This window comes from Salvelinus namaycush, chromosome 32 (genome assembly GCF_016432855.1).
Source record: "Salvelinus namaycush isolate Seneca chromosome 32, SaNama_1.0, whole genome shotgun sequence".
In the NCBI taxonomy this organism is placed as follows: Eukaryota; Metazoa; Chordata; class Actinopteri; order Salmoniformes; family Salmonidae; genus Salvelinus; species Salvelinus namaycush.
Genome location: NC_052338.1, coordinates 14,268,562 through 14,340,650, shown reverse-complemented (window position 1 = coordinate 14,340,650; position 72,089 = coordinate 14,268,562). Strand labels below are relative to the sequence as shown.

At 42.5% G+C, this 72,089-nt stretch overlaps 2 protein-coding genes across 3 annotated transcripts; both read left to right on the top strand.

Annotated features, from left to right (window-relative positions):
* The first annotated feature begins 33,195 nt into the window (after nucleotides 1–33,195).
* On the top strand, nucleotides 33,196–57,567 carry LOC120027435 (CMP-N-acetylneuraminate-beta-galactosamide-alpha-2,3-sialyltransferase 1-like). 2 transcript variants are annotated; one of them, XM_038972367.1, is made up of 7 exons: nucleotides 33,196–33,511; nucleotides 40,576–41,386; nucleotides 47,629–47,825; nucleotides 50,395–50,574; nucleotides 56,217–56,262; nucleotides 56,472–56,591; nucleotides 56,740–57,567. In XM_038972367.1, the coding sequence occupies exons 2-7, from the start codon at nucleotides 41,096–41,098 to the stop codon at nucleotides 56,911–56,913; spliced, it is 1,008 nt and encodes a 335-aa protein (XP_038828295.1). In that variant the 5' UTR covers nucleotides 33,196–33,511; nucleotides 40,576–41,095; the 3' UTR covers nucleotides 56,914–57,567. The 2 variants fall into 2 exon arrangements, with proteins under 2 accessions (XP_038828295.1, XP_038828294.1); XM_038972366.1 differs by lacking the exon at nucleotides 33,196–33,511 and adding an exon at nucleotides 39,506–39,642.
* Nucleotides 57,568–62,487: 4,920 nt separating this feature from the next.
* LOC120026843 (protein mono-ADP-ribosyltransferase PARP10-like) lies at nucleotides 62,488–67,590 on the top strand. The gene is made up of 7 exons (XM_038971553.1): nucleotides 62,488–62,662; nucleotides 62,902–63,144; nucleotides 64,358–64,588; nucleotides 64,975–66,029; nucleotides 66,319–66,534; nucleotides 66,993–67,131; nucleotides 67,328–67,590. Exons 1-7 carry the CDS (start codon nucleotides 62,488–62,490, stop codon nucleotides 67,588–67,590), a joined length of 2,322 nt encoding a protein of 773 aa, XP_038827481.1.
* The last annotated feature ends 4,499 nt before the right edge of the window (nucleotides 67,591–72,089 follow it).

Genomic DNA, 72,089 nt, shown 5'->3' with positions numbered 1-72,089 from the left:
CCACGGTTTCTGGTTTGGGAATGTTTTAATAACTGCTGTTGTTTTAATAACAACAATGTTGTTGTTGGACGCAATGCGGAACATATCCCAATCCACGTGATCGAAGCAGTCTTGAAGCGTGGAATCAGATTGGTCGGACCAGCGTTGAACAGACCTGAGCGCGGGAGCTTCTTGTTTTAGTTTCTGTCTGTAGGCTGGTAGCAACAAAATGGAGTCGTGGTCAGCTTTTCCGAAAGGAGGGCAGGGGAGGGCCTTATATGCGTCGCGGAAGTTAGAATAACAATGATCCAGGGTTTTACCAGCCCTGGTTGCGCAATCGATATGCTGATAGAATTTAGGGAGTCTTGTTTTCAGATTAGCCTTGTTAAAATCCCCAGCTACAATGAATGCAGCCTCAGGATATGTGGTTTCCAGTTTACATAGAGTCAAATAAAGTTCGTTCAGGGCCATCGCTGTGTCTGCTTGGGGGGGAATATATACGGCTGTGATTATAATCGAAGAGAATTCCCTTGGTAGATAATGTGGTCGACATTTGATTGTGAGGAATTCTAAGTCAGGTGAACAGAAGGACTTGAGTTCCTGTATGTTGTTATGATCACACCACGTCTCGTTAATCATAAGGCATACCCCCCCCCCCGCCCCTCTTCTTACCAGAAAGATGCTTGTTTCTGTCGGCGCGATGCGTGAAGAAACCAGCTGGCTGCACCGACTCCGATAGCGTCTCTCGAGTGAGCCATGTTTCCGTGAAGCAAAAAACGTTACAGTCTCTGATGTCTCTCTGGAAGGCAACCCTTGCTCGGATTTCATCAACCTTGTTGTCAAGAGACTGGACATTGGCGAGTAGTATGCTAGGGAGTGGTCCGCGATGTGCCCGTCTCCGGAGCCTGACCAGAAGACCGCTTCGTTTGCCCCTTTTACGGCGACATTGTTTAGGTTCGCCGGCTGGGATCAGATCCATTGTTTTGGGTGGAAGGCAAAACACCGGATCCGCTTCGGGAAAGTCATATTCCTGGTCGTAATGATGGTGAGTTGACGTTGCTCTTATATTCAGCAGTTCCTCCCGACTGTATGTAATGAAACCTAAGATTACCTGGGGTAACAATGTAAGAAATAACACGTAAAAAAACAAAATACTGCATAGTTTCCTAGGAACGCGAAGCGATGCGGCCATCTCTGTCGGCGCCGGAAGTCAGTCAGTCAATGCTGTTCAAGATTCTGCGCAGATAATTATAGCAATTTTGATGATCTCCACAGACCTGCGGCATTTGCATGCAATCTTGAACACAGGTTGATGTTTATTGTCATAAGTCTTGCCTTGGAGGCAGAAGTGATCGGTTTCCACTAGATTGGCCTGCTGCAAAGTCAAAATTGGCTATATCGTAAAAATTCATGAATATAAAAATGTGCTTTTTGGTCTTAATTTAAGGTTAGGGTTATGCATTAGGGTTAGCAGTGCGGTTAGGATTTGGTTTAAAATAATATTTTATGACTTTGTGGCTTTGCCAGCTAGTGACCCTTCTGTAGCGCTACCTCCAGGAAAAGACTCATGACAATAAATGCCAATCTGCATCTTTAACATGCACACTTCCTATGATTACATAGGAATACATTTATAATGACATTAAGCTAACCTTAAAATGTGGCCATGGATGTGCTACTCATTGGTTGAATAAATAGTGTAATATTAGTTTGTAAGATTTACTGTATTACAAAAGTATTACTGAATTGTATTTGGTTGACAACGCAGCCAAATACAAACATTTAACGGACATCTAATGCTTGGATAGTTTCATCTGACCCACAATCCTATTCTTTAACTTTTATTTTTGGTTAAGTTGAAGATGTGAATCCAGAATATAATTTGTTAACTTGTTGACAAGTTAATATGCTATTTACTGTATTGCAAAAGTATAATTGAATTGTGTTTGGTTGTCAACGCAACCAAATATCAACATTTGAAGCAGATGTATCTTTTGTGCCACTGACTTAGTCTGGCTTTAATTCCACTTTGTCTACATATTAGTCATTTATATGTTGGATTCATATGTTTATATGTTCTCAACCAACAAGCAAAGTTAAAGAATAGGACTAAATCAGATCAAACTTTATTTAAAGTGCATTTAAAGTGATTTGATTCAGTCCTATTCTTTAACTTAGATTTTTGGTTTAGATGGAGACGTGAATTCAACATATTAATGGTTACCTTGAAGATTACATGTGAAATCAACCAAAGCTTGAAAAACCTTAGGCCAGAGGTGTCAAACTCATTCCACGGAGGGCTGAGTGTCTGCGGATTTTAGCTCCTCCCTTGTACTTGATCGATGAATTAATGTCACTAATTAGTAAGGAACTCCCCTCACCTGCTTGTCTAGGTCTTAAATGAAAGGAAAACGCCAATCCCTGCAGACACTAGGACCTACATGGAATGATTTTGACACCCCTGACCTAGGCCTAAGTATTGTCTATTTTTAGTTGAACCCTGGGTTGAATTGAAACAATAGCTGTTGATGACTTTGCAAATGCTATATAGGCCTAACTAGTATAATTGATGATAATGATGTATTATTAAGTATGGTTACATTTCATTTGCTGTGTTAAACCTACCCTTTGGAATGACTTTGATAGCAACAGTGAATCCATTTACTTGTTAAGAGATCTCTTAAAAATTATTCTCATGATAGCACATTGGTAGTAGTCATTGGTAGTGACAAATTTTAAAGCTAAACTGTGCTTGGTTAAAACCCTGGATGGGAGACTAAATCCAGATCAACTCTCCAGTAGGAGGTGCTGCCCAGCCTATAGTTTTTTTCTGATAGTTGATATAACGTTGAAGATCTGACATTATTTCAAAGGTAGAAATGCAACATATTTTATACACGTTTTGCCTATGTTGAAAATTGGTTTCATTGATGACATAATCCTGTGGTCGAAATTTCACCCTCAAAACAATAGCTGATAACTTTTTTCAAATCCAATGTATTTTCAACATCACAATACATTGAAAAATTACATTGAAACAACATAGATTCAACCAGTTTGTGCCCAGTGGGGAGATCTGTTGTCTTCTGTTGAAGGGTTTATGCTCTTTGCTCTGATTCTCTTTGTTAATAAAACCCAAACAGTTATTCTAATAAAACAGAAAGCCAAGGCAATATTGAGATTTAAAAACCTTGAACTTAAGATTGTTGTAGTTTTTCTTATATGTTGTCCATAAGTTATTGTACACAGTATGTTGTGTTGTTGTATATCTGAATCATTCCTGTCCACTCCTCTCCAGAGCTACAGTATAGAGATTCTGGGGATGTTTTAACCTTATTTACCAGCCAAGTCACCTCTAATGTATGTGAAGTTTCCATCTACATAATAACTCTATCACTGAAGACAGCGGAGGGCACAGCCCCACACCTGTAGGAGGGAAGAACAGAGTAGTGGGAGTAAGAGCTTCAGTCCAAACCAAGGACTGGGTGGTGTGGTGTAGGATGATAGCACTATCTGGCTTTGGTTGGGTCCCAAGTGTTTCTGTGAAGACACTGCTGTCTTTAGACTTTAGAGAACATGTCTGGTACATTGTGGGGTAAAACACAGATACCTCTTGGAACAATAGAGTGGTCGTTGCTGGGTTACGCAAACATATTCATCTCACTTGGATAGTGACAAGTCATCTCTGTTACAACACACCCCTCGCTCACCTCAACTACTGTGTTCAGGTTGAACTTTTTTTCTTCTTCTTCTGTTTGTCCAAACAGTGGTAGGTTTTACCCACCAGAGCTGTGCAAATCATAGGATATATTTTTATGTGGGCCATCAACACCTAACCCTTGGGTGCGGCAGGTAGCTGACAAGGTGAAAAATCTGTCAATGTGCCCTTGAGCAAGGCTATTAACCCTACATGCTTCAGGGTTGCTGTTAATAATGGGTCTCTTTGGGACATGCAAAATGTGTTTTATCTAATACACACTTGTAGGCCTACGTGTGAAATAGGACAAATATAAGCACCTGCCAAATTATATTATTGTAAAGATAGTGTGGCCAGAGCTGATAGTGCGTAACAAGCTGTTACGAAACCAAATCCCTATTCTTAACCAAGCATTGTCCTGTCAGTCACTTCTATAACACACCCCTCAAGTATGCAGCTTGAATAGACTTATCAGTGAGCCAAGACCAGCTCAATTAATCCCTTGTGTCACTGAGTTGTGCAAATGTGAATTTTCCCAGGGGTGTTGGGAAATACAATTTGCTAGTAACAGATGACATTCATATCCGGCTACCCGGGTAATGCACTAAATAAACTTCCGTTAGTGCTAAACACGGCTGCTAGAATCTTGACTAGAACCCAAAAATGTGATCATATTATCTAGTCCTAGCCTCTCTACACTGGCATCCTGTTTAGGCAAGGGCTGATTAAGGTTTTACTGCTAACCTACAAAGCATTACATGGGCTTGCTCCTACCTATCTTTCCGATTTGGTCCTGCCGTACATACCTACACGTACTCTACGGTCACAAGATGCAGGCCTCCTTACTGTCCCTAGAATTTCTAAGAAAACAGCTGGAGGCAGGGCTTTCTCCTATAGAGCTCCATCTTTATGGAATGGTCTGCCTACCCATGTGAGAGACGCAGACTCGGTCTCAACCATTAAGTCTTTATTGAAGACTCATCTCTTCAGTAGGTCCTATGATTGATTGTAGTCTGGCCCAGGAGTGTGAAGGTGAACGGAAAGGCACTGGAGCAACGAACCACCCTGGCTGTCTCTGCCTGGCAGGTTCCCCTCTCTCCACTGGGATTCTCTGCCTCTAACCCTATTACAGGGGCTGAGTCACTGGCTTACTGGTGCTCTTCCATGCTGTCCCTAGGAGGGATGTGTCACTTGAGTGGGTTGAGTCACTGATGTGATCTTCCTGTCTGGGTTGGCATCCCCCCTTGAGTTGTGCCATGGCGGAGATCTTTGTGGGCTATACTCAGCCTTGTCTCAGGATGGTAAATTGGTGGTTGAAGATATCCCTCTAGCGGTGTGGGGGCTATGCTTTGGCAAAGTGGGTGGGGTTTGTCATGGAAAATTGCACGATGATGTTATAATGCTTGTAAGATGATGTTATAATGCTTGTAAGATTATGTTATAATGTCCCAAAATGCTAAAGTTGACTGTGTTGACCAGTTGACTGTGCCTTTAGTTTTGGCAAGCTTCTGATAGGCTAATTGACATAATTTGAGTCAATTGGAGGTGTACCTGTGGATGTATTTCAAGGCCTACCTTCAAACTCAGTGTCTCTTTCCTTGACATCATGGGGAAATCAAAAGAAATCAGCCAAGACCTCAGAAAAATTGTAGACCTCCACAAGTCTGTACAATAGTACGCAAGTATAAACAGCATGGGACCACACAGCAGTCATACCGCTCAGGAAGGAGATGAATGTACTTTGGTGTGAAAGGTGCAACTCAATCCCAGAACAAAAGCAAAGGACCTTGTGAAGATGCTGGAGGAAACAGGTACAAAAGTATCTTTATCCACAGTAAAACTAGTCCTATATCGACATAACCTGAAAGGCTGCTCGGCAAGGAAGAAGCCACTGCTCCAAAACCGCCATAAAAAAAGCCAGACTACGGTTTGCAACTGCACATGGGGACAAAGATCGTACTTTTTGGAGAAATGTCCTCTGGTCTGATGAAACAAAAGTTGAACTGTTTGGCCATAATGACCATTGTTATGTTTGGAGGAAAAAGGGGGAGGCTTGCAAGCCAAAGAAGACCATCCCAACAGTGACGCACGGGGGTGGCAGCATCATGTTGTGGGGGTGCTTTGCTGCAGGAGGGACTGGTGCACTTCACAAAATAGATGGCATCATGAGGCAGGAAAATTATCTGGATATGCTGAAGCAACATCTCAAGACAACAGTCAGGAGGTTAAAGCATGGTGGGTCTTCCAAATGGACAATGACCCAAGGCATACTTCCAAAGTTGTGGCAAAATGGCTTAAGGACAACAAAGTCAAGGTATTGGGGTGGCCATCACAAAGCCCTGACTTCAATCCTAAATAAAAAATTTGGGCAGAACTGAAAAAGTGTGTGCGAGCAAGGAGGCCTACAAACCTGACTCAGTTACACCAGCTCTGTCAGGAGGAATGGGCCAAAATTCACACAATTTATTGTGCGAAGCTTGTGGAAGGCAACCCAAAAAGTTTGACCCAAGTTAAACAATTTAAAGGCAATGCTACCAAATACTAATTGAGTGTATGTAAACTTCTGACCCATTGGGAATGTGATGAAATAAATAAAAGCTGAAATAAATAATTCTCTCTACTATTATTCTGATTTTACCTAGGATTAAATGTCAGGAATTGTGAAAAACTGAGTTTAAATGTATTTGGCTAAGGTGTATGTAAACTTCCGACTTCAACTGTATATGGATCTAGACCTTTATTATAGGTCAGAATAGAGAACTAGATAGGGGACAAATGGTAGAAGGTTATTACGGGGAGAACATGTTATTAACCCCAGACAAACTCTGGCCTGAAGCACATATCTCTCTATTGCTGGGTTTTTTGTAACTCCCTGGACCTCAACCTGAAACAGGGTTTCTTTTGAGACTATACCTCAAAATCCCAGACCTAGAGCAACAGTACTAGGTCTGAGGAACCTACGGGATTCTCTTGGCCACATCGAAAAGGGAGGGGGAAAATCTGTGGAGGGTGCTCATCAGACAGACAACTCTCCCAACAAATCACAAATTTGTCTAAGTGGGGGGCTTAAAATGCAACTGTGAATTGTGCTCTTGAAAAATAATCCCCTTGGAAAAATGACAGGACACGAAGAAAGCTAGGCTAATTATAGCCACAGTCAGTGTATAACGCTAACGTTAGCTGTCATGGCGCATGCAAAAAGTTACTTGTGTGCAAAACACACTAATTGACAATATCCTCTCGAGCTTCATTTAGCTAGGTACCAATTTTGTGTACGTTCAGGTAGTTTAGGCCAGGGCACAAATGGATGAGGCTGTTGGCGGATTTCTTCCACATCCATCCATAACCCAAACGATGCTGGTTCTTGTGCAGATGACATGTATGCTGAAACATTGTTAATGGGGGAGGCAATCCTTCTGCCAAGGGAGACTAGCCTATACCATCTTTTCTTTCATAGGAAATCAGAATCAGAGGCAGATTTGTTAGTATCGCGACAGAGAATAGTTAATGTGGAAAGCAAGCATTTACATTTTTTTCCTTTTTGTAATTTAGCAGACTAGAAGGCCAGCATCCCGGAGTCGCCTCCCGGAGTCGACTGGTGTTTGCAGGTACAATTTAATGAAGCTGCAAGTTGAGGACTTGTGAGGCATCTGTTTCTCAAACTACAGTCGTGGCCAAAGGTTTTGAGAATGACACAAATATTAATTTCCACAAAGTTTGCTGCTTCAGTGTCTTTAGATATTTTAGTCAGATGTTACTATGGAATACTGAAGTATAATTACAAGCATTTCATAAGTGTACAAGGCTTTTATTGACAATTACATGAAGTTGATGCAAAGAGTCAATATTTGCAGTGTTGACCCTTCTTTTTCAAGACCTCTGCAATCCGCCCTGGCATGCTGTCAATTAACTTCTGGGCCACATCCTGATTGATGGCAGCCCATTCTTGCATAATCAATGCTTGGAGTTTGTCAGAATTTGTGGGTTTTTGTTTGTCCACCTGCCTCTTGAGGATTGACCACAAGTTCTCAATGGGATTAAGGTCTGGGGAGTTTCCTGGCCATGGACCCAAAATATCGATGTTTTGTTCCCCGAGCCACTTACTTATCACTTTTGCCTTATGGCAAGGTGCTCCATCATGCTGGAAAAGGCATTGTTCGTCAACAAACTGTTACTGGATGGTTGGGAGAAGTTGCTCTTGGAGGATGTGTTGGTACCATTCTTTATTCATGGCTGTGTTCTTAGGCAAAATTGTGAGTGAGCCCACTCCCTTGGCTGAGAAGCAACCCCACACATGAATGGTCTCAGGATGCTTTACTGTTGGCATGACACAGGACTGATGGTAGCGCCCCAAACAATCGGAAAGGGGATTCATCAGAGAAAATAACTTTACCCCAGTCCTCAGCAGTTCAATCCCTGTACCTTTTGCAGAATATCAGTCTGTCCCTTTTGTTTTTCCTGGAGAGAAGTGGCTTCTGTGCTGCTCTTCTTGACACCAGGCCATCCTACAAAAGTCTTCGCCTCACTGTGCATGCAGATGCACTCTCACCAGCCTGCTGCCATTCCTGAGCAAGCTCTGTACTGGTGGTGCCCCGATCCCGCAGCTGAATCAACTTTAGGAGATCAACTTTCTTGGGCGCCCTGAAGCCTTCTTCACAACAATTGAACCGCTTTCCTTGAAGTTCTTGATGATCCAATAAATGGTTGATTTAGGTGCAATCTTACTGGCAGCAATATCCTTGCTTGTGAAGCCCTTTTTGTGCAAAGCAATGATGACGGCACGTGTTTCCTTGCAGGTAACCATGGGTGACAGAGGAAGAACAATGATTCCAAGCACCACCCTCCTTTTGAAGCTTCCAGTCTGTAATTCAAACTCAATCAGCATGACAAAGTGATCTCCAGCCTTGTCCTCGTCAACACTCACACATGTGTTAACGAGAGAATCACTGACATGATGTCAGCTGGTCCTTTTGTGGCAGGGCTGAAGTGCAGTGGAATTGTTTTGGGGGGATTCAGTCCATTTGCATGGCAAAGAAGGACTTTGCAATTAATTGCAATTCATCTGATCACTCTTCATAACATTCTGGAGTATATGCAAATTGCCAAGATAAACTGAAGCAGCAGACTTTGTGAAAATGTATATTTGTGTCATTCTCAAAACTTTTGGCCACGACTATAGACACTCTAATGTACTTGTCCTCTTGCTCAGTTGTGCACCAGAGCCTCCCACTCCTCTTTCTATTCTGGTTAGTGCCAGTTTGCGCTGTTCTGTGAAGGGAGTAGTACCAGATCTTCAGTTTCTTGGCAATTACTCACTTTAAATAGCCTTCATTTCTCAGAACAAGAATAGGCTGACGAGTTTCAGAAGAAAGGTCTCTGTTTCTGGCCATTTTGAGCCTGTAATCGAACCCACAAATGCTGATGCTCCAGATAGTCAACTAATCTAAAAAAGGCCAGTTTTATTGCTTCTTTAATTAGGACAACAGTTTTCAGCTGTGCTAACATAATTGCAAAAGGGTTTTCTAATGATCAATTAGCCTTTTAAAATGATAAACTTGGATTAGCTAACACAACGTGCCATTGGAACACAGGAGTGATAGTTGCTGATAATGGCCTCTGTACGCCTATGTAGGTATTCCATAAAAAATCAGCCGTTTCCAGCTACAATAGTCATTTACAACATTAGCAATGTCTACACTGTATTTCTGATCAATTTGATGTTATTTTAATGGACAAAAAATGTGCTTTTCTTTCAAAAACAAAGACAGTTCTAAGTGACGCCGGTAGTATTGGTCTATAGTTTTTGACGTCAGATGAGTTGAGTGTTAGTTTCTTGAGGAGGTGAGCGACTCGGGCCATTTTGAAGTCAGAGAGGACGCAGCCAGTGGTCAGGGATGAGGGAAGTGAGGAATGGGAGTGTTAAATCTGCCTCTGCAACACCCTCTACTTCTCATTCTGTGTCTCCCTAACCTGCCGCCACTCCCCCAGTGCTCTCTCCCTCTCTCTCTCTGTGTGGGTGTATCTGATTGTGTGAGGGGAGACAGGTGTGCTGGAGTCAGAGCTGGTCCCCACCAGCTGCAACCTGTTCCATAATCAAGACCTCTACAAATACTCAGCCCTGCCACTAACACGCTGCCAGATCGTAGACTCTGCTCAGTCAGTCTGCATTTCAAGCCGTTTGTTCCTGCATAGAGGTTGTTATCCTGTGGTGCCTGTTTTCCCTAGCCTGATGCTGCTTTTCTCTCCGCTACAGTTCCGTCCGCTCTGACTGGTCCCTGTCGCCAGTCCCTCATCTCGTCAGTCCTGCTTCCCTGCCCTAGACTCCCGCTCTACTGCTTCCTTGGATTCCGCTCTGGACCTGCTTACCCTGCCCCTACTGCCCTTGCCCCAGCCGAAGCCTCAGTTCCTGGTTCCCTGCTACCCGCCTGAGCTCCCCCTGGCCTGCACCCCATCTCCACCCTGCTTTTCAATAAATACCTTGGTTACCTTATCCCTGTCTCCTCGTCTGAGTCTGCACTTGGGTTCACCTGCTCCACCCCGCATAACAGGACAGAAGGTCTCCAGAGATGGTCTGGAGGTGGGGATGGGGTCGAGCGGGCAGGTTCTTGGGCGGCCAGACCTCGCAGGATGTCATCTGGAGAAAGAGGGAAGAAAGAGGTCAAGGCGTAGGGTAGTTCTGTGTGAGTGAGACAACTGGACTCAGTAGGCTGAGTGAAAGAGTAGCAGATGTCGTCAACCAAGCAAGCAAACAAACAAATGTATTTACAAGAAATGGAAGAGGAACACGTCACTGTGGAAATATTGGTCACACAAGTGTATTATGTAGTAGAAGTTTTTATCGACTGTTTGAGAATGCATAATCAAGGATATTGAGGAACTGGTAGAAGACTCCTACTAATGAAGGGCAGAGCATATATACTTGGGTATATGGGATATACACTGAGTGTACACAACATTAATAACACCTTCCTAATATTGAGTTGCACACTCCCTTTAGCCCTCAGAACAGTCTCAATTCGTCGGGGCATGGTCTCTGCAAGGTGTCAAGCGTTCCACAGGGATGCTGGCACATGTTGACTCCAATGATTCCCATTGTTGGCTGGGCGTTCTTTGGGTGGTGGACCATTCTTGATACACACAGGAAACTGTTGAGCATGAAAAATCCAACAACTTTGCAGTTCTTGACATAAGCCGGTGCACCTAGCACCTACTACCATATCCCGTTCAAAGGCACTTAAATCTTTTGTAACTCCCATTCACCTTCTGAATGGCAGACATACACAATACATGTCTCAATGGTCTCAAGGCTTAATAAAAACCCTTCTTTAACCTGTCTCCTCCCCTTCATCTACACTGATTGAAGTGGATTTAACAAGTGACATAAATAAGGGATCATAGCTTTCACTTGGTATTTTCAAACATAGTGGTGGCTGTACCATGTCATAGGCAATGTTCCCTCAAAAAGTTTTAGGGCACTGAGCAAATTTTAGGTCTTGTAAGTGGAAACTTGAACGTTGTGGAACTTCCTCCACGCGTTTACAGTGGACACCGAGGCTGTACCCTTACAGTTTTAGACAGTAGCCAATAGGCTATTGTGGCTATTTGAGTATAATGTAGGTCTACCAACAAAACCAATGGAGCAAATCCCATAATATTTTCACATAGAAATAGCTTTTGATTTCTATGATATAGCCTATATGTGGTGTTCAATACAGGCCAACATGACATGAGACTTTTTAAGTGTTTTTACATTATGAAGAGCTTGATATGAATTATTTTTTACTTGGTCTGGATCACCACACCATGGGCCAAATATACCATGGGGCTCCTGAGTGGCACAGCGGTCTAAGGCACTGCATCTCAGTACTTGAGGTGTCACTACAGACACCCTGGTTCAAATCCAGGTTTATCACAACCAAACGTGATTGGGAATCCCATAGGGTGGCGCACAATTGGCACAGCGTCGTCCGGGTTTGGCCGGTGTAGGCCGTCATTGTAAATAAGAATTTGTTCTTAACTGACTTGCCTAGTTAAATAAAAGGTTATATTTTAAAAATAAATTAAAAATTCAAGAGTTACGTGACTGTAAATTGCATTGTGTTGTATGATGCAAGAAATCCCTTTACAAAATAAAATGCACTATTAATACCATACAGAGAATTAGACACTGTAGGCTACCCTTCTGCATATTGGCTTATTTGCATATTCAAGGCTGTCTCTAAATACAGCACTGCCCCTTTAATTAATGTTGACTGGCTTTTCAAAGACAGCTTGAAATGTGGCCTACACGTTTTGTGCTCTTGTAGGAAGCCGTAAATCCCCATTTAATTTTATTTTTATTTCACCTTTATTTAACCAGGTGAGCTAGTTGAGAACAAGTTCTCATTTACAACTGTGACCTGGCCAAGATAAAGCAAAGCAGTGCGACACAAACAACAACACAGAGTTACACATCGAATAAACAAGCGTACAGTCAATCACACAATAGGGCCCTCGACCTGCCCTTTGCCTGCCCCATGTCTTATAATAAATATCTGAGATTCTAACTATCTGCCTCCTGTGTCTGCATCTGGGTTTTATCCTGAGTCATGATAGTAGAGTAACTACAATGTTGTTGATCCATCCTCAGTTCTCTCCTATCACAACCATTAAACTCTGTAAATGTTTTAAAGTCACCATTGTCCTCATGGTGAAATCTCTGAGTGGTTTCCTTCCTCTCCGGCAACAGAGTTAGGAAGGACACCTGTATCTTTGTAATGAATGGGTGTATTGATACACCATCCACAGTGTAATTATTGACTTCACCATGCTCAAAAGGATATTGAATGTCAATAATGTTTTTACCCATCTACCAATAGGTGTCCTTCTTCGCGAAGCATTGCAAAACCTCCCTGGTCTTTGTGGTTGAATCTGTGTTTGAAATTCACTGCTCGACTGAGGCACCTTACAGTATGTGTGGGGTACAGAGATGAGGTAGTCATTCAAAAATCATGTTAAACACTATTATTGCACACAGAGTGAGTCCATGCAACTTATTATGTGACTTGTTAAGCAAATGTTTACTCCTGAACTTATTTAGGCTTGCCATAACAAAGGGTTTGAAGACTTATGGACTCAAGACATTTCAGCTTTTCATTTTTTATTAATTAGTAAAAATGTCTAAAAACATAATTCCACTTTGACATTATGGGATATTGTGGTAGGCCAGTGACAAAACATCGCTATTTAATCAATTTTCAATTCAGGCTATAACACAAAAAAAAATGGAAAAAGTAAAAGGGTTCGAATACTTTATGAAGGCACTGTATGTTAGGAGGTGTCTGTATCCTCAGTCTTGTCAAGACTATTCTGGTCTCCTCACACTCCTAACAATCTTAACAGCTCCACTGCAACTCTCCATTTTAATAATAGATGATGAACTTTAGTGCAGCTTTCCATTGTAATAACACATGGTGAACTATGATACTGTACATGGTGAACTATAATACTGTACTATCCACCAAAACTAAATCCTGGTTTTAAACCCTTCATAAAACACAGAATTACAATAATAATACCCCTTATTGTTATTGGAATTTGTATGATTTCTACGGTCCACAAAGAGGCCACCTGCACAACTGCACCCTGCTTCAGGATTAATGTTTGTTTGTCTTGGCATACCCGGTTCTGACGCTGTCTCTGTCCTGTTGCATATCTGTTCCATATCAAATGTTCTAATCCCCGTACCTGCTTCTCCTCCAGCGTCGGTCCTTACACTGACGAATGAATCTAATTCAATAATGAACAAAATTGTAATTGCCTCAATCCTAATCCTGACTGAGGCTCTCCTCTCCACAGAGATGATGTTCCTGGCCCTAACATCAAAGGAGGGAGATACACACACACTTACTAACCCATCTAGAGAGACTTGTGTCTGAAGCCAGGGTTAAATCTCGGGTGTAGACACCTGTTCCCCTGTGATCTGAATGCTGTTGTTTAGGATGCTGGTTTAGCACCTCCTCAGCAGAGGAACAAATCCCAGTGTTACGTGTCTGTACCTTCCTGGAGGCTCGTCTTTCTCTCATGTCTCTTAAGAGATAAGAGGGAGCTTTCTTCACTGGTTCTTAGGAAGGATGTGTGTTGTATATTAAATGCTACTTTAAAATGCATCTTTCCTCTCTCCCCCCTCTCTCTCCCTCCTGCAAGTGGAATATAATTGGACAACAATTTCAAATAACGGCCCATCCCAGTAGATAGCTAGAATTGATCATCTGCTCTTTAAAATACTTCTGGGGTCTCCTCTCTCATCCTCCTCTCCTCTCTCATCATGGTGCTCGGTGCCAGGCTGGCTGAGACGTTTTCAGGGCCTCGGTCGCACGGATCTCATGCTGCCTAATCCTAATGACAGTCACCACAAAACATGGCAACAAAACAACAGCGTGTAAATACATTAAGTTTGTATCTTTGTTCTCCGTAACAGAATGGAGTCCTTATAGCGGATTTCCTTACAGCGGGTTTGTTAGGGAATGTAGGAGATTCAGTGAAAGTGTGACTGACTATGCAGTAATCCTTGAGTTATGTGTCTGGGAGCAGGCTACAGACAGAGTCACATTAACAAGACATACTTCACCTCAACAACCTCGCTAATCGCTGGTGAAAATTGCCATTTCAATGCTCTCTGATATACAGTATCATCTCATCCTAGGGATGGGTCAGTTTTATTACGCATTACTACTTTAAGTAGAACCAGCACCTGGTTTGAGGGAAAGCCTGTGTACAGTAGCACAGAAGCAACAGTACAGGACCAAAGGGGAGAGGAGAGGGGAGACCAACCAACAATATTCATCCATCTGGAAGTGACTGTTAAAGCACTGTGATAAGGATGAAGCAGAATAATAGGAGGCACTTATGAAGAGAGGCTTGGCACAATATTGTATATCCTTTAGCAGTGCAATGAGATGAGAAGAGCGATGCCAGTTAGCCAGATGACCCTGGTGCTCAGTGAAAAAGGTATTGCCAGAGGGCTGTACACTACATGCTGCTTGGTGCTCAGTAGTGAAGCCAGAGGCCTGCCTGTACACCCTGTTCACTCAAATCATGCTAATTTGTATTCGGAGTAAACTGTCACTTTTAAATGAATGTCTAGACCTAGGGCTATGTTATCCAACTGACAACATGCAATGTTCCCTACAACTCCTCTGGGATTGCAGCTCCCCCAGGACTGCTGCGCTAAAGAAATACCAGCCCGTGCAGAGAAGTACAAAAAAATGTTTCCCCGTTAGTTAACACAATCAACATTTCCCTCTTCTCAAAATGTTTCATAAAATCAATGTAATATTTGCCACTTTCAATGCAACGTGATGAGCATGAGCGAGTAGATTAACTTGTTGTGAGATCAAAGCGAGAGCTGCATGTAGCCACGTGTGCAGATTTATTCATCTTCTTTGCTAGTTATTGAGTTATGGCTCATTTCTGGTCAGCATTTTTGAAAAACGAGTCAGGTAAAGAGCTTTTTTATGTCTTAAAGGGGCAGTGTTATATTTTGAGACAGGCTTGAATAAGCTAATAAGTAGCCAATAGGCAGAGGATACCATACATTTGTGTCTGATTCTTTGTAAAAATAATAATGGTATGGGAATAATAATGCATTTTATTTTGTAAAGTGGTTTCTTGCATCAAACACAACAACATTTTCTGGCACTTCCTTGTCTGAAGGACAAGTGGATAAACAGGTTAATGTTAATCCCTGCATGGTTTAAAAAAAATGTCTCATGGAATGTAATTCTACATTGAATACCAAACATTGGCTGCTACTGTAGGCTGAATGCTAGAACTGCTATTTCCATGTAAATAATACTGTTTTTAATGGTAGGCCTACATTATGATCACTGTTAAAACTGTAACTTAAAGTGGGTACAATCTCAGTGTTCACAGTAAACGCACGCAGGAAGTTGCACAGAATATTCACAACATACAAGTTCGCGCTCAGTAGACCTGAAATTTGCTCAGAGAGAACATTGACCCCCAGTCTTACTTAGACATATTGAGGCACTTGCTCTGGGTTGTGTTCATTGGGGCACACCGTAGCAAAAAAATTATCAAAATGTTGTGCAACGGAAAGCGAAACACATGTTTCTTATTGGACAAATTCTGATAGTACCTCCCAGTTTCACTCCCCTTCTGACCGTTTCCTTCTATTTTATGCCTAGTGAACATGACCCTAGTCAGTACCCGTGTACATCTGCATGCATGTCACCTGAGCGGTCCATTCAAGATAAGAGATACAAACTAGGAACAATAGCTGCAGTGTGCCCTCTCATTTCAGATATTTCCTTCTACAATTTCCCCCCTCCTCCTTCCTGCTCTCTCTTTCATCCATCCTGACAGGGTGTGGCATCTGAGTCAGATAGTCACACAGGCAAACAGCACCACAGGGTTACAGATAACTACAGAGTTCTCCATATAAGCGTCAGCATGAGCCATAGAAATGTAGCTGATAGATAGGATGTGCAGCTCTAGTCCATGTTATTCCATTTTTTTGCTGAAAAGTTACTTATAAAATAGTAGACATTTGACAGTTCACTCAACTTACGTACGTACATACCCCAACCAGAAGCCATGGATTACAAGCAGCATCCGCACTGAGCTAAAGCCTAGAGCTGCCGCTTTCAAGGAGCTGGACTCTAACCCTGAACCTTACCAGAAAACCCGCTATGCCCTCCGATGAACCATCAAACAGGCAAAGCGTCAATAAAGGACTGAGATCGAGTCATACTACACCGGCTCTGACGTTCGACAGATGTGGCATGGCTTGCAAACCATTACAGACTACAAAGGGAAGCACAGCCGAGAGCTGCCCAGTGAAACGAGCCTACCAGACGAGCTATGCTCGCTTCGAGGCAAATAACTCTGAAACATGCATGAGAGCACCAGCTGTTCCGGAAGACAGTGTGATCACGCTCTCCGCAGCCGATGTGAGTAAGACCTTTAAACAGGTCAACATTCACAAGGCCGCAGGGCCAGACGGATTACCAGGACGGGTACTACGAGCATGCACTGACCAACTGGCAAGAATCTTCGCTGACATTTTCAACCTCTCCTTGTCCGAGTCTGTAATACCAACATGCTTTAAGCAGACCACTATAGTCCCTGTCTAAATGACTACCGACCCGTAGCACTCACGCCTGTAGCCATGAAGTGCTTTGAAAGGCTGGTCATGGCTCACTACAACACCATCATCCCAGAAACCCTAGACCCACTCCAATTTACATACCGCCCCAACGGATCCACAGATTATGCAATCACTATTGCACTCCACACTGCTCTTTCTCACCTGGACAAAAGGAACACCTATGTGAGAATGCTATTCATTGACTACTGCTCAGCGTTCAACACTATAGTGCCCTCATAGCTCATCAATAAGCTAAGGACCCTGGGACTAAACACCTCCCTCTGCAACTGGATCCTGGACTTCCTGACGGGCCGCCCCCAGGTGGTAAGGGTAGTTAACAACACATCCGCCACACTGATCCTCATCACAGGGGCCCCTCAGGAATGCGTGCTCAGTCCCCTCCTGTACTCGCTGTTCACTCACGACTGCACGGCCAGGCACAACTCCAACACCATCATTAAATTTGCCGATGACACAACAGTGGTAGGCCTGATCACAGACAATGACGAGACAGCCTATAGGAAGGAGGTCAGAGACCTGGCCGTGTGGTGCCAGGACAACAACCTCTCTCTCAATGTGATCAGAACAAAGGAGATGATTGTGGACTAGAGGAAAAGGAGGACCGAGCACGCCCCCATTCTCATCGACAGGGCTGTAGTGGAGCAGGTTGAGAGCTTCAAGTTCCTTGGTGTGCACATCACCAAAACCTAACATGGTCCAAGCACACCAAGACAGTCTTGAAGAGGGCACGACAAAACCTATTCCCCCTCTGGAGACTGAAAAGATTTGGCATGGGTCCTCAGATTCTCAAAAGGTTCTATAGCTGCACATTCGAGAGCATCCTGGCTGGTTGCATCACTGCCTGGTATGGCAACTGATCGGCATCCGACCGCAAGGCACTTCAGAGGGTAGTGCGTACGGCCCATCCAGAACCTCTATACCAGGCGGTGTCAGAGGAAGGTCCTAAAAATTGTCAAAGACTCCAGCCACCCTAGTCATAGACTGTTCTCTCTGCTACCGCACGGCAAGAGGTACCGGAGTGCCAAGTCTAGGTCCAAGAGGCTTCTAAACAGCTTCTACCCCCGAGCCATAAGACTCCTGAACATCTAATCAAATGGCTACCCAGACTATTTGCATTGCCCCCCCCCTCTCTTTTACAACACTGCTACTCTCTGTTACCATCTATGCTTAGTGTGGGTGAAAAATCCAGCTCTTCGGTAATTTTCCAGTACCCATGATGGAGAGTCTCTGGTAATTTTCCAGTGCCCATACTATTTCCTTTGGAAGTAGGAATAAGAAGCAGTATAAGGTTAAACATAAGACATATGTAAACAGAATGAAGGTGGAAAGACTATGGAAGTGCAGGATTGGTCCAACACAGAGTTAAGCATTAGACATAAAGAAACAGAACTAAGTGGTATCTATGTGAATAAGCTAAGTTGAGCCAACAAAGACCAGACTGGAGCCATATAGAATCTAGTCAAGGCAACCAGAGGGTACATGGGTTAATCATTTCCAAGTGACATAGACCTAAACTGGTGTGGGACAGTGACTATGCATTTTTACCAACAATACAGGAGCCACAAATTATGTTATTACAGTTGGAGTCAGAAGTTTACATACAACTTAGGTTGGAGTCATTAAAACTCATTTTTCAACCACTCCACAAATTTCTTGTTAACAAACTATAGTTTTGCCAAGTCGGTTAGGACATCTACTTTGTGCATGACACAAGTAATTTTTCCAACAATTGTTTACAGACAGATTATTTCACTTATAATTCACTGTATCACAATTCCAGTAAGTCAGAAGTTTACATACACTAAGTTGACTGTGCATTTAAACAGCTTAGAAAATTCCAGAAAATGATGTCATGGCTTTAGAAGCTTCTGATAGGCTAATTGACATCATTTGAGTCAATTGGAGGTGTACCTGTGGATGTATTTCAAGGCCGACCTTCAAACTCAGTGCCTCTTTCCTTGATATTCATCGGAAAATCAAAAGAAATCAGCCAAGTCCTCAGAAAAAAGACCTCAAGTCTGGTTCATCCATGGGAGCAATTTCCAAATGCCTGAAGGTACCACGTTCATCTGTACAAATAATAGTACACAAGTATAAACACCATGAGACCACGCAGCTGTCATACCGCTCAGGAAGGAGATGCGTTCTGTCTCCTAGAGATGAACGTACTTTGGTGCGAAAAGTGCAAATCAATCCCACAACAACAGCAAAAGACCTTGTGAAGATGCTGGGGGAAACCGGTACAAAAGTATCTATATGCACAGTAAAACGAGTCCTATATCGACATAACCTGAAAGGCCGCTGAGCAAGGAAGAAGCCACTGCTCCAAAACTGCCATAAAAAAGCCAGACTACGGTTTGCAACTGCACATGGGGACAAAGATCATACATTTTGGAGAAATGTCCTCTGGTCTGATGAAACAAAAATAAATCTGTTCGGCCATAATGACCATCGTTATGTATGAAGGAAAAAGGGGGATGCTTGCAAGCCGAAGAACACCATCCCAACCGTGAAGCAAGGGGGTGGCAGCATCATGTTGTGAGGGTGCTTTGCTGCAGGAGGGACTGGTGCACTTCACAAAATAGATGGCATCATGAAGAGAGAAAATTATGTGGATATAGTGAAGCAACATCTGAAGACATCAGTCATGAACTTAAAGCTTGGTCGCAAATGGGTCTTCCAAATGGACAATGACCCAAGGCATACTTCCAAAGTTGTGGCAAAATGGCTTAAGGACAACAAAGTCAAGGTATTTGAGTGGCCATCAAAAAGCCCCGACCTCAATCCTAAAGACAATTTGTGGGCAGAACTGAAAAAGCATGTGCGAGCAAGGAGGCCTACAAACCTGTCTCAGTTACACCAGCTCTGTCAGGAGGAATGGGCCAAAATTCACCCAACTTATTGTGGGAAGCTTGTGGAAGGCTACCCGAAATGTTTGACCCAAGTTAAACAATTTAAAGGCAATGCTACCAAATACTAATTGAGTGTATGTAAACTTCTGACCCACTGGGAATGTGATGAAATAAATAAAAGCTGAAATAAATCATTCTCTCTACTATTATTCTGACATTTCACATTCTTAAAATAAAGCGGTGATCCTAACTGACCTAAGACAGGGAATTTTTACTAGGATTAAATGTCAGGAATTGTGAAAAGCTGAGTTTAAATGTATTTGGCTAAGGTGTATGTAAACTTCTGACATCAACTGTAGGTATTTGTAGTTGTCCACATATTCTAGGTCACAACCGTCCAGAGTAGTGATGCTAGTCGGGCTGGCGGGTGCGGGCAGCAATCGGTTAAAGAGCATGCACTTAGTTTTACTTGCATTTAAGAGCAGTTGTAGGCCACAGAAGGAGTGTTGTATGGCGTTAAAGCTTGTTTGGAGGTTTGTTAGCACAGTGTCCAAAGAAGGGCCAGATGTATACGGAATGGTGTCGTCTGCGTAGAGGTGGATCAGAGAATCACCAGCAGCAAGAGCAACATCATTGATGTATATAGAAAGTCGGCCCGAGAATTTAACCCTGTGGTACCCCCATAGAGACTGCCAGAGGTCCGGACAACAGGCCCTCTGATTTAACACACTGAACTCTATCTAAGAAGTAGTTGGTGAACCAGGCGAGGCAGTCATTTGCGAAACCAAGGCTATTGAGTCTGCCGATAAGAATGCGGTGATTGACAGAGTCGAATGCCTTGGCCAGGTCGATGAAGACGGCTGCACAGTATTGTCTTTTATCGATGGCGGATATGATATCGTTTAGGACCTTGAGCGTGGCTGAGGTGCACCCATGACCAGCTCGAAAACCAGATTGCGTAGTGAAGAAGGTACGGTGGAATTCGAAATGGTCGGTGATCTGTTTATTAATTTGGCTTCGAAGATTTTACAAAGGCAGGGCAGGATGGATATAGGTCTGTAACAGTTTGGGTCTAGAGTGTCTCCCCCTTTGAAGAGGGGGATGACCGCGGCGTCTTTCCAATCTCTGGGGATCTCAGACGATACAAAAGAGAAGTTGAATAGGCGGGTCCAGATTGTCTAGCCCAGCTGATTTTTAGGGATCCAGATTGTACAGCTCTTTCAGAACATCAGCTGTCTGGATTTGGGTGTAGGAGAAGTGGGGGGGGGGGGGGGGGGTCGCTGCAGGGGTTGCTGAGATGTTGTCCAGGGTAGGGGTAGCCAGGTGGAAAGCATGGCCAGCCGTGGAAAAGTGCTTATTGAAATTTTCGATTATCTTAGATTTATCGGTTGTGACAGTGTTTCCTATCCTCAGTGCAGTGGGCAGCTGGGAGGAGGTGCTCTTATTCTCCATGGATTATACAGTGTCTCAAAACCTTTTGGAATTAGTGCTACAGGAAGCAAATTTCTGTTTGAAAAAGTTGCCTTAGCTTTCCTAACTGACTGAGTATATTGGTTCCTGACTTCCCTAAAAAGTTGCATATCGCGGGGGCTATTCGATGCTAATGCAGAATGCCACAGGATGTTTTTGTGCTGGTCAAAGACAGTCAAGTCTGGGGTGAACCAAGGGCTATATCTGTTCTTAGTTCTACATTTTTTTAATGGGGCATGCTTATTTAAGATGGAGAGGAAAGCACTTTTGAAGAGTAACCAGGAATCCTCTACTGATGGAATGAGGTCAATATCCTTCCAGGATACCCGGGCCAGGTCGATTAGAAAGGCCTGCTCGCTGAAGTGTTTTGTGAGCAAATGACAGTGATGAGGGGTGGTCATTTGACCGCGGACCCAGTACGCACGTAGGCAATGATCACTGTGATCCTGGTTGAAGACAGCAGAGGTGTAATTTAGAGGGCAGGTTGGTAAGGATGATATCTAAGAGGGTGCCCATGGTTACAGATTTAGGGTTGTACCTGGTAGGTTCCTTGATGATTTGTGTGAGATTGAGGGCATCTAGCTTAGATTGTAGGACGGCCGGGGTGTTAAGCATGTCCCAGTTTAGGTCACCTAACAGTACGAACTCTGAAGATAGATGGGGGGCGATCAATTCACATATGGTGTCCAGGGCAGAACTGGGGGTCGAGGGGGGTCTATAACAAGCGGCAACGGTGAGCGACTTGTTTCTGGAAAGGTGGAGATAGCTGCTATTGCAGCATGTAGAGATAGCTGCTATTGCTTGGCTAAATAAATGTCACAAGTCCAAAAGATGAGTGTGGCAGGTCTGACAACGTGAAACATGCGTGTGGCCTGTGCGATCGTGGCGAGAGTGACTTTCTCCCGAAAACTTAATGGGAATTGGAAAATGACATACAAATTCTTCAGAAAGTAGATCGTGAAGTTTTTAATTACACTTTGGATGGCGTATCAATACACCCAGTCACTACAAAGATACAGGCATCCTTCCTAACTCAGTTGAAGGGGAGGAAGGAAACCACTCAGGGATTTCACCATGAGACCAATGGTGACTTTAAAACAGTTACAGAGTTTAATGGCTGTGATAAGAGAAAACTGAGGATGGATCAACAACATTGTAGATACTCCACAATACTAACCTGACAGAGTGAAATGAAGCTTGTACATAATAAAAATATTCCAAAACATGCATCCTGTCTGCAATAAGGCACGAAAGTAAAACTTTGAAAAATATGGCAAAGAAATGTACTTTATGTCCTAAATACAAAGCAGTATGTTTGGGGCAAATCCAACAAAACATCACTAAGTACCACTTTTCATATTTTCAATCATGGTGGTGGCTGCATCATGTTATGGGTATGCTTGTCATTGGCAAGGACTAGGGACTTTTTTAGGATAAAATGAAATGGAATAGTGCTGAGTACAGGAAAAATCCTAGAGGAAAACCTTATTTCCAACTAGGAGATTAATTCAGCTTTCATCAGGACAATAACCTAAAACACAAGGCCAAATATGAACTGGAGTTGCTTACCAAGACAACATTGAATGTTCCTGAGTGGCCTAGTTACAGTTTAGACTTCAATCGGCTTGAAAATCTATGGCAAGGCTTGAAATGGCTTTCTAGCAATGATCAACAACCAACTTGACAGAACTTGAAGAACTTAAAGCTCTTAGAGACATACCCAGAAAGACTCACAGCTGTAATCGCTGCCAAAGATGATTCTAACATTTATTGAGGGGGTGTAAATACTTATGTAAATTATATGTTTCTGTAGTTCATTTTCAATAAATTAGCAACAATTTCTAAAAACAGGTTTTCACTTTGTCATTATGGGGTATTGTATGTAGAGATAAAAAAAAGTGTAAATCCATTTTGAAATCAGGCTGTCACACAACAAAATGTGGGATAAGTCAAGGGGCATGAATACTTTCTGAAGGCACTGTATGTTGTTAAAATCAGAACATCTACAAACATGGATTCTGTGTTCACGGTTTTATAAATTGAACTCATAACCTACTGCTAAGATCAAATTGACTTCAGGTGGTATTTGGCAATCAGGAGGATAACCTCAAAGGCAGTGATGTGGCTATTAGGCTAGAGCAGGGGTCTCCAACAAGTTGATTGTGAAATACTAGTAGGGTTAGCACACAGATCTCCTATCAGGAGTTTTTCTAGACATCCAAGTTACTTCCCACAATGTTCCAATGTTGCCAAGGGTCAGATTTCCAAGACTAACCTTTGAGTAGCTCGCCAAACAATTCTGAATGTACATGCATTTTCCACGTGGTCCAACACAAACTGTCAAAAACAAATCTCACCATTATCAGACACGGCAAGCTCCCAGTATACTTACTATTCAATCAAAGCCACATTGACATTATCCCACCCCTGGTTAGCCACAATTGGCTTAAAAAGCCAAACGTAAGACACTATCCAGTGGTGTAGTGGTGCCTGGAGAAGTGGGTATAGTCAAATTCTGCTAGAAATGTCCCAAACAACACGCCCAGCGAAAGAAAGGTGCCTTGTTTGAAAAAGTAGTTTTCCTATAGTTTTGTCAGGTTTTTCACTCTCAAAATGACACTGTTTTATAGAAACAAAACAGAAATCGCATGCTCTAAGTCCACAACAATGCTTAAACCACATCAGGAGACCATTTCTGAGGTCTGTGAAAAATCGAAACAAATATTTTTTTGTAGGATGTGAAGTTGCCCTTTAATTCAATTGTGCACCTCGCCTAGATAATATTTGACTAGTGATTCTGTACAATGTAGGCCTACACAGGCCTGGGTCCAGGGAGGGAGGGGTGGCACAACTAGTATTGTTTTAGAGCCCTAATAACACTGAAACTGGTCCTAGTCCTACAACTTATCAAATGTTCAAAAATGTATCTGAAATGTAGCCCTACACATGGACATGTGTATCCGAAATGCAGCCTAATTTATGCCTACTAACACTCACAGATCAGCTCAACAGTAAGAGCACCACCAGCTTATCAAATATTCTTACAGGCTTCATAGCTTAAACCTCAATCATTGGAACTATAGGCTACATTTTTTTGAATTTGTGACACTACGCAAAGAGCGTAGGCTAACCAGGCCGCCACTTCTCCAGGTGCGCTATTTTTTCTGTTGTAGAGTTTCAGAAAAGCAAACTAAATGCATATTCCATAGTCATAGCTGATGTGAAAGGTCCTACACTTATTTTTCGGTATTCATTTTTATTTAAATTGGTAAGTCAGTTTAGAACAAATTCTTTTTTACAATGACAGCCTAGCGACAGCAGGTTAACTGCCTTGTTCAGGAGCAGAACAACAGAATTTTACCTTGTCAGCTCGGGGATTCGATCTAGCAACCTTTCAGGTACTGGCCCAATGCTCTAACCACTAGGCTACCTGCCAGAAGCTCATTTAAAGCTGCCACAAATAAGAGTAAATGCCCATTCCAAGAGCAGCACACAAACACACACGCTATAGCAAGAGAGCAGGGAGGGGCATAAAAGTAGGCTGTGTTGTTTTCATAGTATTCACATCACTTTCAGGGATTAGACATTAGAGATAATACAGTATTTGGCACGGGTCAAAAAGTGATTGATGAGGTATTTTATGGGTCACGTGGTTATGCCCATATATGTACATCCTGTCCGGAAGTTCTCGCGGTATCGAGTGAGTGTTTATGTAACCTGATAGTGCATCTGTTTCTATTAAAGCCTGTGTTTACATCAAAGCTGTCAAGGTGATTGCTGTGTAGTGGGCTACGTATCCTGAATTGTATGGATACGTAATACTTAAAAAATGTATGCACAAATAAAATACAAAATTAAAATGAAATGTTCTCGTTATTTGAAAGGGTCTCATTAATGTTATTGTACATCAGAGAGGCAAGAAGGATGGCGGAGCAGATGAGGAAAAATATTTATTATACCCCCTCTAACCCAGGGTCTTATGGGGGGAAGGAGAGGTTCCAGAGAGCTACAGCAGAAGAAACAGGTAGCAGGTTAGGCGATGCTCAAGTGAATAAATGGCTAGCAGAGCAGGATGCTTACACACTGCATAAACCTGTGCGAAAACAATTTCCACAAAATATAGCTTTTTCTACTCATCCCTTGTCCCAGTTTCAGGTGGATCTATGTGACATGCAGGCCATTGCAGATAAAAATGATGGAAATCGATACATGCCAACGGTTATAGATATTTGCTCTAAAATAGCATTTGTAAGGGTCTTAAAAATTAAGAGTGGGGCAGAGGTGACACGGGCCTTTGACTCTATCTTGAAGGAAGGAGGAGCACCCAAGAAAGTGCAGATGGAAGGCGGTAAAGAATTTTTTTATAATACTTTTCAGAAACTCATGAAGAAGCGCAATATCATACATTTTGCTACAGGTTCTGATTTGAAAGCTTCAGTTGTTGAATGATTTAACAGGACTTTGAAGGAGAGGATGTGGAAATACTTTATGGCTCACAACACTCGTAGATATGAGGATATAGTTTTAGTAAAGGGTTATAACTACAGCTACCATAAGAGTATCCGTATGAAGCCCTCCGAGGTCTCTTCTGAAAACTATTTTCAAGTCTTTAAAAATCTGTATGGTTTGTTCCCCCTTCGCCGTAAGAAAAAAATTGATTTTAGATTCATAGTGAGGGACTTGGTACGTATATCCAAGTTGAGGGGTGTTTTCGACAAAAAATATGAGCAAGGTTACAGCGATGAGCTGTTCACAGTTACCGAATGTCTACCACGTATACCCCCTGTCTACAAGTTAAAATATTATGATGGGGAGCTTATAGAGGGTTCCTTTTATGAGAAGGAACTCCAGCAGGTAACGATGGGTAAAGACAAAGTCTTTCACGTGGAGGAGATTCTGGATCAAAAGAGAGAAAATTGTAAAAAAATGGGTGTTGGTCAGTTGGAAAAAATGGCCACAAACGTTCAACAGTTGGGTATTAGAGGACGTGGTGGCAGTGGGGGTTAACTTAAACCCTCATGCATGATAAAAACACCATCATTCGAGTGTACACAGGAGTGCATCACAGAGCACAGTGGATTTTACCTGACTCCCCAGTAATGCGTCTGCAGATATATATATAGGAATAACAAAAGTTTGAATTATACAACCAATTTTCCAAAGCCTATGGAGTTATCAGAGGCCAGGGAAGTAGGTCTCAGCGAGATTACATACCCCCATAGTTGGTATAATATCAAGGATAAGGACTGTGATTTTTATTGTAAAAGGACATCTGAACCCCCAAAGCTTATTAAGGTTAAAAAAGGATTCTATAGAACTGTAGAGAGGATCATCTTTGAGTTGAATGGCCTGCTAACCCTGAACAATATGAAAATACTATTGAACTACAACCCTATTCATAAACGTGTACAAATCTCAGGGGATGATGAGGGGGGTATAAAGACCGGTGGTAATTTAGCCTACATGTTGGGGATGAATTCCAATAAATGGACGTATATGAAAGATAAATTATTCCCATTCCCCGCGGATATACATGCAGGGTTTTACAACATATTTGTGTGTACCGACATCATATCCTATCAAAGGGTAGGAGACAGTTATGTACCCCTCCTGGGAACAGTTCATATAGAGGGAAAGGATGGTGATGTAGTCACTGTTAACTATGACAAGCCACACTATGTACCTGTAAGCAATAAATATATTAAAAACATTCAGGTTGAGCTTAAAATGGATCAGAACAAAAATATAGAATTTACTTGGTAAAATGGTAAAACGATTGTAAAACTCCACTTTAGACCTGCCAAAGCCTCTCTACATATCTAATATATTAAATTGTATTATATATAAAAAAAATATATATATATAAACAAAATACAAATAAACTTAAATGGTACACAACCACCATCTCGACCCTAACCGATATGTATCATACTATGTTGATCAAGTGGGTAATGGATTACCCGGTTATCATGGAACCCCTACCATGTATGGTTCGGGGATAGGAGGTATATTTCGTAACCTCTTTAGGATGGTTTTACCATTTATGAAGAGAGGCCTTAGCATAGGCAAACCACATTAAAAATCAGCGGCCAAAAATATAGTAAGTGAGGTGGTGGCCAATGCTATGACTAGACGGGCGTCATCAGATCCCGAGCATCAAGAAGGCTCGGGTCTTACGCTGTTGTCTCGAAGACCAAAAAAGAGACCTCCGGTTATAAGGCGTAGGCCGGCCCTTAAAAAGCGGAGGTTAACCGTTAAAAGAAACTCAGTAAGTCAAAGACGACGTAAAGTGAGGAGGTCTGGACCAAAAACTGCAAAAAGAATACTCAGAAGTATTTTCTAAAAGAACAAGCAACATGTCTCTTTTACACCGCATGTCCTCTGAAGCTATAAAGACAGAGCTCGACCTTTTCACGGCCCCCTTAACCCAATTTTCATTAGATAGGTCCTGTTATGTGGCGATAGCCCCACTCTCTGCCATTACAGACTATGGACCTATAGAGTTTTTCATCCCAGGCCATGGTGACAACTACCTGGACCTCAAAAACACCTTATTACATTTACGTCTCAAAGTGACCAAAAGAGATGAAACTAATATTGAAAATGATGCCAAAGTGAGTCTCATTAGTTACCCCTTGGCGACCATCTTCTCCCAAGTGGATGTGACTTTGGGTGAACGCCTTATCAGTCAAAGCAGTGCCACCTATCCTTATAGGGCTATCCTGGAATGTTTACTAAACTACTCCGAAGACACTCTGAAGACACAATTCAGCGCCGGGCTGTTTAGCAAGGACACTGCAGGAGCATCTATGGCAGACATAGACCCCACAACCGGTGCAAACAAAGGACTGGAGGCATGCGCTCGCTACTGTGCAGAATCTCGAGAGTTTCATCTGCTAGGGCCTATACACTCTGACATTTTCTTTCAAGAACATTTACTCTTAAATTCGGTTGACTTAAGGCTAAAATTAACAAGGGCCAAGGATGAGTTTTGTCTGATGTCTGCCCAAGACGGTAACTTTAGTTTAAAAGGGTTGGGGGCTACGCTTTTTATTAAAAAAGTGTCTGTATCTCCAGCCGTTCGTCTGAGTCATTCACAGGCTTTGATGAAACGAAATGCCCATTACCCTCTCCAAGACAACCTGTTTCTAGGCCCGTTACCCCACTACACCGTTATAGGCTTGGTTGATCACGCCTCTAATACAGGCAGCTTGCATAAAATCCCCTTGAATTTTCAGCATTTCAATGTAGAGTATGTAGCCCTCTGTCAGGACGGAGGTCAGGTCCCCGCTAAGGCTTTCCAACCACAATTTAATAACAACATATCTGTGCGAGAATTCTACAATATATTCCTGGCTACAGGGAGGCATCTAAAAGATCTCTCTTTACCTATTGACAGAAATTAATTTGCAGAGGGTTACACATTGTATGCTTTCAATTTATCACCGGATGATGACACCTCGGGAAATCATTTCCAACCTCAGGCTGGAAATGCGTTTCCGTACACCTTTAGCCTGTACAGTTAGTATGATTGTTTATGCATGCTCTGATTCAATCTTGGAAGTGAATGCCCGAAGACAAGTCTTTGGGGATTATTATTAAGATATTAAGGATCGTTGAGCAAAAACATGAATACCCAAGAGCTAGAAGGTCTCATGAGCCACTTGATTGAAAAACAATTTTGTGGAGTATGGGCTTGTGATGAATTACCTATTGAGAAATGGAAGGATCGACCGGCCATGTTTATTGTCAATACCCATCCTAAAAACATGCCTGGTGAACATTAGCTAGCTGTGACATTAGAAGATGAAGGAGGTAGAAAAATCACAACTTTTTTTTATTCCTACGGCTTTCCCCCCGGATTTTCACATTTCCCCCCATCTATTAAACAGTTTTTGACCAAAAATGGATCAAAGATCTACTACAGCATCAAACAAGTACAAGATAACCTTTCTACTACCTGTGGTCAACACTGTGTATTCTACCTATGCCAAAGAGCCCGTGGAGTTTATTTTGAAGATGTTATGTCTCTTTATAATGATGATTTAAAACCTCTCTGGGATAGCGGGACGCTTGCGTCCCACCTGGCCAATAGCCAGGGAAAATGTAGAGCGCCAGATTCAAAAAAATTATATAAAATCAAACTTTCATTAAATCACACATATAAGATACCAAATTAAAGCTACACTCGTTGTGAATCCAGCCAACATGTCAGATTTCAAAAAGGCTTTTCGGCGAAAGAATAAGATGCTATTATCTGATGATAGCACAATGTCAACAAAGAGAGTGTAGCCTATTTCAACCATGCCGGCGCTACTCAAAACGCAGATATAAAATATAAAACATGCATTACCTTTGACGAGATTCTTTTGTTGGCACTCCAATATGTCCCATAAACATCACAAATGGTCCTTTTGTTCGATTAATTCCGTCCATATGTATCCAAATTGTCCATTTATTTGGTGCCGTTGTACCAGAAAAAAACAGCTTCCAATTTGTGCAAAGTCACGACAAAATATCTAAAAAATTACCTCTAAACTTTGCCAAAACATTTCAAAGTACTTTTGTAATACAACTTAAGGTATTTGTAAACGTTAATAATCGATCAAATTGAAGACGGGTCAATCTGTTTTCAATACAGGAGATCAACAAACTAACGCTACTTTTCTAGTATTACGCAACTCTCAAACAGTACACAAGACGTTACTCTACTTCCTGGTGGCCTTCTTCTTCATTGCACAAATGAATAACCTCAACCTATTTCCCAAGACTGGTGACATCCAGTGGAAGCAGTAGGAACTGAGAATAGAGTGATTATAAATCTGGCCTGCCCATAAAAACTCATTGAACAGACAGTGACTTTTTAAAAAAATGGTTAGTCCTCAGGGTTTTGCCTGCTACATAAGTTCTGTTATACTTACAGATATGATTCAAACAGTTTTAGAAACTTCAGAGTGTTTTCCATCCAAATCTACTAATAATATGCATATCTTATATTCTGGGGATGAGTAGAACGAAGTTGAAATTGGGCACGCTATTTTTCCCTAAGTGAAAACTCTGCCCCCTATCCTAGAGAAGTTGAAGTACCGTAGATTGTTTTGTTAGAAAATATCAAAAGTGTTTAAGTATGTGTCCTTTAAGACCCTATAATCAAGGTGTATGCTCACGTCAAATGTTTAAAGAATGTCACAAATGTTCAATTGTATCATTTTTTAAAATAAAATGTATTGAATTCAATCAAAAGTCATTCAAAAGTCATTCAAAAGTCTAACCACCCTGAGAGATCAGGATTAGGAAAAGGTCCAGAGGGTGAGGACTCATCCATAAATTAGTTATCATTAGCTCTTTCAAAGGGGGGAGGGGTTGTTAGAACATCTTTAGGGGTGCTGTAGCTCTTTGAAGGGTTTTGTTTTAAAGTTTGAATCTGTTGACGAAGCTTATAGTTTGGTACACCCGAGAGGGGAATGTTGAGGATTGCCAGGGCTTTAAGAAACTGACGCCACCCAGGAGGTCTTCTGTCATCAGCAACCTTGTGGGCTGCTGTGGTACTTTTTAAGTCCATCATATGAGAACCCCTGACAACATCCCCCTGAAAGATAAACTCTCCTTTGTCATTCCAAGTAGCGGCCCCCTTTGAGTCTTTTATCTTGTTCATAATGTATCTAACATTTTTCCTGTTACGTGCTGGAACATATGTCAACATGTCATGCATTACATTATCTTCAACATGCATTTGATCTTCAAATGCAGGATTTTAATCCATGACGGCGTAGTGTGTTACTAATGGTTTTCTTTGAGACTGTGGTCCCAGCTCTCTTCAGGTCATTGACCAGGTCCTGCCGTGTAGTTCTGGGCTGATCCCTCACCTTCCTCATGATCATTGATGCCCCACGAGGTGAGATCTTGCATGGAGCCCCAGACCGAGGGTCATTGACCTTCATCTTGAACTTCTTCCATTTTCTGATAATTGTGCCAACAGTTGTTGCCTTCTCACCAAGCTGCTTGCCTATTGTCCTGTAGCCCATCCCAGCCTTGTGCAGGTCTACAATTTTATCCTTGATGTCCGTACACAGCTCTCTCTTCTTAAAGAAAAACTAACAGGTCTGTGAGAGCCGGAATTCTTACTGGTTGGTAGGAATTCAAATACTTATGTCATGCAATAAAATGCTCGTAGTATTCACAGCTCTTCCTTATACTCCGTCTGACCTACCCCGGACATTACTGTTTCATATACAACCGCCAGGCCATAAGTTCACTACCATAGTGGCCATACTCTTTCAAATGTTCAAACCCATTCCACAGTTCAACAAGGTCACTACACATCAATCATCATGACAGCTTTAATGCAAACACATGCTTTACCCTAAACAGATGCATCAAATGTTCAAACACATTCCACAGTTCAACAAGGTCACTACACATCAATCACCTTGACAGCCTTTACGTAAACACAGGCTTTAACAGAAACAGATGCACTATCAGGTTACATAAACATTCACTCGATACCGTGAGAACTTCTGGACAGGATGTACATATATGGGCATAACCAGGTGACCCATAAAATACCTCATCAATCACTTCTTACCCCGGCCGAATACCGTATTCTCTCTGACATTATTAAAGTCAGTCCTGGAGGAATTATGGTTAAATGCCTTGCTCAAGGGCACGTAGACACATTTTTCACCTAGTCAGCTCAGGGAATCGAACCTTGTGGTTACTGGTCCAACGCTCTTAACTGCTAGACTACCTGCCACCCCCTCATGACACTCACACTTCTCAGATCAAGAGTTAACACCTGGCATATAGCCTCTGTCTCGGTCTGCTCTTCTGGCAGACCGGCAGCGCTACATTGACAAAATCGAGCAGGGTAATTCATATACTATTTGTTATGTTTATGGAAAACAAAACTGTTGGGGGGGGGCACACATTTTATCTGGGGGGTCCATGCCCGGCTTTGCCACCCTGTAGAGCCTGGCCCTACAGTGTACATGAGGCTCTGGGCTTACAGTCTACATGTGATGGCAGAGTTTGCAAAACAAATGCCCCCACGATTGACACAAATCAGGGGTGGGCAACTTTGATTGGGCTGGAGCCAAAAAATAACGGAAATCATCATGAGGGACTGCAGTGGCTCTTGGGTCTGTGTACCCACATCCATACCACTAGACTAATTTACCAATCTACAAAAGGGGGAGGCCTGCGGGCCACCAGTTGCCCATCCCTGATACAAATCATCATGATATCATTCTGCCAGGTAGGCCTAATTTGCAGTCAACATTTAACTGGGAAGGATTTTGGGGGATTTTCAGTGCATTATAAATGAATTGCGCATCGCAAGATTCAAACAAGACTTCGGACCAAACTTGTTCAATACCTGGTTTGCATACCCATTGTTGCCTTAATAAACATTTATTGGTCGATATCATAGATTGAAACTTCTTTACTACACTACCGGTATAGCGGTTTGGACAGAGGTATGTATAATGGAGGTTGCCTTCATAGGATGGGTTGGAAACATTGACATAAGCAAATGAAATGAGTAGGCCTAGTCTACCACTTAGATCATTGAAAACAAATCTGTAATACTAGTTATCCCACTGGGCAAAATCTTTCAACGTCATTTCATTTTTTTTTTAAAGATGACGTTGAATCAACGTTGAATCAACGTGGAAAACTGATTTGATTTGCAAAGTCATCAAAGTAAGGGTAGGCCTACAAGGTATACACACTTTTTTTTCAGTGGGCATTGCGTAGCCTATTCTCACTTCTTATCCCACTGATGCCTAGAAAAGTAGTGTTGTGGAGTTATCAATTATGTAGTATAATATAGAAATCATGAACAAAGTAGCCTTCCTACACAATTGCAAAGCACGTGAAATATGCCAGCCTAGTTTGAATGGAATATTGCAGCAAGCGCACGCAGCTCTAAACTGTCACATGGATCAGCTCACAGAATGTCAACATCGGTAACCGGTAAAGCCATGTGGATTGGCGAGGCACAACAGCGCAACGCAAACCCCTTTTAATCCTAGAGCTCCTGATCGCCGCCAGTAGACGAGAAGGGGACCACTAACCGCTCTATGCGTTGGGAACATATCACTGAATAATAACGGACTCGCCGCTTCCAGCCCTCCACTTGCAGCAAAACGACGTTTTAGTAGCATAAGGGAGTGAACGTTTCGACGTTAACGGCTCGGTCTTGTAAAATAGCCTACTGTATTTGATTTATAACAGGATGGTTTCCCTTAGCAGCTCCCTGCTTGGATAACGTTAACAATGTGCTGTTCTGATTCTCTGGAAAATGGGTCTCCCATTCCTAACAGAGCTTTCTTGTATTTGAAAGTAAGTAACCACCCACTGAAGCGTTTTGCATGACCAAATATGCATTTTTTGTTGTTATTTTATTTTAACTAATTAGTCACATTATCCGTACAAATAATGTATGTTTTTATATATAGCTTAGGCTACTCAATGTACATTAAGGGTAGAGGGCAACTCTCCCATTCATTGTAAGATATTTACAACCAATGTGTTAACTTCAATTTTGAAACTTTTTTTAACATCTGAAAGAATAGGTCTATTGAAAAAAACGATCAAATACTGTCACCTTATAAACTGTACCCAGGTTAGATATAGCCTAACCATACAGCCATAAATTGAAGAGTACTGATTAGGTGAAAATGTTGCAACAATGTATTGATTTCCTAAACACAATGTAGTCTATATGTGAGGAGTATAACTATCTAGTTAGTGGTATCAGCAGTGCAAAATGTATGAACCTTTCTACTGCCTCATTGCTATCTAAGAACCTTGTGTTCTTTGGCTATAGACAAAACATGTAAATAGAAATACAAATTAGAATTAAACAAAAATGTTTTTCAGACATAAATATTTACTAGTATAAAGGTCAGCTGTAACGCTGCATGGCTTAATATCTCTGTAAAATCTCTGACAATAAGAACCCCATTAACTCTTAACTGCTCAATGGCATCTCTAATGTAGCAGGTTATAATGCTGTTCTCTCTGCATGCTGTTCACACAATAGTACATTATGTGGACATCCAAAATGGCACACTATACCATATATATATTTAAAGGTTTTTCTTTATTTTTACTTATAATAGTACAGACATCAAAACGATGAAATAACACATATGGAATCAAAGAAGTGTTAAACAAATCAAAATATGTTATATTTGAGATTCTTCAAAGTAGCCACCCTTTGCCTTGATGACAGCTTTGCACACCCTTGGAATTCTCTCAACCAGCTTCATGAGGTAGACACCTGGAATGCATTTCAATTAACATTTGTGTCTTGTTAAAAGTTCATTTGTGGAATTCCTTTCCTTCTTAATGCGTTTGAGCCAATCAGTTGTGTTGTGACAAGGGAGGGGTGGTATACAGAAGATAGCCCTATTTGGTAAAATACCAAGTCCATAATATGACAAGAACAGCTCAAATAAGCAAAGAGAAACGACAGTCCATCATTACTTTAAGACGTGAAGGTCAGTCAATGTGGAACATTTCAAGAACTTTGAAAGTTTCTTCAAGTGTTCAAAGTAGCCAACCTTTACCTTGATTACAGCTTTGCACACTCTTGAAATTCTCTCAACCAGCTTCACCTGGAATGCTTTTCCAACAGTCTTGAAGGAGTTCCCACATATGCTGAGCACTTGTTGGCTGCTTTTCCTTCACTCTGCGGTCCAACTCATCCCAAACCATCTCAATTGGGTTGAAGTCAGTTGATTGTGGAGGCCAGGTCATCTGATGCAGCACTCCATCACTCTCCTTCTTCGTCAAATAGCCCTTACACAGCCTGGAGGTGAGTTTTGGGACATTGTCCTGTTGAAAAACAAATGATAGTCCCACTAAGCGCAAATCAGATGGGATGGCATATCGATGCAGAATGCTGTGATAGCCATGCTGGTTAAGTGTGCCTTTAATTCTAAATAAATCACTGACAGTGTCACCAGCAAAGCACCCCCACACCATCACACCTCCTCCTCCATGCTTCACGGTGGGAACCACACATGCGGAGATCATCCATTCACCTACTCTGCGTCTCACAAACACACAGCTGTTGGAACCAAAAATCTCAAATTTGGACTCATCAGACCAAAGGTCAGATTTCCACCTGTCTATTGTCCATTGCTCGTGTTTCTTGGCCCAAGCAAGTGTCTTCTTATTATTGGTGTCCTTTAGTTTGAGTTTGAGTTTGCAGCAATTCGACCATGGAGGTCTGATTCACACAGTCTCCTCTGAACAGTTGATGTTGAGACGTGTCTGTTGAACTCTGCGAAGCATTTATTTAGGTGCAGTTATTTGCCCATTTCTGAGGCTGGTAACTCTAATGAACTTATCCTCTGCAGAAGAGTTAACTCTGGGTCTTCCTTTCCTGTGGCGGTCCTCATGATAGCCAGTTTCATCATAGCGCTTGAGGGTTTTTGCGACTACACTTGAATAAACTTTCAAAGTTCTTGAAATTTTACACATTGACTGACCTTCATGTCTTAAAGTAATGATGGACTGTCGTTTCTCTTTGCTTATTTGAGCTGTTCTTGCCATAATATGGACTTGGTCTTTTACCGAATAGGACTATCTTCTGTATTCCCCCCTACCTTGTCACAACACAACTGATTGGCATTAAGAACAAAATAAATTCCACAAATGTACTTTTAACAAGGCACACTTGTTAATTGAAATGCATTCCAGGTGACTACCTCAGGAAGAAACCCCCCTCTCGTTGGCTGGCCCTCGCTTCATACTCATCGCCAAACCCACTGGCTCCAGGTCATCTACAAGTCTCTTCTAGGTAAAGCCCCGCCTTATCTCAGCTCACTGGTCACCATAGCAGCATACACCCGTAGCACGCGCTCCAGCAGGTATATCTCACTGGTCACCCCCAAAGCCAATTCTTCCTTTGGCCGCCTCTCCTTCCAGTTCTCTGTTGCCAATGACTGGAACGAACTGCAAAAATCACTAAAGCTGGAGACTCTTATCTCCCTCACTAGCTTTAAGCATCAGCTGTCAGAGCAGCTCACAGATCACTGCACCTGCACATAGCCCATCTGTAAATAGCCCATCCAACTACCTCATCCCCATACTGTATTTATTTATTTATCTTGCTCCTTTGCACCCCAGTATCTCTACTTGCACATTCATCTTCTGCACATTCTACCATTCCAGTGTTTAATTGCTATATTGTAATTACTTCACCACCATGGCCTATTTATTGCCTTACCTCCCTTATCCCACCTCATTTGCACATGCTGTCTATAGACTTTTTCTACTGTATTATTGATTGTATGTTTGTTTATTCCATGTGTAACTATGTGTTGTTGTATGTGTCGAACTGCTTTGTTTATCTTGGTCAGGTCGCAGTTGCAAATGAGAACTTGTTCTCAACTAACCTACCTGGTTAAATAAAGGTTAAATAAAATTTAAAAAATAAATGAAGCTGGCTGAGAGAATGCCAAGAGTGTGCAAAGCTGTCATCAAGGCAAAGGGTGGCTACTTTGAAGAATCTCAAATATAAAATATGTTTGGATTTGTTTAGCCCTTTTTTGGTTACTAGATGATGGATGTGTTATTTCATAGTTTTGATGTCTTCACTATTATTCTACAATGTAGAAAATAGTACAAATAAAGAAAACCCTTGAATGAGTAGGTGTGTCCAAACAATTGACTGGTTCTGTATATATGTATATAAGGAATGTATATATGGTGCCATTTCGGATTCACCCTATATGCTGCCATTATAAACCTCTATGTCTTACTGTAATTAAAACCCAGGGTGGTTATTATATGTTCTATAAATTAGCTTTAAATTGCATGTGAGTTATTGTGTTTCCCTTTCCCTACGGAGTAATAACTGATGTCCTTTATGTACGCTAATGATAGTGTTTCAGTTAGAAGGGTTATCTTTTAATTCAATCCCCTCAACCAGCATTAGAAGTAATAAGCAAGTAGAACGTCGTTGCCAGCTCACCATATACTGTATATTGCTCTCCGTCTGTGATGATTGGCTGCGGCGTGACCTTGGGGGATCAGTGTGTGCTCACAGATGGAAGTGTGCCACGTGTCATTTCATGTTGAGGAATAGTACAGCTAGGCTGTACACTAATTACAGTAGGCCCTATATAACTGGTGGTAAAAATAATTTCGAATTTTGCTGATGTTGGAGAAACTTAGTACAATACAATAACCCTCAGTAACTGTCAACCACTCATGTGGCTCAGGTGGTAGAGCTTGGTGCTTGCAACACCAGGGTTGTGGGTTTGTTTCCCATTGCAGACGAGTATGAAGCATTTATGCACTGGATAAGAGTGTCTGCTAAATGACTTAAATGTCAAATGTAACCAGAGAAAAACAGGCCATCTCAGTAGAGCCAATTGTCTGATTATAGATCAGTGGTTCTTAACCTGGGTTCGATCGAACCCCAGGGGTTCGGTGAGTCAGTCTCAGGGGTTCGGCGGAGGTCAAGACACACATCCGACTCATATGATTCGTGATGACACGCCCCGCTTGGCCATCATTGGCTGCAGGTGATCATCATGTCATTTCTCCATCTCAGACCACATACACAGAACACACAGGTAAAAAACACCCTACCCATTAGGAGGGTTCTGTCCTAAATGGCACCCTATTCCCTATATAGTGCACCACTTTGATTAGAGCCCTAACAAAAGTAGTGCACTAATATAGAAAATAAAGTTAGTAAAGGAAGCAACCTAGGAGAGCAGTGGGTTCCCTACTAGGAGAAGAAAATGCTGCTAAGCACAACTTGTTACTGTATTGCTTTGCCATAGAGGGGAGGTTGCTGTTTTCATGACTTGCCTTAGAACATTCACAAGATGTATTTTGCAACATTACAAACCAATTAGATGGACAACAAATGCTGTAACAACAGTCTTTGGTATGACTCGGCCAAGGATCGAACTCCCAATCCCAGAGCAGATACTCTAACAATAAGGCCACTGAGTTGGTAGATATGTTATACATCCAATATAATACGGGGGGGATATGTTTTAGGGAGGTAGGAAGGTATAGATCCATTTGAAATGTAAAGTATACATAATGTTAGCAACAGCATAACATACACACAAAAAAAAAAAACACAATTGGTCTTCAAAATAAATAAGGACACTGTAGTAAGTCAGGCTAAAACAAAACACTAAAAGGTAAATAAATTTAAAAAACACAACGAATACAGGCAATTTACTGCGGAGTAGAGGGAAATTGCAGTGCCTCTTCATAATTGAAGAAAGGCTGCCACATTTGGTAGAATTTCCTATATAGTGCACTACTTTTGACCAGAGCCCTATGGGGAATAGGGGGCTATTTAGGAAACATTGTTATTATCAGTTACTCATCGTGTACAGTCTCATGGTTTCACGTCCTGATTAAGACACATCCTTTTAGTTCATATCAGGACAAACTATATGAATGGAATACTAGCGTGCCAAACGCCCACAAACATTACAGTACATACCTTTGGTTTTGCAACCCTCGGGTACAATTCAATTAAAATGTTCTGTCTCTCACTCTGTTCAGAACCCTATCTGCACAAGGTGTTACCTAAATACCTGTTATTAAGCAATGTTGCTGCACTTGTTCCTTCTTTGTTGTATGGTAGCCTATCCATTGTGAACAGCCAACCTGATTTTAAAAACAAATCAAGCAAAACCTCACGCCACTCCCCCATGTGATATACTTTTTTGTGTATATGTACTGACGTGCATGTGTAACTGATAAAAGCACACACACTACATGTTACTTTTTTTTAAACGTATGTAAATTGCAAAGTATTTTGTCTGTAGTGTCTTTTTCGTTATGTATCGGACCCCAGTAAGACTAACTGTCGCCAATGGGAATCTTAACAAAATCATATCAAAACCATTATTCTACATGATGTTTGTATTGACAGCTATGTGGCTGTAATTATGATACCAATCATTATGAAAGCGTTACACCAGTTTTTCCAACCCCGGCCCTCGAGTACCCCTAACAGTACACAGTTACGTGGTATCCATTGACAAACACACATCATTCAACTCATTGAGGGCTTGATGATTAGTTGACAAGTTGAACCAGTTGTGCTTGTCCAGGGTTACAATACAAAAGTATACTGCTGGGTGTATTTGAGTACCAAGAAACCCTGTATTGCGCAATGCTCTTGGGTAATTCCCAAATACCGGCCATTGCAAGGTGTTCCCATGGTTTCTTTTTTTTACATGTGTTCATATTTTGCACAATAGGTTATGCAATAGGTTATGGCGTTAGAGTCAGTCGTCACATGAATGTCACTATAAACACGTCAAAGGCTTGGGGCCCGAGTTGATGTCATTCTTAAACTCTAATTCTGCTCTCACATCGATAACTCGCTCATTATGCAGTTCCTCTAAACACATGCTGTGCTGTTGGACTCAAACAAGCTGCATTTCAACGGGCGTTTAAAAAACCACTTGAACCAGGTCAGTAATTTGTATATCTGTCAGAGCTGTATTAGCCCTGGTGTGACCAGAGGGTGAGTTAGAAACACTTTTTTTTCTTAAAATCGTTTTTGACAGGTTTGTATGGCGCACAATACCACTGAGGAGTTTACAACGTTTACATTTTAGTCATTTAGCAGACGAGAGCGACTTACAGTTAGCGTAATATTTTACACATTGGAAAGTCTCTCACCCTATCACACAATGTTGTGCAACTTTGCTGTATGTGCGGATGCTGGGGGAGTTTTTGGGAAGGTGTTTTGTGCGGCGGGTCACTCCTGGAGTGCGTTGTCTGTGTTCATCCAAACAAAATACAACTTGATTATTTCATGGGAAATCAGTGTCCTAGACTGTTTACGCTAGTCAACTAACTTACGTGCGAGTTTCGGTGGCCTTACAGGTTCATTACAATAGCTAGGTGGGACAACCACTTATCGCAGTCATAATATATATAAATGTATTGTATGTCAGAGCTTGGGGGGTAAAAAGTCAAGCGCAGTTCAGCGCTCTCATGTGGCACATGGTTGTTTTACCTCCTACCAGCCAAGTTCTGCCAACACCGAGCATACTCCCCCTTTCTGGTCAAAAACCTCATGACACGTCAAATGAACGTCTAATTTAGAGTTGCGAACAAATTAATCCTACAGACGAAGAACCATATGTGACAATTTTTCCATTTTAAGATAATCAGTTAAACCCAGCCTGCTGCATAGTGGAGCTCTGTCCTTTTATGTGGAAGTAGATCCCAGGAGGTCTTCCTGCTTCTCTGTTTTTAGTATAAAGTTAGAGTTGGTTCTGGGAATACTTCAAGTTGAAAGCTGTTGAAGGGCCTTCTTCTTTTTTTTTTGTTGCACATATCATCGCTAATTTACCCAGCCGTGTGTATTTGTTTTAAATGTCTTGTTTGCCTTCTAGGTGGATGATTGACTGTACAGGAAGTGAATGCTAGACCAGTCACTGATCTCACACTGTCAACAGCAGAAGAGCAGATGGATGTAGTTATCTGGCCATCGTTAAATTGACATCCTGGATTGTGTACCACAGTGGAATTACCATACTACTGGTCAGCAGACGAGTAATGGACATGCACAAGGATTCCTCATCTATGGATTTCAATGGAGTGATTTTTGTCTGACCAAAAAATTTTCTATAGAAGGCCAAGGCTTTCCCTACAAAATAATAAGGAGCTAATATTCTGGTCACATTTTTACTGAGATGTTATTGTTTTCCAACGGCTTGAAGTGGAGCCTGTAATTGTGATGAAGACACGGCCTGTTTCTGTTCATCAGAGGAACCCAGTGTTCATCCTGTTATAGCCAAGAAATCTCCAGGGGAGGAATTCTTCTCAGACATCCCTTGGAAATCCGAATTTTCAATAAGGGGCTTCTCTGTTTTTCGCTTCCCTGAAAATTTCATTTTTGTCTACCACTACACCATGTATCTATCGATGCAGAAGAACTTCAGGGCATTTACTGTGTTAGCCTTTATTGTAACTTTCACCATGTTCCTCTTCAGTTTCACGTTGAGAGATCCCTCTCTGTACTTTTTCAAATATGCCATACGCAAGTCAGACAGCTTCTTCTCTAATGGCCAGTGTGGCTGTCGAGAGTGTATGACAGAGCTGGAGGACGACCCCTGGTTCACTGAGCGGTTCAACCTGTCAGTCCACCCTCTGATGTCTAGGAGGAACAGCCTGCTGACTAACGACACATACCACTGGTGGCAGGTGAGATGTTACTACTGCAAGGGTTAGGATTGAGCTTGTGCTAGGGTTAGGGTTGAACTGGGTTGTGGACTTGAAGCTAGGGTTAGGGTTGAACTGGGTTGTGGACTTGAAGCTAGGGTTAGGGTTGAACTGGGTTGTGGACTTGAAGCTAGGGTTAGGGTTGAACTGGGTTGTGGACTTGAAGCTAGGGTTAGGGTTGTACTGGGTTGTGGACTTGAAGCTAGGGTTAGGGTTGAACTGGGTTGTGGACTTGAAGCTAGGGTTAGGGTTGAACTGGGTTGTGGACTTGAAGCTAGGGTTAGGGTTGAACTGGGTTGTGGACTTGAAGCTAGGGTTAGGGTTGAACTGGGTTGTGGACTTGAAGCTAGGGTTAGGGTTGAACTGGGTTGTGGACTTGAAGCTAGGGTTAGGGTTGTACTGGGTTGTGGACTTGAAGCTAGGGTTAGGGTTGAACTGGGTTGTGGACTTGAAGCTAGGGTTAGGGTTGTACTGGGTTGTGGACTTGAAGCTAGGGTTAGGGTTGAACTGGGTTGTGGACTTGAAGCTAGGGTTAGGGTTGAACTGGGTTGTGGACTTGAAGCTAGGGTTAGGGTTGAACTGGGTTGTGGACTTGAAGCTAGGGTTAGGGTTGAACTGGGTTGTGGACTTGAAGTTAGGGTTGAACTGGGTTGTGGACTTGAAGTTAGGGTTGTACTGGGATGTGGACATGAATCAAGGGTTAGGGTTGTACTGGGATGTGGACTTGAATCAAGGGTTAGGGTTGTACTGGGATGTGGACTTGAAGCTAGGGTTAGGGTTGTACTGGGTTGTGGACTTGAAGCTAGGGTTAGGGTTGTACTGGGTTGTGGACTTGAAGCTAGGGTTAGGGTTGAACTGGGTTGTGGACTTGAAGCTAGGGTTAGGGTTGAACTGGGTTGTGGACTTGAAGCTAGGTTGAAGGTTGAACTGGGTTGTGGACTTGAAGCTAGGGTGAGGGTTGAACTGGGATGTGGACTTGAAGCTAGGGTGAGGGTTGAACTGGGATGTGGACTTGAAGCTAGGGTTAGGGTTGAACTGGGTTGTGGACTTGAAGCTAGGGTGAGGGTTGAACTGGGTTGTGGACTTGAAGCTAGGGTGAGGGTTGAACTGGGTTGTGGACTTGAAGCTAGGGTTAGGGTTGAACTGGGTTGTGGACTTGAAGCTAGGGTTAGGGTTGAACTGGGTTGTGGACTTGAAGCTAGGGTTGAACTGGGTTGTGGACTTGAAGCTAGGGTTGAACTGGGTTGTGGACTTGAAGCTAGGGTTAGGGTTGAACTGGGTTGTGGACTTGAAGCTAGGGTTAGGGTTGAACTGGGTTGTGGACTTGAAGCTAGGGTTAGGGTTGAACTGGGTTGTGGACTTGAAGCTAGGGTTAGGGTTGAACTGGGTTGTGGACTTGAAGCTAGGGTTAGGGTTGAACTGGGTTGTGGACTTGAAGTTAGGGTTGAACTGGGTTGTGGATTTGAAGCTAGGGTTAGGGTTGAACTGGGTTGTGGACTTGAAGCTAGGGTTAGGGTTGAACTGGGTTGTGGACTTGAAGCTAGGGTTAGGGTTGAACTGGGTTGTGGACTTGAAGCTAGGGTTAGGGTTGAACTGGGTTGTGGACTTGAAGCTAGGGTTAGGGTTGAACTGGGTTGTGGACTTGAAGCTAGGGTTAGGGTTGAACTGGGTTGTGGACTTGAAGCTAGGGTTAGGGTTGAACTGGGTTGTGGACTTGAAGCTAGGGTTAGGGTTGAACTGGGTTGTGGACTTGAAGCTAGGGTTAGGGTTGAACTGGGTTGTGGACTTGAAGCTAGGGTTAGGGTTGAACTGGGTTGTGGACTTGAAGCTAGGGTTAGGGTTGAACTGGGTTGTGGACTTGAAGCTAGGGTTAGGGTTGAACTGGGTTGTGGACTTGAAGCTAGGGTTAGGGTTGAACTGGGTTGTGGACTTGAAGCTAGGGTTAGGGTTGAACTGGGTTGTGGACTTGAAGCTAGGGTTAGGGTTGTACTGGGTTGTGGACTTGAAGCTAGGGTTAGGGTTGAACTGGGTTGTGGACTTGAAGCTAGGGTTAGGGTTGTACTGGGTTGTGGACTTGAAGCTAGGGTTAGGGTTGAACTGGGTTGTAGACTTGAAGCTAGGGTTAGGGTTGAACTGGGTTGTGGACTTGAAGCTAGGGTTAGGGTTGAACTGGGTTGTGGACTTGAAGCTAGGGTTAGGGTTGAACTGGGTTGTGGACTTGAAGCTAGGGTTAGGGTTGAACTGGGTTGTGGACTTGAAGTTAGGGTTGTACTGGGATGTGGACATGAATCAAGGGTTAGGGTTGTACTGGGATGTGGACTTGAATCAAGGGTTAGGGTTGTACTGGGATGTGGACTTGAAGCTAGGGTTAGGGTTGTACTGGGTTGTGGACTTGAAGCTAGGGTTAGGGTTGTACTGGGTTGTGGACTTGAAGCTAGGGTTAGGGTTGAACTGGGTTGTGGACTTGAAGCTAGGGTTAGGGTTGAACTGGGTTGTGGACTTGAAGCTAGGTTGAAGGTTGAACTGGGTTGTGGACTTGAAGCTAGGGTGAGGGTTGAACTGGGATGTGGACTTGAAGCTAGGGTGAGGGTTGAACTGGGATGTGGACTTGAAGCTAGGGTTAGGGTTGAACTGGGTTGTGGACTTGAAGCTAGGGTGAGGGTTGAACTGGGTTGTGGACTTGAAGCTAGGGTGAGGGTTGAACTGGGTTGTGGACTTGAAGCTAGGGTTAGGGTTGAACTGGGTTGTGGACTTGAAGCTAGGGTTAGGGTTGAACTGGGTTGTGGACTTGAAGCTAGGGTTGAACTGGGTTGTGGACTTGAAGCTAGGGTTGAACTGGGTTGTGGACTTGAAGCTAGGGTTAGGGTTGAACTGGGTTGTGGACTTGAAGCTAGGGTTAGGGTTGAACTGGGTTGTGGACTTGAAGCTAGGGTTAGGGTTGAACTGGGTTGTGGACTTGAAGCTAGGGTTAGGGTTGAACTGGGTTGTGGACTTGAAGCTAGGGTTAGGGTTGAACTGGGTTATGGACTTGAAGTTAGAGTTGAACTGGGTTGTGGACTTGAAGCTAGGGTTAGGGTTGAACTGGGTTGTGGACTTGAAGCTAGGGTTAGGGTTGAACTGGGTTGTGGACTTGAAGCTAGGGTTAGGGTTGAACTGGGTTGTGGACTTGAAGCTAGGGTTAGGGTTGAACTGGGTTGTGGACTTGAAGTTAGGGTTGAACTGGGTTGTGGACTTGAAGCTAGGGTTAGGGTTGAACTGGGTTGTGGACTTGAAGCTAGGGTTAGGGTTGAACTGGGTTGTGGACTTGAAGCTAGGGTTAGGGTTGAACTGGGTTGTGGACTTGAAGCTAGGGTTAGGGTTGAACTGGGTTGTGGACTTGAAGCTAGGGTTAGGGTTGAACTGGGTTGTGGACTTGAAGCTAGGGTTAGGGTTGAACTGGGTTGTGGACTTGAAGCTAGGGTTAGGGTTGAACTGGGTTGTGGACTTGAAGCTAGGGTTAGGGTTGAACTGGGTTGTGGACTTGAAGCTAGGGTTAGGGTTGAACTGGGTTGTGGACTTGAAGCTAGGGTTAGGGTTGAACTGGGTTGTGGACTTGAAGCTAGGGTTAGGGTTGAACTGGGTTGTGGACTTGAAGCTAGGTTAGGGTTGAACTGGGTTGTGGACTTGAAGCTAGGGTTAGGGTTGAACTGGGTTGTGGACTTGAAGCTAGGGTTAGGGTTGAACTGGGTTGTGGACTTGAAGCTAGGGTTAGGGTTGAACTGGGTTGTGGACTTGAAGCTAGGGTTAGGGTTGAACTGGGTTGTGGACTTGAAGCTAGGGTTAGGGTTGAACTGGGTTGTGGACTTGAAGCTAGGGTTAGGGTTGAACTGGGATGTGGACTTGAAGCTAGGGTTAGGGTTGAACTGGGATGTGGACTTGAAGCTAGGGTTAGGGTTGAACTGGGATGTGGACTTGAAGCTAGGGTTAGGGTTGAACTGGGTTGTGGACTTGAAGCTAGGGTTAGGGTTGTACTGGGTTGTGGACTTGAAGCTAGGGTTAGGGTTGAACTGGGATGTGGACTTGAAGCTAGGGTTAGGGTTGTACTGGGATGTGGACTTGAAGCTAGGGTTAGGGTTGTACTGGGTTGTGGACTTGAAGCTAGGGTTAGGGTTGTACTGGGTTGTGGACTTGAAGCTAGGGTTGAACTGGGTTGTGGACTTGAAGCTAGGGTTAGGGTTGAACTGGGTTGTGGACTTGAAGCTAGGGTTAGGGTTGAACTGGGTTGTGGACTTGAAGCTAGGGTTAGGGTTGAACTGGGTTGTGGACTTGAAGCTAGGGTTAGGGTTGAACTGGGTTGTGGACTTGAAGCTAGGGTTAGGGTTGAACTGGGTTGTGGACTTGAAGCTAGGGTTAGGGTTGAACTGGGATGTGGACTTGAAGCTAGGGTTAGGGTTGTACTGGGATGTGGACATGAATCAAGGTTTAGGGTTGAGACAAGGGTTAGTTGAACCGGGATGTGGACATAAAGCGAGGGTTAGAGTTTGGGTTAGTCCACCCTCTGATGACCTGGAGGGACAGTCTGCTGACTGACATGTACAGGTGATGGCAGATGAGATGTTCTGAGACTTACAGGTGAATAATCAGAGGTGAGTTTGGTTCAGTCACATCAGGCAACCCATCCTAATGATAATCAGGACAAGGAAGAAAACAATGTGTCCATGACTACGTTATTAATGATATGTACGTACCAACGCAATTAACTTTGTTTTCTTAACAATGCCATCTCCTAGTCAGCTATGCTTTACTATGAGGTGGCTAAGATTGCACCACAAAGAACTGAATGAATACCATTCAACACTGCTAGAAAAGTTTAGATTCAATAAACAGAGGGGAAAAAACTTCCACTCCCTGTTGCTCAGTCTTTCAGAGACATTCTATTTTTGAACCTAATCTGTCACCATATCGACAGTTATAGGTTAGTTGAAATTAATTTGCTTAGGCATTAAATATGTAAAAATAATAATAATATTGTGGCATTGCCCCAGATTCAAACCTATGATCTTCTGCTGTCTATCCATTGAATGAATCCACTGCTCCACCAAAGCTGGTCATTTTAGTCTATTCAAACAGACTCTATTTCAAAGGAAACAAGCACACATTAAGATCCAATTAGTGGGCATGACCAACACAACTGAACATACTTTAAGGGATACCTCGGGATTTTGGCAATGAAGCCCTTTACCTACTTCCCCAGAGTCAGATGAAGCCCTTTACCTACTTCCCCAGAGTCAGATGAAGCCCTTTACCTACTTCCCCAGAGTCAGATGAAGCCCTTTACCTACTTCCCCAGAGTCAGATGAAGCCCTTTACCTACTTTCCCAGAGTCAGATGAAGCAGTGGATACCGTTTGTATGTGTCTGCGTCCAGTATGGCAACATGTAGCCAAGCGGTTAAGAGTGTTGGGCCAAATCCCAGAGCCAACTAGGTGAAAAATCTGATGTGCTATTGAGCAAGGCACTTAACCCTAATTGCTCTTGTAAGTTGCTCTGGATAAGAGCAATATATAGAGGTATAGGGCTAATATAGAGGTAGTTTTGAGAGCAAGTACTAACTAGTGTTGGCTCAATGACTGGAAGTCTATGGGTATCTGCTAGCAGATTACCAGTCATTGCGCTAACGCTAGTTAGCAATTGTGCTAGTTAGCAACTTCCTTCAAAATGCACGCAGATGTAAAAATGGTATCCATGAGTTCATCTGACTGGGCAAGTAGATACAGGGCCTCATTACCAAAATCCCAAAGTATCCATTTAATAGGATTGTTTTTTGATGCTGAGAACAGAATGTACATGTTTTTAAATAACATTCTTAGAACATTCCTTGAACTAATGTTTTGTGTTTTTTATGGAGTTTTCTTGAACATGACCTTAAATAGAATGACGAGGAAACCTGCAGAAAACATTATGCTGAAATACTGGAATTCCCACAGAAAAAGGCTGTTTCTTAACGTTTTCAGATCATTCTGAGAACATGAGTTTAAATAGAACCATGAGGAAACGTTACGGGAAGGTTGTATGCAAAATAACCATAGGACAACCATGCTCTCACCAAGCGCTAAGAAACATATGGTTCTCAGAACATTGTGGTAGCTGGGCTGTCTATGCTGTGTGTCTACCTCTTCTGGCTCTGCTCTGTCCAGAGTGGTTGAAGACACAGCTAAAGGATTGACGGTTTCCGTCTCTGTCCAGCGGTTGCAGGGACAGAAGGACCCGGCCAACTTCGGCGAGGTGGTGGAGAAGTTGTTCCAGGTCATCCCTGATGATGACGACCTCTACAAGGACGCGGGGCCTGAGCGCTGTAGGACCTGTGCTGTGGTGGGGAATTCTGGGAACCTCAAGGGCTCCCGCTACGGACCCCTCATCGACTCCAGTGATGTCATCATCAGGTGACTGAGCAAGCTTGTTTTTTGTTTGTCACACCTCAGAGTATTATATTAGGAATGGAGCTGCAAAGCCAGATAAGGTTTTGTTCTGTATAGCATTCATGTCTGACCAAGATCTTGATGTTATTTGTAAGTGCAACCATTGTAGTCCAGTTTCTTGATTCCCACCCCCACCTTTGATAAGATTACACCTGAGCCAGTATACAAACGGTATACAAAGCGTTTTATAGACTACAATGATCATGACAATACCACATGAAAGTACAAGTTTGTTCCATCGAGGTGTTTGTATAGGCTATGAATATCATCTCCCTTGTTGAATTATATTGTGATCTGATCGTGGTATGAGGTACATGTAGGTGTCGACGCCCCATTTGGTTTGATGTCATCAATATCACCCTAGCATAGACAGTTCCTCACATCGTGTCACACCTGTCAGCTGCCCTACCTGTTGTTCCCATGTCAGTTTGACTCATAGAATTTGATAGTCAAAGCCCAAAAGCTGTTTTAGCATGATGTGCAGCACCATTGAGGGCTTTTGCTATTTTGTAGTAGTCAACTGGGACTTGATATGGGTTGGATGGCAGAATTCCATCCAGGTCAGCAGAAGGGGTCAGCTAATGAAATGTACTCCTGAGAAAACGTTCCTTTAAAACCTTTTATTGCAGTGGGCTAAATCCACAGTGACTTTTGGTAGTCTTTAACAAATCTATTTTTAAACAAAAGTATATACCTCACACACATCGTTATGAGCTTATAAAAGACACCTGTACCATCTCAGATATAGTTTAAATTAGAAATTTACAAATATGACACTTTATATACATCACAGAAGACTGAAATATAACAAAGTTGTTTGACATAGAAACACCGGATTTTCTGAAATCTTTATTAATTAACATTCTACCCATGAGGCCAAAAAGTGCGCTTTTGGTCATTGACTACAGGAAAGTCTACCTGCAGGTGGCAGTGAATAGCCCTTGGTTTTATACGTGGTGAGACTAGACACACTCCAGCACATAGGTGGGGGTATGAACCTTTTCAGTTTATTTACCAACTTCCAACCATTCCCTCCAAGATTTCGCTGTGATTTTTTGTGATATTTGCAGGAAAAAAATCTTGGTTTTGCAGCGGCAATTCTGCAATTTTGCATAGCAATATGCAACGATTTTGGCAAACTTGTTGCGGAAATGCGCTGATGAGGGGAAAAGGTTTGTTTACGTGTGGCTTGATGGAACCACATTATGTGATAAATGTGCAATGATTGGTCAATTACGAGCCCTCTTTGTATTACAGTGATGGGTCAGTTTTATGCAATGACTGTTTTTTGCTGAAATAGTGCAGTGAATGGTAAAATTAGCAGGGAATTGTTGATTTTGCTAAACATTTTGATTACACGGTATCCTGGATGGACTGGCCAATACACTCAAATAAAATTGGGTTTGTTCGAGCAGTAAGGTTAACGAAGCCGACTGTAGACGAAAGTTGACGGGTTAAAGTCGGGGGAGGTGCATCTGCGACAGCCGAAAGTTAGACACTGGGGTGGTTAACAACAGCAAGGCTCAGTTCAATTTGGCAGTGTCAACATGGCTGCTATCGTTTATAAAAGTTGTACTTTCTAAAAGTCAAATGTTCCTATACCCCCATATCAAACACACAAACAAAACATAACATGTATAGGCTACAATTAATTGGTCTCATCACTTTCATTTGTATCCCATGTAGAATCGCGGCAAAGTTGGTTCCTGTTTCAGTCACTTTTGGTCACGTTCGTGTGGGTTAACCAAAAACACCCTAATAATTGGTTGACAAATGGTGCATCCCACAATTCAGGTAATGGCTGCATGGTGCAGTTGGTGAGAAGCGACTTGAAAGCGACTTATTTATTAACTGCATGACCTTTGAACACATGGTTTTTGTAAAGTTCATGCAGTCAACATGTAAGTCCAGCTTTAGATTTGATTTCTGCACTGTTTTTCAATGAGGAACCAGACCAACTATCAATGTGTAAATGAGGAGGAAAGTCCTTGGCTGAAATGGATTATACTGCTCATCCCACACTCACTTAACACACAAACACACAGAGAAGGAGAGATCCTCTCTGCAGAACTAACTAGATTAATTGACCAGGCAGAATCACAGCTTTCCCCTCAATGCACTCACTGTTACTGGGACACATATGAACTGTATGATCATGTGGAGATGCAGGAATGCCACAGACTGCCACATGATTCGTTACCATGTTCAAATTCCAAATGAAATACTTTTTAATTTAGATACAAATTCAAGTTTTTTTTAACCTCCAGGCATCCCACCCTCAAAACAGCTATGTTGATTAGTATGTGGAAGTAGTATCATCTATATGTTATATTGCAGAAGATACTACCTTAACCGTAACCCTGCATAATGAACATGGCTCCTACCTCTGGCTTTGAGGAGGATGTTGGGAGCTGGACTACGCATCACGTCATGTACCCAGAGAGCGCCATAGATCTGGACAACACCACCAGTGTTCTGCTCCATATGTTATATTGCAGAATATACTACCTTAACCGTAACCCTGCTCCTGCAGAATGAACATGGCTCCTACCTCTGGCTTTGAGGAGGATGTTGGGAGCCGGACCACGCTTCACGTCATGTACCCAGAGAGCGCCATAGATCTGGACAACACCACCAGTCTTCTGCTCATCCCCTTCAAGACTCTGGACCTGCAGTGGATCACCAGTGCCTTGACCACCGGCTCCATCAACAAGTGAGTGATCAATAACCATGCACTACACGTTCACATAAAGTATGTAAGTGCACCTTAGCAAATCTTCAATAGAAACTGTAGTTGACGCCTGTGGAATTGTCTGCAAAGATTAAAGTATAAACAACGTTCTCATCACTGAGGTCCGGAATCATTTATCCTTCAAGCTGTGTAAACTTTCTGTTGTGATGTGACTATCATTAATCTGATGACTGTTATTTATTTTATCAACTGTTTTTAATTGTTACTCGACTAAATTAACTGCGAAAAGTTGTTTAACGAATTAAACTCTAAAGATATAGATATCTCTTACATCAATAACAGTCAATTATTAATCATTACCTAATATCAGTCTCATTCTGAACGTCACATACTCTTTGCTATCTGCAACAACCCTAACTTTATTGATGAATCAGCAATACACAAATTGTCTTAATTATTTATTTACTAACTAAATAATTAAACAGAATACATATATACACACGGTATAGATTATTGATTAGACGTAATACAATGAAAACAGGTCCCTAGTGGACGAACAAAAGCATCACTGCTTGGTTATAAAAGGGAGGGGTCAATGGAAAGAAAGGTAAAGGGAGAGACAGAGATTCAACTTATCATTGTTACGTTTGGAACGGCTCGATGGAGTGGCTCGATGTAAGGCTCTGGTTGTCCACCCGTGGTCACAATGTCCTTAGTTGTAGAACTGCTCTGGTAGTGAAGTGTTTGTTAGAATATATATTTCAGATGTACCAACGGTTGTCTGAGAGGGATTCTTCCTTCCCACCTCGTGTCTTTTAGTCAAAGTTCTAGGACCACTTTTGCATGCACAGCTGCAGACTGTGAATGTTCTGGTCTTTTTCATCTTCACTCTTGTTGAGGTTGAGAGCTTCAGAGTTTCTAACCATTTCAACGTGTAGACCACGGTCTCACGTCTTCTGGTTTCGTAGTGGTCTCAATGATTGAATATTCAGGGTTCAGCTCCCGTACACTACACGCCAGTAGTAACCCGACAATGGACTGGTCTCACCATTTTCAGCCGTGTAACCACCGCTCCACTCTTTCTGGTGTTGTAGTTTTAACCATTAGTGACGTCCAGCTTACACCGTCCGTCTGCTTGGTCTAATGTAAATTTCGCTACCAAGGCTTTTATGCTCGGGTAAAAAGGGGACATTCCATCGCGCCGACACAATGTCTATGCTCACTTGTGCATGGTTACTGACTGGGCACAAGTTTATATGAAAAACAATTATCTAATTTAGAAGGCTAAAATCACATTGCTATCTTCACAAAAGTTTTCTCATATTTAATATATTTTATACAACATTTAGATGTAAAGTTGATACATAGAATACCTACACTTTCAGAGTTAGTTACTTTGTTATACCATCCTTAATGACATCACAAAATAACAAACAATATGACACGATTATTCTTTAGATCCCCATCGACTATTCTTAGCATTTAGATGTTAGGAATAATGTTCCCCTTTTATTGATGTAAAAGTTTTGGCGGCGAAGAGACTGGAACAAAGAGGTTTGTCTTCCCATACTAGAGAACCAGAGGGAGAGTTTCTGCAAACTATTTAGGTCCTGCTTTTAAGTCATAAAACCGGCCAAACTCCCCCCACTCCTCTCCTGTATCTTTACTGGCACCTTGAGTATCAGGCATTTCGGGCAAATGCCAGATGGGTTGGTCCATTTTTAGCCAAGTTGGCCTGTCTAACTTGGATTTTCTGCGCAACATTATCACTATCTTGATAATAATGGGGGCCTCAAGGAAGAACTGGGCCAGTGTGGGGGCCTCAAGGGGAAAGAATGGGCCGGTGTGTTAGAAATGCCAGGGCTAATTTCTGGTTCCAGACCAGTCCTGAGTATCTGGGTAGCTTAATAATGTTGTGGGTAAGGCCTCCCGAGTGGCACAGCGGTCTAAGGCAGTGCTTGAGGTGTCACTACAGATTCGGGTTCAATCCCGGGCTGTGTCGCAGCCGGCCGAGACCGGGAAACCCATGAGGCGACGCACAATTGGCCCAGCGTTGTCCGGGTTAGGGGATGGTTTGGCCGGCCATGATGTCCTTGTCCCATCACGCTCTAGCGGCTCCTATGGCGGGCCAGGTGCATGCACGCTGACATGGTTGCCAGTTGTATGGTGTTTCCTCTGACACATTGGTGCGGCTGGCTACCGGGTTAAGTGAGCAGTATGTCAAGAAACAGTATGGCTTGGCAGGGTCGTGTTTCGGAGGACGCATGGCTCTCGACCTTCGCCTCTCTCAAGTCCATACGGGAGTTGCAGCGACGGGACAAGACTGCAACTACCAATTTGGATATCACGGAATTGGGGTATACATACTGTACATACATACAGGTTTTTGGCTGCCATATGAGTTCTGTTATACTCACAGACATCATTCAAACAGTTTTCTATCCAAATCTACTAATAATATGGATATCTTAGCTTCTGGGCTTGAGTAGCAGGCAGTTTACTCTGGGCACCTTATTCATCCAAGCTACTCAATACTGCCCCCAGCCATAAGAAGTTAAGGACAACAAAGTCAAGGTATTGGCGTAGCCATCACAAAGCCTTGATCTCAATCCTATAGAAAATTTGTGGTCAGAACTGAAAAAGCGTGTGCGAGCAAGGAGGCCTACAAACCTGACTCAGTTACACCAGCTCTGTCAGGAGGAATGGGCCAAAATTCACCCAACTTATTGTGGGAAGCTTGTGGAAGGCTAGCCAAAACGTTTGACCCAAGGTAAACGATTTAAAGGCAATGCTATCAAATACTAATTGAGTGTATGTAAACTTCTGACCCACTGGGAATGTGATGAAATAAATAAAAGCTGAAATAAATCATTCTCTACTATTATTCTGACATTTCACATTCTTAAAATAAAGTGGTGATCCTAACTGACCTAAAACAGGGAATTTTAACTAGGATTAAATGTCAGGAATTGTGAAACTGAGTTTAAATGTATTTGGCTAAGGTGTATGTAAACTTCCGACTTCAACTGTACATACATACAGTTGAAGTAGGTGAATGGCTGATCTCTGCATGTCTGGTTCCCACTGTGAAGCAAGGAGGAGGAGGTAAGATTGTGTGGGGGTGCTTTGCTGGTGACACTGTCTGATTTTATTTAGAATTCAAGGCACATTGCAATTGCATGGCTACCAGAGCATTCTGCAGCGATACGCCAACCCAATCATTTGTTTTTCAACAAGACAATGACCCAGAACACCTTCAGGCTGTGTAAGGGCTATTTGACCAAGGAGAGTGATGGAGTGCTGCATCAGATGACCTTACCTCCACAATCCCTCAACCAAATTGAGATGGTTTGGAATGAGTTGGACCGCAGAGTGAAGGAAAAGCAGCAAACAAGTGCTCAGCATATGTGGGAACTCCTTCAAGACTGTTGGAAAAGCATTCCAGGTGAAGCTGGTTGAGAGAATAGCGAAAGCTGTCGTCAAGGCAAAGGGGGGCTATTTGAAGATTCTCAAATACATTTGGATTTGTTTAACCCTTTCTTGGTTACTACATGATTCCATATGTTCTTTCATAGCTTTGATGTCTTCACTATTATTTTACAATGTAGAAAATAGTACAAATAAAAGCCCTTGAATGAGTAGGTGTCCAAACTTTTGACTGGGACTGTATATATGTTATGGGTCTGATGGTCAAGAAGTCTTAGAGCTCAAGTTATAACACAGTGCAGCATGAATCTTGATGAAGGCAGCATAGCTGTCAACTTTGGTATCGACACTGAACAAAAATATAAACTCAACATGTAAAGTGTTGGTCCCATGTTTCATGATAGATTAGGGCCTAATGAATTTATTCAATTGACTTTGAAGTTGTTGCGTTTTTATATTTTTGATCAGTATATTACATTTTATTTAATTGGGTCTACACTGTGCAGCTTTTCTTTTCATACAGCCTAGCCTACCTGCGGTGCAAATCAAATCATTCCCAAATCAACGTTGGTTATTTGACCTCACACCCAGCACATCTTAAGAGTGTGGTTTTAAATCATAATAGCGTATGACCTTATGCATGACCCTTGACCTTGATGGGAAACAAGCCTCTGCCGTTTGCATCTGGATCTGGTCATCTTCATCGTTAGGACTGTCACTGTGATCATCTGTAAAAACATATATAATGTGACAAACTGTTACTGTACCAACACAAACAGTTAAACCAAGTATCAAAACAGTAACCAAAACAGTATCAGTGTCACAAATTCACTATGAACTGTAACATTTTCTAACCTGAAATTGGGTTTCTTTTCCAGACATGACAACCTTTTTACTGAACATATTACTGGTATAGGCTACTAGTTTGTCATGAGGAGCTCATATTCAGTAGTCTGTTAGCCAATGCCGATAGCCGGGCCACCACAAAGTTGGTGTTTCTGTCAGAAATAAGGTGAACTTGATCAAAGATGGTGGTTTATACTGACAGTACCAAAGATACTTTGGTCTCCCCTTTTACACTGCATTACCAAAAGTATGTGGATACCTGCTAGTCAAACATCTCATTGCTAAATCATGGGCTTTAATATGGAGTTGGTCACCCCCCCCCCCCCCCCCCCTTGCTGCTATAACAGCCTCCACTCTTCTGGGAAGGCTTTCCACTAGATGTTGAAACATTGCTGCTGGGACTTGCTTCCATTCAGCCACAAGCATTAGTGAGGTCGGGCACTGATGTTGGGTGATTAGGCCTGGCTCGCAGTCGATGTTTCAATTAATCCAAAAGGTGTTCAATGGGGTTGAAGTCAGGGCTCTGTGCAGGCCAGTAAAGTTCTTCCAAACTGATCTCGACAAACCATTTCTGTATGGACCTCACTTTGTGCACAGGGGCATTGTCATACCGAAAGAGGAAAGGTCTTCCATAACTTTTGCCACAAAGTTGGAAGCACAGAATTGTCTAGAATGTTATTGTATGCTGTAATATTACGATTTCCCTTCACTGGAACTAAGGGGCCCGAACCATGAAAAACAGCTCCAGACCATTATTCCTCCTCCACCACCACAACTTTACAGTTGGCACTTTGCATTGGGGCAGGTAGTGTTCTCCTGGCAACCGCCAAACTTGGATTCGTCCGTTCGAACTGCCATATGGTGAAGCATGATTCATCACTCCAGAGAACGTTTCCACTGCTCCAGAGTCCAATGGCGGCGAGCTTTACACCACTCCAGCCGACGTTTGGCATTGCGTATAGTACTTGTGTGGCTGCTCGGCCATAGAAACTAATTTCATGAAGCTCCCAACGAGCAGTTCTTGTGCTGATGTTGCTTCCAGAGGTAGTTTGGAACTCTAATGAGTGTTGCAACCGAGGACGGACGATTTTTACGCACTTCAGCACTCAGTGGCACCGTTCTGAGCTTGTGTGGCTGAACTGACTTGGTGGCATCCTATGACCGTGCCACGTTGAAAGCCACTGAGCTCTTCAATAGGGCTATTCTACTGCCGATGTTTGTGTATGGAGATTGCATGGCTGTGTTTTTAATTTTATACACCTGTCAGCAATTGGTGTGACTGAAATAGCCAAATCCACTCATTTGAAAGGGTGTCCACCTACTTTTGTATATATAGTGTATCTGTGATAATACTTTGATAGTACTTATATTATGCATTTTGCTTCCCGCAGAACATACTTTCCTGTCCGGTCCAGGATTAAGGCAAACAAGAACAGGGTGAGTGAACCTTTAGGTCTGTCTGTAATGGCACCCTATAGTGGAGCATTACTTTTGACCAAAGCCCTATGTATGGGTCAATCTGCTTTAGTTTACCTTACCTGGAGACAAAAGAATGCAGATTTTGAAGAGTGATTGGTTGGTTGATAACATTCAAATGTAATGATTTCAACTTCTCACATGGTCAAAGTTTTTTTTTTTTTTTGCAGGTGCTGATATACAGCCCAACCTTCTTTAAATATGTCTATGACACATGGCTGGAGCGTCATGGCCGGTATCCCTCCACTGGCTTCCTCAGCCTATTGTTCGCCGTGCATATCTGCGATAAGGTGAGTCCACCCACCTTCACTTCCATTTGTCTGTCTGCCAAAGTTCTATACACCATGAGCGTGACTGCAAAGCATGAGCTGGTGGACACTGATGTCCAAATCCAGGGTGGATGAGTATCTCTGCATAATGTTGTATTGTATCATTTAGGTGAATGTGTACGGGTTCGGAGCGGACCGGTATGGGAACTGGCACCACTACTGGCAAAAGAATTACCACGGAGGCGAATTCCGCAAAACTGGGGTGCATGATGCAGACCATGAGCACAACGTCACCATGCTTCTGGCTGACAAACACAAGATCAATATTTTCAAAGGCTTCTGATATCTGGAGATGTCATTGGCCTGAGACCATCAAGCCTCATCAGCCTAAATCCTGTCGACTCAGGGATTACCCACTGGGGATAAACTGGTTGAAATAACATTGTTTCAACGGAATTTGTCTATGTATCATGATGTGGAATGCATGTGTAAAATGTATTGGATTTTCAAAACGTAATCAATGTAAACGATTGTTTTGAGGGTGAAATTTCAACCAGGACTATGTCATGGTAACCTATTTTTAAGACACAACTTATATAAAATGTTACATTTGTATCTTTTTGTAACAATGTCAGATCTTTAATGTTATATTGCGCTAAGCTGACATGGAATTGTTTTAGACGGTCATACTATGAATCCCTTAGCTATTTGATTTAGAATTTTAGAACTCCTTTAGGTATAACAACATTTGATCATTTGATAAATGATTGATTTTGGCCTTTACTACTAAAGCACATTGATAAATGGCAAAAAGTAACAAAATAAATCATAAGAAACAAGGTTTTGAAGTGTCTGTCATAAACCTGGGATATATAAGAATGTATATATATTTTTTTTTGTGTGTATATATTTATATGTACTAAAGAGTGCACGTTCAAGATCGCAGGTCTGTGGACCGCTTCACAATTTCTACAATAAACAGATTTGATCACTTGCACCATGTCATTTTAATGTCATGTATTCTCAGCTGCAATCTGTCATTTGGTTGTGCTATTAGATGAAGCACAGTGATAACACATGAAGTTATTGTATAAATAACATATTTGACATTGTATTCCCATTTGAACTTTGTTGTGCATTTAAATGGTCTTAACTGCGGTGATACACATGTACAGTGCCTTCAGAAACTATTCACCCTTGACTTTTTCCACATTTTGTTGCTACGGCCTGAAATTAAAATGGATAACATTTAGATGTACCACTGATCTACACACAATGTCACATGTCAAAGTGGAATTGTTATATATTTTTTTAAAGTAAACTAATTTATAAAAATGAAAAGCTGATTCACTCCTTTATCACATGCCTAAATAAGTTCAGGAGTAAATATGTGCTTAGCAAGTCCAGTAAGTTGCATGAACTCGCTGTGTGCAATAATGGTGTTAATCAATTTCTGAATGACTAAGTCCTCTCTGTACCACACATACAATTATCTGTAAGGTCCCTCAGTCAAGCAGTGAATTTCAAGCACCGATTCAACGACAAAGACCAGGGAGGTTTTCCAATGCCTTGCGAAGAAGGGCACCTATTGGTAGATGGCTTAAAAAAGCAGATATTGAATATTCCTTTGAGCATAGTGAAGTTATTAATTACACTTTGGGTTGGTGTATCAATACACCCAGTCGCTACAAAGATACAGTTGTCCTTCCTAACTCAGTTGACAGAGAGGAAGGAAACCGCTCAAGGATTTCACCATGAGGCCAATGGTGATTTTTAAACCAGTTGCAGCGTTAAATGGCTGTGATTGGAGAAAACTGAGGATGGATCAGCAACATTGTAGTTACTCCACAATTGTAAACTAAATGACAAAGTGAAAAGAAGGAAGCCTGTAGAGAATACAAAAATTCCAAAACATGCATCCTGTTTGCAATAAGGCGATAAAGTACAATTTTGAAAAATATGGCAAAGAAATGTCCTTAATACAAAGCATTATGTTTGGGCAAATCCAACACAACACATCACCGAGTACAACTCTTCATATTTTCAAGCATGGTGGTGGCTGCAATCATGTTATGGGTACGCTTGTCATCGTTAAGGACTAGGGAGTTTTTTAGAACAAAAAGAAAAGGAATAGAGCTAAGCACAGGCAAAGTCCTAGAGGAAAACCTGGTTCAGTCTGCATTCCAACAGACACTGGGAGACAAATCAACCTTTCAGCAGGACAATAACCTTAAAATGCAAGGCCAAATATTGTACAATCCAGGTTTGCAAAGATCTTGGAGACTCTGCTGTAATCGTTGCCAAAGTTGATTCTAACATGTATTGACTCAGGGGATTGAATACTTATCTAAATATATGCCTGTTTTATTTCCCATAAATGTATTTATTGTGTAGATCGTTGACCAAAAGAAATGGCAAATCATTTTTAATCCCACTTTGTAACAAAACGTGGAAATAGTCAAGGGGTGTGAATACTTTCTGAAGGTACTGTAGGTGACCAGTCAACCAAAAACTAGACATTGTTTTTCCGTTGGAATTTGGTTGTGCTTTTAGACAGTTGAAAGCATAGTGATAACACATTGGGAATTCAACAACCTTTCAGCTGTCTCTTTGAGCGAGTGAATATAGGTTGTAATCTCATTGATCAACGTCTCAACCAAATATTACCCAATTGTCCACGTTGAAATGACGTGGTGTGCCCAGTGGATATGGTTTTGATACAGAGCTAATTGGTTGATTTAAATATTACCCAATTGTCCACGTTGAAATGACGTGGTGTGCCCAGTGGATATGGTTTTGATACAGAGCTGATGCTGGTTGATTTATATAGTTGACTGAAACAAAACTATTTCATATTCACATTTAGCCACCATGTACAGTCGTAACCCCATAAAACAGAAGGGTGTCAATGTTTGTTTGTAATTAAGTGCCTTATTCATGATATTCATATTACTAGTTAAAGCAGGTCCAAAGTGCCTTTGTTATTCTTGTGAGGGATCAGTGCAATATTCTTTGATAAATGATTCAACATGTATAGTATTACAATTCTGGAGCTGCTGCTCATGACAGCTCTGCAATTACTCATGACCAAATACAGTATTATTATTTATTACAGGCTTTTCAGATGTTAGGGGCTTCTCAAATACATCTCTACTAGTTGGACTCTGATAAAGAGAGATGTATCAGACCTTTAACGATGATGGGAAACTGTAGTGACCTAGAACCAGTGGTGTAAAGTACTCAAGTAAAAATACTTTAAAGTACTACTTAAGTAGTTTTTTGGGGGTATCTGTACTTTACTATTTATATTTTTGACAACATTAATTTTACTTCATTACATTCCTAAAGAAAATAATGTACTTTTTACTCCATGCAATTTCCATGACACCTAAAATTAATCGTTACATTTTGAATGCTTAGCAGGACAGGAAAATGGTTAAATTCCCGCATTTATCAAGAGTAGATCCCTACTGCCTCTGATCTGGCGGACTCACTAAATAATGTCTGAGTGTTGGAGTGTGACCCTGGCTATCTGTACATTTAAAAAACAAGAAAATAGTGCTGTCTGGTTTGCTTAATATAAGGAATTTGAAAATACTTATACTTTTACTTTTGATATTTAAGTATATTTAAAACCAAATACTTTTAGACTTTTACTCAAGTAGTATTTTACTGAGTGACTTTCACTTTTGTCATTATCTATTAAGGTATCTTAACTTTTACTCAAATATGACATATGGGTACTTTTTCCACCACTGCCTAGCATTGAGGGGAATATTTGTTTGAAGTTGATGAAATGTGATATCATTGACGGCAGTAAGATTCAGAACCACTCACCCTTTACTTTTACATGGGGTGCTTGAATCTTGTGTTATTGCACTCATTCATGCATTTTAAATATATTTTACACTCTTGCTTGCATATTTCAATATTTTCACATTTTAGATGACAAAAGAAATCTCACAGGAAAAATGACATGGTAAGATAACTGATATTCCTGCCTTATTGTATTTAAAGTATCATAAGATAAGCTGAAGGATGCCTCTGTGATTGATTTATCTTTGGGACATTAGGACTTTAGTTATGTGCCTTGAGGCAACTCTGCCAGTCAATGGGTATTTTCATTGCTCCAAAGTCTTATCCCTCCCCCCATACATTTTTGAGCCATGGGGAAGATCTCTATTGCATACTCCTCACATCCTCTCTCCTCATCTCCTTCTCAAAATCCATTGGATAAGAAAGCAGAGGTCCCGCCCCTCTGACCTTCTCCTCAAATGCGTTTTTAGAAGGAGACGAGGAGAGAGGACACAAGGTGTTTGCGATTGAGCTATTCCCATGTTTTACATGACAAGTTTTGAGACCCTGTAACATGTTTCATTTTAATAAAGATTTGTTTAAAAAAGGAGACCAGTAACACCATGTATGAGTATTATTATTAATGGTCAATGAATTCAATATCAGTGATAATAACACGCTCCACGTTTAAAGAATACACACACACACGACCGACTTTGGGAAACCCTACATTAGAGGGCACTATCATCTAGTGCAGGGTTTCCCAAACTCGGTCCAGGGCCCCCCCTGGGTGCACATTTTTGTTTTTGCCCTAGAACTACACAGCTGATTCAAATCATCAAAGCGTGAATCAGTCTAGTGCTAGGGCAAAAACCAAAACGTGCACCCAGGGAGGGGGGAACCAAGGTCCGAGTTTGGGAAACCCTGACCTAATGGATAAACTGTGTTATTTGCCAATGGCTCTGCTTCACAAGAGCATAATGACAATATCATCTTTGCTCTCCTGAGACTCTCTTGTTGAAGGATTAAGGTATAAACATACATACATACATACATACATACATACATACATACATACATACATACATACATACATACATACATACATACATACATACATACATACATACATACATACATACATACATACATACATACATTAGGCTACAAATTATAGTGTTTAACTACATTGCAGTCATGAACATGACCCAACTAGAATCAACAGCGTCCTCTGACTCTCTCCCCCTCCATTCATGTTCCATGAATATTTGCATATTTAACCAATTAGGATATTCTGACTAAGTAGGCCTACTTACTCCCGAGTGGCGCAGCGGTCTACAGTCCCTGGTTCGAATCCAGGCTGTATCACATCCGGCTGTTATTGGGAGTCTCATATGGCCCAGCGTCATCCGGGTTTGGCCGGGGTACGCCATCATTGTAAATACGAATCTGTGCTTAACTGACTTGCCTAGTTAAATAAAGGTTCAATTAAAATAAAATACTCAAGTGGCCTTGCTACTGTAAATGTAATTCATAAATCCTGTAGCTGGCGCAAAAGCGCCGCTACCCGGTGGCATGGCGAACAACCAGGAAGTCGCCAGTGAAAACATTTCCGGGCGTCATGATCTGAGAATGCTTGTATATAAGGTACGTTTTCCTGACAAACTGCAAATAAAAGTGTGTTTTAAAAAATCACCCGACAACTAACTGGACGAGTTTATATTTATACCCAGCGAGAGTTATTATTCCTTTTTATTATGCAATTGTGTCATTTGCATTTCGTGCTGCTTGCGTTGTTGTACGTCAAAGATGGTTTCTATTTATTCGAAAATGAGAACGAATGTACAAAAAATCCCCCACATTGTATTATATTCAGCGATTTATTTGTGTTTAAGTCAATAACTTAACTCTACTTTTGCAGCCAAATAGGACATATTTTGTGACCAATACACACTTGGCTGCAGGTGTGCTCACACTAGGCCCTGTCTGTTGGCTATGATACTTTCACCTTGTGCTTTGCAATACAGTAGTCTATTCTCTTCACCGTTAGAAAGCCAAGATAAAAGTTGTAAAGATTGTCAATCAACCCCATGGATTATTCCTGTGTTGTATGTATGTTAGGATGTCAGTTGAAAGCCAAGAGAACCGAACAGTGGAGGTACTGGGGGTACCTGAGGAGGTGGAGGATGAGCTGCTGTATTTGTACTTTGAGAACAAGCGTCGTTCTGGAGGAGGTAGTCTGGTGTCTGTGGAGCTGGAAGGAAGCCGGGCCATATTACTGTTTGAAGAGGCAGAGGGTAAGAATGGATTCAGTCTGTGTAATTCTTGTAATCTGATATAATGTTGAAGGCTAATAAGTTTCCTATGTACCTACACAACATCTTCATGATTCATTCTTTATCTGGATCCCCATTAGCTGATGTCTTAACAACAGCTAGTATTCCTGTGGTCCACAAATGAATGATACTATTGTACCAAAAACAATTCCTCCATTGCCATCCATAGTATTCTGATTATATCTGTGTTTGATTGACAGTTGCAGCAAGGGTCCTGTCTAAAGGACCCCATGTCCTGCACAACGCTGAGTTGACCGTGAGGAAGCCTGCGTGTAAGGATCCATGGAGACTGTTGCTGCGGGGGGTTAACCCAACCACCAGTCAGGAGCTGGTGGAGCTGTATGTAGAGAACATGATGGGAATGGACATAGACGAGTACACTCTGTACCCCTCACCTGGCATGGACCTGGTCCTAGTACACTTCCGCCAGGCCTTCAATAAAGGTTAGGGGTTTTCCTATCAAGTTCAAAGATGGAATCCACAGTAGGGGGAAACGGCATCACAAGCCGCCCCACCACTCTTGTTTTTGTTGGCGTGCTGAGGAATATCGTGCAGCGTTGTAAAAACATTGTAGTACACATTGTGCTCTTCTATCGTGTGTGCAATGTCAGAAGGGGGAAAAAACTGTTTGTTTGCAGTAACTTCTTTGATGTTGTAGTATCACAAACAGACATGCAGAGTTCAATTTACACCATGACATTTAGGGGGTGTCTGTATTGAGTGCATGCACTTGCACAAAATAATTTTTTGGGCCAAATAATAAAGACATACTTTAAATGGTAAAAATGTCTTACCTTTTAATGGCATGAACACAGCAAGTCATATTTTCATCTGATTGTCAAACGAATCACTTCAAAAAGTAGGCATTTTCGTCCACTTCAAAATAATTCAAGCATTCCAACTGGATGTATGCTCGTGGAATTTGATGACTGGAAATAGACATCTCTTACAAAACCCCAGAAAGTGTTCCTAATGACATTTAGCGATTTCCATCGATTAGGCTGACATTCATTTATGCGTCTTGCTGACAAAAATATTTTTTTTGTAGCCAGAAAAGTTGGGACACTTGAAATGGGCTGAAACCGTCCCGGGAAAATGTGATGGTCACCCTAACACGCACGGTCATATTACTAGAATAGGTAGCCTACATTCAATTAAATAAATGATTTGAATCAGCCTGAGGGGACACCCTCGTTCATGAGTTGTCCATAATTCATGAGTTAATGCTTGGAGTCTTCCCAGATTGTGTGACATAAAACACTACCTTTCTTTCCTTACATTAATGACATTTGACAGTGTTATTTGTCACTAGTAAGCATTTAACAATTGAATAAAAACATTGAACTTAAACCCTGTACGAATCATGGATCTTGGCGATCTCGGAACATGCACTATTAGTGTAACAATGCCTACGTAACATTTCATTATGTTTCACCGTGAAACTCTTCTCATGGGCACACAAATCCAAAATAATGTAGGCTTATTCCATTGCAAAATCAAATGCTTCTAACCGTCAACTATAGGCCTACTTAAAACCATAGATTAAGTAATTTCAATTATTTGGCAAACAATATAATTATGAATGTATTTTAAGTGGCTATGCTTTTGCATACTTTATAGTTAATGTGTGTATTCTTCCTTATTTTGCATGCACAGACTTCCAGAAGCTTTTCACAAAGATTTCTAAGAAGCCTCTGGATGGAGCGCAGATCATTCTGGAACAGATAGATCAGACTGATTCCATCTTAGTGGAGAACCTGCACCCCAGCATCACAGCAGACATGCTCAATCTGTACCTGGAGAGCCAACGGGGCGGGGGCGGTGGAGTTAAGGAAGTCACCATGATGTCAGAGGGGGTTGCCAGGGTCTCCTTCCTGGACTTTGACTGTAAGTTTTGAACATAGACTTATATGTTTTTAATGTACTGTGTGAGAAAAAAATGACTTCATACATTTGTATACAAGCATTTCTGTTGTAGCTGTTGTATCCATTTTAAAGTACTCATGTTGTTGTATGTTAATGAAACATAAAAGCTATAAAGAAGGGGTATTCAAATCCTACCATGAGGGTCTGGAGTACTGCTGGTTCTCTCTTCTACCTGATAATTAATTGCACCCACCTGGTATCCCAGGTCTAAATCAGTCCCTGATAAGAAGGGAAGAATGTACTGGAACTGGCTTCGAGATCCAGATCTGAGTTTGATGGCTATAAAGCATGCAAGTTCTATGTAGCTGTTGAATGTGTTTTATTCCCTTCCTTATTACATCTAACAGCAGTGGAACGTGTCCTTAAACAATCACACAAACTCGAGAAGATGGATCTGATGGTCAGGCCTTACTTCTCCTTCCTCCAATCAGAGGACACCTCCTCACCTCTGACCGTTCCCCTGACCCCTGTGAATGGAACATCCGATAGTAACACAATGAACACACCGCAGACAGACAGTGGTGGGCAATCGCAGACTGTTTCTCTCCCTGCAGCCAGTACCAGTGACCATTCTCAGTCCTCCCATCAGGCTACCTCTGAGCCCCTGGTTCCCCTTCTGTCCCACCCTGTGTCCCAGGCAACAGCAGTCCAGGGAGGCATGGAGGACCTAACATCGATCCCAGAGGCCATGTCGAGCCACATCCCCGTCCCTGACCCAGTGAAACTTGCGCTGCTCCTGCTCAGTCCCCTGCTCCAGAGCCTTCAGCTGGCCCACCCAGCTTGTAGCGTCCAGATCAAGGAAGACGGGGTCCACATGGCCGGGTCTGACCGGCTGGGGCTGGAGCAGCTGAAGAACGCTATGTTGGAGTTCCTTGGGGGTGTGGCCCAGGCTCATCTCACCTTTGACCCCGAGAAGGCCCACTTCCTGGCCAAACAGGAAGTGAAAGACAAGCTGCTGCAGACGTTGAAGGACAAGGGACTGCCTTCCGTGTACACAGTGTCGGACTGCGTTGTTGTGGTAACGTCTCCGTCTTTCAGCTTGGTGAGCCAGGCGTGTAGCTTGCTGAAGACCCTGCTGTCTGACTTTAGTATCCCCGTGGACAGAGAGTATGAGTGTATGCTGTACGCCCAGGAGTGGACTGGCTTCCTCCAGTCTCTGGGTCTCTGCTCTGCTAAGGTGTCAGAGAGGGGACAGCTAGATGTCCTGACTCTGAGAGGGTTGGAGGAGGAGAAGCAGGCTAAGATAGTTGAGTTCCTCAGTACACCCATTGAAACAGAGGCTATCATCTCTATGGAGCCAGGCATGTTGAAGTACATCCAGACCCACCATCATCAGCTACTGGCTGATATGGACCAGGTGTCTATCTTCCCTCTGGACGCACGTGGCGTCTGTGGACTCCGAGTAGGTGTTTTACCTTTTTGAAATATCATAAAAACATTCCCTTGCATTATGTAAATTAATTCACAGTATATGCAGTAATCCTCTCATACCCTTTTCACACAACTGAGTCAAGCTGAGCTGTACTGGGTTGGCCTGGTTACACGTGCTGGAGAGGACAATGTGAAAATAAAATATCGGAGCCAGAACAGTACGGTTGAGGTTGGCACGCTAGTGTGAAAAGGGTATCCAATGTCTTTGTGAATAATGATCTTATACAGCGTTTCATACTCGTCATGTCTGTGATTGGTAGATCCACGGCAACGCAGGGGCGTGTCAAATGGCTGATGAGGTTCTGAGGGGCGTGGTGTCGTCCATCGTGACCAGAACCATCACAGTGAACGAACCGGGCGTGGCGCGGTTCCTCATCCAGGAGGGAGAGGGGACCAGCATCCTCAGGGAGATGCAGGCTAAGTTCCAGGTCTACATCAACATGGAGAAGGTGCACTGGGAACCCCTGGAGAACGAGGTAGCTGGCCCAATGATGACAATATTAATATTGCTGCTTTTACTATCATTACTAATTCACTTGACAAATGAGGTTGCCGAATGATAAAGATCTACACATGGATGTATAATGCAATTTGTTTTCTGTGCTATGAACTTGTTCCTCTACATTGTTTGGATAAGCATAGTTAGGCAAATGGTGTATTTCAGAGATCATAGGAGGCTGGTGGGAGGAGCTATAGGAGGATGGGCTCATTGTAATGCTGGAATGGAATTCACGGAACTGTATCAAGTATAGGTAAACCACATGTTTGACGCCGTTCCATTTATTCCATTCCAGCCATTACAATGAGCCCATCCTCCTATAGCTCCTCCCACCAGCCTCCTCTGTCCAATATATATGTGTGTGTATTTATATATTTCTGTATGTCTATATACAGTATGTCTCTGGTGTATTCTAGCTTTGTGATCTCCCTACAGGACATCTTTGAGGCTGCGTGGAATATGACGTCCCATCAGAGCTTCCAGAGAAGGTCCTCAGATGGTTCCTTACAGGCTTCCACATCAGTTCTGACTCATACTAACCAGACTTCCAACGACCTCTCAGCTCCAGACATAGGTACATACTTTCATTATTCTCATAGCGATCACATATATTTGAAAAAAAACTTTTTACATACATTTTAAGTGTTGTACCCAGCCTAGACCCTGAAGAGCATATGGAAGCACAGTGGCCAGAATAATCTTCAGAGAAGGGAGTTATTCTATTGGCATTGTTGTTTTGCAATCACTGAAAACATATGTACTAATCCCAGGTCTTCTAGAGGAAGCAAAGAGGCTGTTCTCAGCCATAGATGAGATGGTGGACTCTGGCCTCTCTAGTCTGACCAGAACCACTGACATTGAGGAGGATCTGTATACGGCCGGGGAACCCATTGCCCCCAGCACCGACCAGGGCCCAGACAGAGACAGCAATGACATGGAGGAGCAGGCTACAGAGCTGCTAGTGGAGGGAGGGGGTAATGATGATGAGGGTGCTCTTGCTCCTCTGGTTGCCCAGGACGGAGGGCTGTCCTAGGCCACGCAACTCTCCTCTACCCTGGACGAGGAGGCCCAGATGTCCCTGGCCATCCAGTACTCCATGGAAACCACAAAGAGGTCCCTGACCGAGGAGGAGGAGCTGCAGAAGGTTCTGGAGCTGTCCAAGAAGATGACGAAGATGACTCGGCATGATGGTGACGATGGTGCCATGGCTACCTCTTCCCTCCCTGCTGCTGGCTCACACCTCGATCAGGCTGTCCAGGTGTCTCTGCAGGAGGCCATCCAGTCAGCCAACATGGCAACAATCTTTGTGTTCGCTGGCTACAGTTGTGACCTGATCAGAGTGGACATTGCCCTGAACAAGAAGGTCACCCTGAGAAAGCATGAGGAGAAGCTAGAGCACCGCAGCCTGAGGAGCCTGTCTCAGTACCACAGGTACGTGTGTATGTCTGTGTGTACACTGTGCGTTTTTTTATAGTAATGTGCACCGATATGGAAAATCTATATCGATGTCAGTTGCATTTTTTCCATTCAATATCATATCGGTTCATAGAAAATACGTTGTGAAATGTTTACTTTTATTTGAAGTCCAGACAACTGCTTGCGGATTGTCCATTGGGACAGGTGTGTTCTGATGGTATAAACCTACCTAACTGGTTTGAATACAAGGGGAAGCCCATTCACAGTTGATGGCCCATCAGCAGGCAATTAACTATGGTAACTCAAGAGCCTGTGAAAATATCTGTTTTATGCCTGCAGGAACAGTCATGTACAGTATGCTTTTTACAGAATGGTGTAGGTTAAGAATAAACCTAGATTACGATATGCCTTGCTCATATCAATATTAAAAGATATCATATGGAATTTGCAATATTGGTGCCCGCAAGCACATTTTTTTACATTTACAAATATATTAAATCAATCAACCAATCAGGAGGTGTCTGGACCTCATCAAGAGGAAACATGCCGTGGAGGTCACCATCCAGGGAACCACGGCAACCATCTCCGGGTTCAAAGACTGTTACCGGGGCGATGCCGGACATGAAGCTCCTGCTGAGGAGGATATCCACAACGACGTCAGACGCTGACATCCTGCGGACGGTGCAATGGCTGTGGCACGACCCAGCGTCGTCAGGGACAAAGACCGCGTACGCTCCGGAGGCGACAGTGTTTATGGAGAACGCCTGGAAGATGAGGCAGAAAAAGATCGACATCCTGCTCAACAACCTGCCGCACATCATCAACTTTGAGAAGATGCAAGAGTGCAACGTGGCTTCTGGGAAGTCAGTAACCATCTCCAGGAAGATGCTGAGCTCAGAAGACTTGTACTCAGATATACAAGGTAAAGAGAACTTTGCAAATACTGTATGTGAGCTTATTCTTAAGTTATTTATTTTTTGTAAATAAGAATTAGATTTGTGAGATGCTATTTAATTACTCACACAATATCCCTGTTGTCTTAACAAAGCTATTTAATATGTTGCACCGTTTTCCGTCATGCTATATTGCACTTATATTGCTACAATATGTTGCACTGTTTTTCAGATGAGAACTACAGTCTACTGTCCAACCTGCCTGAAACGTCCAGAGTGAACGAGGATTCTGATGAGTTCCAGGATGTTGTGAAAGACTTCTACGACTCCATACATGAGTACCACAACAGAATCAAAATCATTAAGGTATGTAGGATCTATCGATGTCAACAGCAACTAACCATTAACTTCGTATTGTATCAGTGACGTCAGAAGCCATTCCTCTGTTAAGTTTGTATCTTTGTTCTCCGTAACAGAATGGAGTCCTTATAGCAGATTTCCTTACAGCGGGTTTGTTAGGGAATGTAGGAGATTCAGTGAAAGTGTGACTGACTATGCAGTAATCCTTGAGTTATGTGTCTGGAAGCAGGCTACAGACAGAGTCACATTAACAAGACATACTTCACCTCAACAACCTCGCTAATCGCTGGTGAAAATTGCCATTTCAATGCTCTCTGATATACAGTATCATCTCATCCTAGGGATGGGTCAGTTTTATTACGCATTACTACTTTAAGTAGAACCAGCACCTGGTTTGAGGGAAAGCCTGTGTACAGTAGCACAGAAGCAACAGTACAGGACCAAAGGGGAGAGGAGAGGGGAGACCAACCAACAATATTCATCCATCTGGAAGTGACTGTTAAAGCACTGTGATAAGGATGAAGCAGAATAATAGGAGGCACTTATGAAGAGAGGCTTGGCACAATACTGTTTATCCTTTAGCAGTGCGATGAGATGAGAAGAGCGATGCCAGTTAGCCAGATGACCCTGGTGCTCAGTGAAAAAGGTATTGCCTGAGGGCTGTACACTACATGCTGCTTGGTGCTCAGTAGTGAAGCCAGAGGCCTGCCTGTACACCCTGTTCACTCAAATCATGCTAATTTGTATTCGGAGTAAACTGTCACTTTTAAATGAATGTCTAGACCTAGGGCTATGTTATGCAACTGACAACATGCAATGTTCCCTACAACTCCTCTGGGATTGCAGCTCCCCCAGGACTGCTGCGCTAAAGAAATACCAGCCCGTGCAGAGAAGTACAAAAAAATGTTTCCCCGTTAGTTAACACAATCAACATTTCCCTCTTCTCAAAATGTTTCATAAAATCAATGTAATATTTGCCACTTTCAATGCAACGTGACAAGCATGAGCGGTTGCGAGTAGATTAACTTGTTGTGAGATCAAAGCGAGAGCTGCATGTAGCCACGTGTGCAGATTTATTCATCTTCTTTGCTAGTTATTGAGTTATGGCTCATTTCTGGTCAGCATTTTTGAAAAACGAGTCAGGTAAAGAGCTTTTTTATGTCTTAAAGGGGCAGTGTTATATTTTGAGACAGGCTTGAATAAGCTAATAAGTAGCCAATAGGCAGAGGATACCATACATTTGTGTCTGATTCTTTGTAAAAATAATAATGGTATGGGAATAATAATGCATTTTATTTTGTAAAGTGGTTTCTTGCATCAAACACAACAACATTTTCTGGCACTTCCTTGTCTGAAGGACAAGTGGATAAACAGGTTAATGTTAATCCCTGCATGGTTTAAAAAAAATGTCTCATGGAATGTAATTCTACATTGAATACCAAACATTGGCTGCTACTGTAGGCTGAATGCTAGAACTGCTATTTCCATGTAAATAATACTGTTTTTAATGGTAGGCCTACATTATGATCACTGTTAAAACTGTAACTTAAAGTGGGTACAATCTCAGTGTTCACAGTAAACGCACGCAGGAAGTTGCACAGAATATTCACAACATACAAGTTCGCGCTCAGTAGACCTGAAATTTGCTCAGAGAGAACATTGACCCCCAGTCTTACTTAGACATATTGAGGCACTTGCTCTGGGTTGTGTTCATTGGGGCACACCGTAGCAAAAAAATTATCAAAATGTTGTGCAACGGAAAGCGAAACACATGTTTCTTATTGGACAAATTCTGATAGTACCTCCCAGTTTCACTCCCCTTCTGACCGTTTCCTTCTATTTTATGCCTAGTGAACATGACCCTAGTCAGTACCCGTGTACATCTGCATGCATGTCACCTGAGCGGTCCATTCAAGATAAGAGATACAAACTAGGAACAATAGCTGCAGTGTGCCCTCTCATTTCAGATATTTCCTTCTACAATTTCCCCCCTCCTCCTTCCTGCTCTCTCTTTCATCCATCCTGACAGGGTGTGGCATCTGAGTCAGATAGTCACACAGGCAAACAGCACCACAGGGTTACAGATAACTACAGAGTTCTCCATATAAGCGTCAGCATGAGCCATAGAAATGTAGCTGATAGATAGGATGTGCAGCTCTAGTCCATGTTATTCCATTTTTTTGCTGAAAAGTTACTTATAAAATAGTAGACATTTGACAGTTCACTCAACTTACGTACGTACATACCCCAACCAGAAGCCATGGATTACAGGCAGCATCCGCACTGAGCTAAAGCCTAGAGCTGCCGCTTTCAAGGAGCTGGACTCTAACCCTGAACCTTACCAGAAAACCCGCTATGCCCTCCGATGAACCATCAAACAGGCAAAGCGTCAATAAAGGACTGAGATCGAGTCATACTACACCGGCTCTGACGTTCGACAGATGTGGCATGGCTTGCAAACCATTACAGACTACAAAGGGAAGCACAGCCGAGAGCTGCCCAGTGAAACGAGCCTACCAGACGAGCTATGCTCGCTTCGAGGCAAATAACTCTGAAACATGCATGAGAGCACCAGCTGTTCCGGAAGACAGTGTGATCACGCTCTCCGCAGCCGATGTGAGTAAGACCTTTAAACAGGTCAACATTCACAAGGCCGCAGGGCCAGACGGATTACCAGGACGGGTACTACGAGCATGCACTGACCAACTGGCAAGAATCTTCGCTGACATTTTCAACCTCTCCTTGTCCGAGTCTGTAATACCAACATGCTTTAAGCAGACCACTATAGTCCCTGTCTAAATGACTACCGACCCGTAGCACTCACGTCTGTAGCCATGAAGTGCTTTGAAAGGCTGGTCATGGC

Bases quoted from the DNA above. Each gene is read 5' to 3' on its own strand.
- LOC120027435 (XM_038972367.1), top strand. From the start codon at position 41,096: ATGTATCTATCGATGCAGAAGAACTTCAGGGCATTTACTGTGTTAGCC. The intron at 41,387-47,628 runs GTGAGATGTTAC...GTCTCTGTCCAG, and splicing joins ACACATACCACTGGTGGCAG to CGGTTGCAGGGACAGAAGGA. The intron at 50,575-56,216 runs GTGAGTGATCAA...TGCTTCCCGCAG, and splicing joins ACCACCGGCTCCATCAACAA to AACATACTTTCCTGTCCGGT.
- LOC120026843 (XM_038971553.1), top strand. From the start codon at position 62,488: ATGTCAGTTGAAAGCCAAGAGAACCGAACAGTGGAGGTACTGGGGGTA. The intron at 66,030-66,318 runs GTAGGTGTTTTA...TGTGATTGGTAG, and splicing joins GTGGCGTCTGTGGACTCCGA to ATCCACGGCAACGCAGGGGC. The intron at 66,535-66,992 runs GTAGCTGGCCCA...ATCTCCCTACAG, and splicing joins GGGAACCCCTGGAGAACGAG to GACATCTTTGAGGCTGCGTG.